General features: G+C 32.1%; 1 long non-coding RNA gene across 1 annotated transcript; it reads left to right on the plus strand.

Annotated features, from left to right (window-relative positions):
- The first annotated feature begins 5,219 nt into the window (after positions 1 to 5,219).
- LOC136032373 (uncharacterized) lies at positions 5,220 to 35,996 on the plus strand. Its single transcript, XR_010618708.1, has 3 exons — positions 5,220 to 5,601; positions 13,783 to 13,889; positions 35,635 to 35,996. It is a non-coding gene; the product is annotated as an uncharacterized LOC136032373 (long non-coding RNA).
- The last annotated feature ends 33,371 nt before the right edge of the window (positions 35,997 to 69,367 follow it).

The raw sequence follows: 69,367 nt of genomic DNA on the forward strand, positions 1-69,367 counted from the left end.
TAATGAGAGAAAGGTTTAGATACATTGGACACGTTTTGTAGATGAAGGATCCACAAATATTCGAACATGGTTTATTTCATGTAATCCTAAGATCTATAGTATTTCATTTTTCCCATTAGTCTAATCTTATATCTAATAAATAATCTAATATCTTCTTTTAAAATTGATTTTTAGGAATACTTCTCAAAAATGAGAATTCATATCTGATAGTTCAGCAGCATCCAGATGATTTTGGCCTCCTACAATCGAAGCGTTGCAGATGCACCAGCGTCTTTCGAGTTTGTGTCGGTAAAAAAAGTAATCACCACAATACAAAATTGTACCAGTGTAAATAAGAGTAGTAATAATCAAGTAAATTTACTTTGACAAAGAAAATTCGTTGAAAGTTTTGCATATAGTATTAAACTCATCCATGATTTGGATACAAATTGAATCCACTTCCATCCTTATAATCTTTTCTGAGATCTTTCCAGATATAAGGACAATTAGTACGCTATCATTTATTCGTAGATTGTGCGATCTATGAATGACTTTCAGTTATTCATAGATTTTTTTTTTCATAATAGATTATTTCTAATAGAGCCTTCCAAAATTTGCATTATGACTGCTGACCCTGCTGTAAAACATGATTGATTTGGACGTAAGCTTTTAAGCATCTTGGTGTATTACTTTTTTTAAAGAGATGACAAAATAACACGTTCAGTTTAATTTGAAACTCGGCCTTTCAAATGGGTAAGTGTGTCAATGGATACTTCGCTTATGCTGAAAAGACACTAAACAGGCAAGTTTGCATAACACGAAATGTTTTTAAGATTGCTTGGCCGTTTTCTATCTCCTCCAATTTCTGACTTATGATGACCATGTAAAGTGTCTTTGTACTTTTGTGCATTTTAGCACATTCCTAACACTTGTTATTATTTTACTTTTTAAATACTTTTGGATTCTTACACTCGTTTTCCTTGTTTCTAATATCATTCAGGTGTAGTCTTTTTGCAAACCACTATCAGATTAGGTTAGTCAATTAGAAAGATATCTGATTTGACTGTATTTTGTAGACGAATATATTCTATGATTGCACCACTGTTGGCTAAAATTTTTTATGTCCAATTCCATGATATATAATCCGGAACTACTTGTAACTCTTGACAAGGCAGCGTAAATCTTTCCTGGTCCAAAACATCTGTTTTCAGCATAAAAAAAGGCACAATCTAGCCTAAGACCTTTTGGATTATGGATCGAATAGCAAAATGCAGCTGCAGGGGAAACTGTGTTCTTTTGTAATAGACTCACTTCAACGTCTCAAGTATCACAGGTTCAAGGGATATTTCAGCCTCTTCTATGTGAAAATCAAATAACGTAATTACGCTAGGAATTTCAGCATTAAAAAAGCTTCTAATTCCTGGGACATATCCCATTAACCGATTAACTAATCCTTTGGCAACATCAATATTTTTTGGAGTTTAAATTTTTACCCCAAGGCCCAGCACTAGATTCTTTGACGACCCACTGGTAAGTTTAATGTCATCTTTGAAACTAAATATTTTCTTTTCTGCTTCTTCTCCAGTTTTCTTATTTCTTAGCAGCCAAGGAGAGTTGGTCAATAGAAAGTAAAGTCACTGAATTTGAGCTGTTTTTGTAGAACTATCTATTCAATACCTTACAATCATCATTTCTCGACATAAAAATAACAGGAGACTTACCTTCGTTTACCAGTCGTAAATATAAATTTGAACGTTCTTCAGAGGTAGCTCTTAACTTTCCAAATTTTCTTGCTTTATAATAGTGCATTTGAGTCTCTTTAGTTTCCAACTTGAATATAAGCTGGAGATTTTCCTTACAACTTGTCTTTTTTCTCTCATGTTGATAGCCAGTTAATCATAATCAGCCTCATCTCTTAGGTCAACTGTAGCCATGAAACCTATAGGATTTCAAATTTCAAGAGGCGTCTGTAAAATCTGGGGGAATTGTTAAAAACGTATGTAGTTTGAGATAATCACGATAGAGAATACGGTGTTTATTCTCAATTAAAAGGTTGTTGGACATAGTTTCTATAGGATGTAAGTGAATAAACATAATCATTAATTTCAAAACCTTACTTATCTCGTCAATGATCAACAGGCCGGTTCGTGACAATGTTTTCTGCAACAGGAGCAACTTTACAGAGGAAAAAGGATTATATTTTGTCTGTTTGTCTTTCCACACGCAAATGTAGACATTTATGTGTTGTTATACCTGTTATACTGCTAGCCACAAGTTTTGTCAGAGCTACAAGACCACAAGGCAGAGTTTTTGCTAATTTGGTCACCAAGGATTCGTGGAGTAACATAAATGCCTCCTGATTTATCGTTCTTCAAAATACTGAAACGAAAATTTTCAGTAGTTTCTGAATGTTTCTGCCATTGATGGTGGCAATGAGTTCGTCAATTCTTATTCTTTGAACAATATTCACTGATTTTGTAGTCTAATCATAACTGACCCATTGTGTAAAACTCTCAAAACATATATACTTTCTGCTGTCATTTGCTCCATTGAAAATTAGCAGTGAAGTAGCTGTATCAACTACTTCTTCTTTTATGGTATTATTGGTAAAAATTCTATCTTTAAAAATTCTTTTATTTTGATGAATTACTTTAGCTCTTTTTCGGACAATTCTCTCCAAATTGCCCGATTTTCCAGTCCTTAGAAATCTTATCAGAACAATATATAAGGCTATGCAAAAATGTAAGATTATTCGAGAAGTAGCCACTTTCAGGACTGTTGAAAACTTTAAGAGGCTTTACTCACTTGTTGAAGAGAAGATTTGTTAAAATCAGGGTAAATGTAGAAATGTTAACCTATAATAAAGCTAATCTTAGAGTATCAACGCAAAAAATTCAGGTTATGAGTACGCTTAGAAACATCTTATCAGAGAAGCCAGGATTGGGAATGAGTATACTTAGTTTCCATGCAAAGGTTGCGAACTGTTGAAAAATACAAAAGATACTAAGTTTATAAGAGAATTTTCAAAAAGAAAAAATTTTATGAAATGGTTACAGCTTTATTAGAGGAAACTATAGGGTATATACCAGTGGAAGACAGGCAATAAATTATATTTTCCAGAGGCGGGGGGAGAATATATTGGATTAGGTTGAATTATTTGAATAATGCGTCTTCAAAATGCACTCAAATAAAGAAAATATTAACAGTATTAAAAACGATCTTCAAGTGAAAGTAGACCCTGGATGTATAGCAACATCTAAAAAGTTTGAAATGGCATTAATTCGGTGTATCAAGCCATGTCTTGGTAATTATAATCAACCTCATCCCTTAGGTCAACTTTAGCCATGGAACCTAAAGGATTTCAAATTTCAAGAGGCGTCAGTAAAATCTGGTGGAATTGTTAAAAAAGTTTGAAGTTTGAGATAATCACCACAGAGACTACGGTGTTTATTCTCAATTGAAATATAATTGGACATAATTTCTGTAGGATGAAAGTGAATATACATAATCATTAATTGCAAAACCATACTTATCTCGTCAATTATCATCAGGCCGGTTCTTGACAATTTTTTTTGCCACAGGAGCAATTTTAAAGTGGAGAGATGATTATATTTTGTCTGTTTGTCCGTCAAAAGCCAAATATGAACATATATGTGTTGTTATACCTGTTAAACTGATAGCAGCAAGTTTTGTTGGAACTACAAGACCACATGGCAGAGTTTTTGCTGATTTGGTTACCAAGGATTTGTCGATTTACATCGATGCCTTCTGATTTATCATTCTTCAAAATACTAAAACAGAAATTTTTAGTAGTTTCTGAGTGTTACCTCCATTGATGTTAGCAATGTGTTTGTCAGTTCTTATTCTTTGATCAATATTCACTGATTTTGTAGTGTAATCATAACTGACCCATTGTGTATGTTTATCAAAACCTATATGCTTTCTGCTGTCATTTGCTCCAGTACAAAAGTAGCTGTTAAGTAACTGCATCGACTATTTCTTCTTGTATTGCATTATTTAAAAATGTATATATTTAAAAATTCTTTTATTTTAATGAATTACTGTAGCTCTCTTTCGGAGAATTCTCTCCAAATTGCTTGATTTTCCCGTCCTTAGATGTCTCATCAGAACAATATATAAGGCTCTGTAAAAATGTAAAATTATTCGAGAAGTAAACACTGTCAGGACTGCAGGAAACTTTAAGAGGCTTCACTCACTTGTTAAAAAGAAGATTTGTTAAAATCAGGTTAAATATAGAAATGTTACCCCACAAAAATCTAATTTTAGTGTGTCAACGCATGAAATTCAGGTAATGAGTAAGCTTAGAAAAATCTTATCAGAGAAGCTAGAATTAGGAATGAATGTACTTAGTTTCCACGCAAAGTTTGCGAACAGTTGAAAAATACAAAAGATATTAAGCTTATAAAAGGATTTTCAAAAAGAAAAAAATTTAATGAAATGGTTACAGCTTTATTAGACGAAACTAGATGATATAAACCAATGGAAGAATGGCAATAAATTAGATTTTCCAGGGGCTTGAGGATAATATATTGGATTAGTTTCAATTATTTGACTAATGAGTCTTCAAAATGCTTTAAAATAAAGACAATATTCACTGTATTGAAAACGATCTTCAAGTGAAAGTGGCTCCTGGATGTATAGCAACATCGAAAAAGTTTGAAATGGCATTAATACGGTGTATCATGCCATACATAAGTATTTAAGACTAGGACAGGTAATCAGATAAAAAAGCAATACAACTGAGTAAACTAATGCTCTTTAACTAAATTAAACTAATTTGCTCTTTTTTTGTTTATTTCTAATAAAATTGCTCTACTACTACTACTACTACTACTAACTTAAAAATTGTTTTTAATGTAAAATAAATTTTACATAGCTTATTCATTTGTAATATTTATGTATTTTTTTGCTTTTTTGTCGTTGTCTTGGGGTCACGCAAAGGAGTGTATTGTTTATGTTTTTTTTGTTTGATTTTTTTGTTTACTTCGGTATATGGTCTCATTCTCCATATTTTCTTATTCTCCATATTGTCTCTTTATTTTCCTTGAATTTAGCACAGCCTCGCAAGCTTCACTTATGTTGTGCTATTGATTATGAAATGTTTATTTCTAATAAAATTGTTCTACTACTACTACTTTTACTACTAACTTAAAAATCGTTTTTTTGCAAGTATATGTCCAAGAAAATTCCTGAAAATTTTGAAAAAGTTACGAAACATAGATAGCTTTGTGTTTATAGTCAAATATCAAGTTACCCACAAACAAATCTTTTTTTTTACCTTGATTTATTTAAGGGAGAGAAACAGCGTCCTTCTTTGGTTGAAAGACAACAACTATTTATATGAAACATGCGTTCAATCATAATAGTGGAATTTGGAGAAAGTATTTACGAACCGTCAATTGGAAGAAAAGATGTTCAAGATAGCCCACATAATTTCCAGATGGTACTATCTGAGAAAAGTTATCTTATGACACGAGAACTAGATTGGTTCAACATTTTTCTAATGTAACCATTAGACGAACAGGTCCAAAAACTTTTCATAGAAGGCTTTCCAAAAAAAATAAAATGGTTTGATTACGATCAAATTCAGATGAAAAATTGGTGAGTATAGGTAAAGATTTGTTTCAAGAAGGAATGGATGTTATGGCATTCCCTAATCTTTTGCGCAATTTCAAAATTATATGATAGACATTACCAGTTGATTTGATTTAAGAAATTCTGATTACATCAAATGTCGTCTTCTAAGTAGACATCCACAGTTCTGTCAAAACATAAAATACTTTTTCCACAACTTTCAAGTTCAAGAAATTTCACATTTCTGTAATAATCTTTAATGCATGCTGTACAGTGTACAACCTAACCAAAACTTTCTTGATCCATGCATAGTCTCAAAAATCGAGATGGAAATATTGATTCTTCAATATTTTCTCTATAATCTAGAGTCAGAAGTTAAAACCTACATTTTTGGGCTCTTACTATTACTGTTAAGGTGATGCTAGAGCAAGAAGGTCCAAAAAAGCAATTCATTATACTTTGTAGAATGGTTTTTCTTCAGACCTTATAAACATTTACGAGAAATAAACAAATATATGCCCAGCTTACATAATATCACCAAAGTATTTTATTTTTGTATCTGCATATTTTCAACAGATATGGAGAGTAGTTTTTTACAAATTAATAAAGTTTTTCATAAACGAAGGGAAATACTATTGTTTAAGAGATAAAGGATTATTTTTGGTGTATCTAGGGAGTGGAGCATGACACATGCACTCTATTTTTTAAATGGAAGATGCGCTTGCTATTGGAACTTCATCAATAAAAAAAGGTCGTCGAATATCTAAAGAGTATAACTAATTTTGAACTTCCAGATAAATTAAAAAGTTCAACACTCAATAAATTGGTTGTGTATTATTATATACATTGATGCAACAACTACTGCCAAAGAAAATTCAAAGGAATCCACGAATGGATCAGATACTTTGGATTTTCATGTCACAAAACAGTTCGTGGTAGCGAACTGTATTAAATACAACCCAGCTAAATAGTAAACGAAATTTTAAAAAACCGAATTTTGTTACTAATGGATACAAAAGAAAATTGGATTTTTATGTTGATCTCGAATATATAAGTTTCATTAAATTTAGTCTTACCCATGAAAAATTACAAGCCTGAGAAAATTTACCCTATTTGGCAAAACACTCCTTAAAAGTCATAGAATCTTAACAAAAATAACGTCATCACATTAAGTATATTAGAAAACCATACTGTGGAGGTTTCAAGTTCCTATCTATAAGAATGCTCTTATCTATAAGTATTTTTGCTAGAAAACCGATTACGGGTGCGTGTTTATTCGTTTTTTTTTTTGTTTTTTTCCCTAGCGTTGATTTTATTGACCCACTGGTCCCAAAATATAACAAGAGGTTTATATAAGTTATAAAACCTTTATAAATTATAAATTATTATAAATTATTAATTATAGCTCTATGAATTATAAGCTCTAGCACCCTTTTTAGTTGACCAGCCATTGGAGGGTACCTAGGCCCAATCCAACACACATTTTGTTCCCAAAAACAACAGATCAAAATTTTTAGAAAGCCATTTTGTTCAGCATAATCAAAAAACGCAATATCCATGTCTTTAGGGATGGCAATCAAACACAAAGTAGAAACAATAGGGAAAATCTTTTCAAGACAATGGAAATCAATTCAGTGGATATTTTGGCCCTAAGCCAAAGGATCGTCTTCAGCACCATAGGAGAAAGAATATATATATATATATATATATATATATATATATATATATATATATATATATATATATATATATATATATATATAATATATATATATATATATATATATATATATATATATATATATATATATATATATATATATATATATATATATATATATATATATATATATATATATATATGTATATATATATATATATATATATATATATATATATATATATATATATATATATATATATATATATATGTATATATATATGTATATATATATATATATATATTTATATATATATATATATATATATATATATATATATATATATAATATATATATATATATATATATATATATATATATATATATATATATATATACATATATATATATATATATAACATATATATATATATATATATATATATATATATATATATATATATAATATATATACATATATATATATATATTTATATATATATATATATATATATATATATATATATATATATATATATATATATATATATATATATATGTATATATAACGAAAAGAGAAATCACCAATGCAACAGCACAAACACATTAAAAAAAAGGAGACAGAAGGAGAAAAGGAAGACTGTTTTCCTAAATTAGTGATTAATATAGACCAGCACTTGAATGAGGTCTTAACCCTACTCATCCATACAATCACATAGGTCAAACAGCATAGCCATACACAATCAACGCTAAAGAATAATCCGCGGACAGGCAGTCAAGTCGTCAATAAGTATAAGTCGTCATTTACCGAACAATAAAAACAATAAAGACAAATAATTCAGAGGCAACAACCCAACACACGGGCTCATCAGGAGAATACACTTGCCTATAGGGTTTCGTCACTTTAAATTTTCTACCCAGTCGAGTGTTGTGCCTAGCACAGAATACCCATGGTATCCCCGTGTCAGGTATCACCCCCAAAATACATTCCTATGAAAAAAACAAAAAGAAAACAAACCAGAAAATATAGAACAACCAAGTAACACCAAAACAAGCTTATTCTGTTAATATATTCCTCTGTTTAGCAGCAATAGTTAAACTAAATGTGATAAATTTCACCAAATCACAAATAATAACTCTTTGTAAAAAAAAACTGAATGAACTAAAATAATTACAGATTTCATCATTACCATGTGGCTATATTGGAAAAATCCGCTCTTTTAGATACACAATTCACAAAATAGATGACGCTGCATCGACTTTTCGTGAACCTACTAAATTTAATCGAAATTTCCCTAAGTATTTCCAGATAATTCTTTTGGTATTTATTTAAAAGTTCCTTATAATGAAAACTAAATTTTTAAATTGCCAAGGTAATTTATTAGCAGAAAAACCTCTTAATATCAATTTTTGGCTCAAGATTTTACATCTATTTCTAAAATCAATATAATTACTACAAATCCTTGCATATCGAAGTAACTGTGAGAAAAACGCCAAATATGTGATATTTGAGTGTATATTATTTTCAGGGAATGAGAAACTAATCACTTCAAAATCGAAATCATCCGTTTTAATATACATTTAAAACTTAAATTATTATTATCAGAAATATTAATATTTAAATCTAAGAAATGATCTTCAAGACCAGTGCAATGACTAGGTTCAAGAGTATGCTCTGATAGATATATATTTTAAGAATATAAGTGGAATCCTTACAATTTAAGACCAAAATATCATCTAAATATCTTTTATTATTTGACAAAACATGTTTTAAATTATTTCGATTATTCTTATCCATCATCTATATTCATATAATTATATATCATATAATTATATTTTAGTTGACTTAAAACAAGTCAGCTATAAATGAACTGGCATTCCTCCCCATGGGAATTCCCACGATTTATTTGTACAAATCACCACCAAATTTTATATAAGTATTATATAAAACAGATTCTAATAAATCAAAAATCATATCCAAACTGTAACATCTTAAGTTAACTTTAGTCTTAAAGCAATTTGTCCATATAGCTTTTTTTATTATAAGTGTCTATTTTTAAGAACCTCTTACTAGATAAGATGAAAGATTTCTTGATAACCGTTTTTTAAATTATCTAACACTACATTAAGTGATAAATTAGTATACATTCTCGCAAAATCGAAAGACTCAATTTTTTTAGCTGAAACCATTGTTAAAGATGTATCACCTGCAATGAATTATTAACACTCCAATATGGATTAAAATTCCAAAATTTTTTAATACCAGAACAAAAGATTTTAAGTTTATTTATAATTTCCTTTAAAATTAAAGAGAGGTCAGTAGCAGCAACGCGGGTTGGACATTTAGCTGCTCCAGCAATAAACCGTGGTTTAGGAGGATTCTTATGAAACTTTGCAGTCCAATATAGGAAAGGGAACTTTTTATCCTTGTCATTTATTTTAATATTAAAATTTTAAAAAGTATTTCTTCAGTCTTTTCAATGAAATTCTCATCCTCTAAATTTACCTTTTCGTACACATTAGTTGTGCATAACTCCCTTTTTAATATATCACAATACAGCTTCTGACAAATTATGGCAAAATTATTATTAGCTTCAGCGGCACATCCACCAGCACAATTACAAATTCATTCTGTAGATTCGCAATTGCTTGTTTTATCTTAGCATTATAAAATAGTTATTTAGTGTTCCTATTTTTTAAGTTAGAATATATTTTATTTCTTATTCTACTAATAGTTAAATTCTTCCAACTTTGAAAACCCTCTTTATTTTTATTCTCTTTCTTACACTACTTATCAATAAATAAATCAAAATCATTTTCCAAGCTATCAAGAACACTCGATGGTTTCAGATGATGAGAAAGACGGAAATTAGCCCCTTTATTCATTATAATTTGATGATCATCTTGCTTTATTACTGAGAAATCCCCTGTTATAACATGTTTGTAAGTGGGATTTACAATGGGCCAAGTTGCTCACAGGTACAAACTGGTTTCCAATTTATATAACTATCTAATCTTTTAAGTAATAAATTATAATTAAAAATCATTTGCCCAATAGTTTTTTTCAAATTTGTAAGTTAAAACTGGACTATCATTATAATTCAAATTACTAGGAAGGGCCTGTTTCACATCCCGCTGATTTAAAATTTCCGGTAAGTTAATATCTTCAATCTGCTAACAAGTTAAATTAATAGGTAAATATAATCTGTTGTCCTTGTTACCAATCTTATCAAACTTTTTCTTTTTTGAAATAAATTTCGTTCTAGTTAGAATGCAAATTGTATTGCATATTACTTTAAAATTATATTCAAGAGCTGTATTATATATATGTATATATATATATATATATATATATATATATATATAATATATATATATATATATATATATATATATATATATATATAATATATATATATATGAATATATATATATATATATATATATATATATATATATATATATATATATATATATATACATATGTATATTTATATATGAGTATATATATATATATATGTGTATATATATGTGTGTATATATGTATATATACATATATGTATATATATGTGTATATATATATGTGTATATATGTGTATATTTGTGTATACATATGTATATGTATGTATATATATATATATATATATATATATATATATATATATATATTATATATATATTATATATATGTATATATATATATATATATATATATATATATATATATATATATATATATATATATATATATATATATATATATATAAATATGTATATATATATATATATATATATATATATATATATATATATATATATATATATATATATTATATATATATATTATTTCTCTTGGAACAAGAGAAAGCAATTATTTAGTGAAACAGATTCATGATACCCAAAGCTGTTTAACGATATTAATAATTTGTAATATTCTAAGCAGCATTATTCGATAAAAATATTTTTATGTATTTTTGATGTTACGATATAAATTTTTAACAGGTTTATTTTAGATTGGACATGATATGATGATAATTCGATTGTCATGGACAATTGAAGTGATGTCTTCGGAAATTTTACTGGTTATTAGCAAATGGTAATGTCAAATGAAAATTTTGGAAGGAGGCCATAGGATAATAGGTTAATAATGGGTAAAATATTGGAAAAAATTAAAGACTTAAAACAAGGATTTGTTAAAAACGCTTATGTTACATGCAGTTAACTACTTTTAAGTTTGGGTCGTTATTTAGGAAAGCGCAACTGCCCATACTATTTAACCCAAAAGAACCCAATTTAAAAATTAAATTCACGGAACCTAACCTCACGCTCTTGTGTACTTTGTGTAATTTTGTGTCTGACTCTCTGTGTTTCTAGGTGTTTTTGCCTTACATTCTCTCTGCGTGTGTGTCTTAGCAGATCTTTGCTTGTCCCTTTGTCTCTCTGTCTGTGTTTCTGAGCGGATGTTTGTTTGTCACTTTGTCTGTCCTTTTGTGTTTGCGTGTCTGTCTCTTTTTCCTTGTATGAGTTTTTCACCCTCTTTTTTACTCTCTCCGTGTCTGGTGTCTGACTCGCTATTTGTTTCTCTCTCTCTCTCTCTCTCTCTCTCTCTTCTATCTCTCTCTCTCTATCTCTCTCTTTCTATCTCTCTCTCTCTGTCTCACTCTCTCTCCCTGCCTGCGTGTCTTAGAAGATGTTTGCTTGTCTCTCTCTGAGCCTGTATGTTTGAGTAGGTTTTTACTCTTTTCTTTGTCTTTCTTTGTGTGTTTGTATGGGTGACTCTGTATTTTTTATATTTTTGTCTTTTTCTCTCTCTGTACCTCTGTGTCAGAGTAGATGTTTGTATGTCTCTCTCTCTCTCTGAACCTGTTTTTTCGGAGTTGGTGTTTGCTTGCCTCATTCCTTCTGTGTTTGTGTATGGACTCTTTGTGATTGCAGGTGTTCTTGGTCTCTCGTCTCTTCTCTCTATGCCTGTGTATCTGACTGACAATTTTCCTTTCTCTGTCAGTGTGCTTTTGTGAATAAGTATTTTTTGCATGTGTTATGCGTTTGTCTTTGTGTGTTTTTTGTTCGACCCTGTGTCTCTGTATGTGTTTTTGTCTCTCTCTCTCTCCCTCTCCTCTCTCTCTCTCTCTCTCTCTCTCTCTCTCTCTCTCTCTCTACCTTTGTGTCCGACTGATAGTTGCATCTCTCAAAGTCTATCTTTGAGTGTTTGTGTGTCCTGACTCTCTGTGATTGTATGAGTTTTTGTCTCTTCCTCTCTCTCTATCTCTCTCACTCTCTCTCTCTCTCTCTCCTTCTCGCTGTGACTGTGTGTTTGAGCGTTCGTTTGCTTGGTCTCTCTCTCTCTCTTCTCTCTCTCTCTCTCACTCTCTCTCTCTCTCTCTCCCTCTCTCTCTCTCTCTCTCTCTCTCCTCTATCTTTCTCTATCTCTCTTTCTCTCTCTATGCCTGTGTGTCTCCGTGGGGGTTTATTGAATCTTTTTCTGTCTCTGTTTGTGTTTGTACTTGACTTGGTGTGTTTGTATGTGTTGTTTCTTTCTCTCTGTACATGTGTCTCTGAGTGGGTGTTTGTTTGCTTCTATGTCTGGTCTGATTTTCTTTGTGCCTGAGTTTGTTTTTTGTATGCGTTTCCTCTGTCTTTATCTTTCTCTTTCTGTGCAAGTGCGTCTGAGTAGATATTTTCTTACCTCTCTCTCTCTCCGTGTCTGTGTGTCTTAGCGGATGTTTTTTGTCTTTTTGTTTGTCTCTGTATGTTTGTAAGTCTGACTCTATGTGTTTGTATATGTTTTTGTATCTTTTTCTCTTTCCTTGCCTATGTTTCTGAATAGTTGTATTCTTGTCTCTCTCACTCTGTGCCTGTGTGTCCAAGATGATGCCTCGTTGTCTCTTTGTCTAGTTTTTGTGTTTGTTTTGTCTGAATCTCAGTGTTTGTATGTGTTATCTCTCTTTCTCTCTCTCTTCTGCCTCCCTCTCTCTGTCTGTCTGTCTGTCTGTCTCTCTCTCTCTCTCTCTCTCTCTCTCTCTCTCTCTCTCTCTCTCTCTCTCTCTCTCTCTCTCTCTCTCTCTCACTCTTTCTCTCTCTCTCTCTCTCTCTCTCTCTCTCTCTCTCTCTCTCTCACTCTCTTTCTCTCTCTCTCTCTGTCTCTGTCTCTCACTCGCTCTCTCTGTGTCTGTGTGTTTGAGACGGTGTTTGCTGGTTTCCATGTCTGTCTTTGTATGTTTTTGTCTCTTATTTTCTTCTGTGTATGTGTTTTTACCTCTCTTTTTCTCTTACTCTGTGCCTGTGTGTCTGAGTGGTTATTTGCTTGTCTCTATCACTCTCGTCTTTCTTCAAACTCACTTTTTAGCATGCAAAAAGGCAGTTTTCACTTTACTATGTTTTTTACGTTCAAAATGGTTGAAGTTTTGAACATGTTTATGGGAATGTTTGTGAACTGGGAAGATTAAGCTTTTAAAAAGACCAATCCTAGAGTTTGTGATAATCAATATCATGAAAGCAAAAGCCTTATTACCATTGCAAATATTAAAAGCAGATCTTTTGATTCTAGAGAGGAAAGGCGTCCCAACGTGCCATACAAGCATATTCTGCTTTCAATCAGTATTTGGACGCTATGAAAATGCTATTCCATTGAGTCAAAGAGATTTAATGAAGTTGGTAAGGCTCTTGAACCCATCTTTGAAAATAGTTATTATAGAAAAACTAAACAGATTGCCCCGGTGAATTTGTAGATCCACATGTAAAGAAGGTTTTGTTGAAATGTAATACCATGCTTTATCATAGGAATTGTCCAGTAAAATCAGCTATGGCAAAACAATTGATAAGAACTGGTCATCTTTTAATTTCAAGATATTATATGATGAAAAATACTCCTGCTTTTATTTACGGTTTGCATAAATTCATCTTTATTTAGAATCAACGTTTTTATCGATCCTTGTCCATTCCTACCCCTCTGGAAAATCATCGAAGGGAGGGCAATAGATTTTACATTTTCTAAGACAACATTACAATGAAAGAAGGGAAGTAAGAAAAGAAACTCAGTGTTGGTGATACGGTTCGAATCGATCAAACTACTATGTCTTTGAAAAGGGGAACTACTTATGATACACTGAACTTTTTAATGTGTCTAGAGTCTTAGTTACTAAACCCATAACATATCGCTTACGTGACATGAAAATAAAGAGCTTTTTAGTGGTTTTTAATTTTATGAACAAAAAACAGAAAAAATTGAATGTTTCAGAATGAAAAAAGAAATTAAATAGTCTTACTCACAGGGGCAAGAAACAGTTGTTTTTTCGTTGCTTGTTGGATAAAATTCCGATTTTGATTATTGGATAACCGCTGAAAACGTACGCAAAGCATAATGATATCTATATAACATTTATGTCTAGGGCCTCTAATCTCATCCATGATGATATTCTTACAGTGATTTTTGACAAAACTCTTCCCTGCCATTAAATTCAATGAAGGAAAGTTTGAAGTTTCTCTGGTCGTTGTTTTCTCAAAAATACATGTGACTACTTGGCTCACACCCCAATGATACATCAATCTCTCTTTAAATGTTAAAGTGGTTATGCCTATTTTTTCTTATATTCTTATATAAGAATATAATATAAGAATATAATATTATATTATATAATATTTTATCTTATATCAGATTATATAAGAATATCTGACATAAAAAATTAGACCAACCAGTGGGTCAACTGGTTAGACCAACTGGTGCATCAAATTACTGAGGAGTGGATAAAATAACTTAATTCTTATCTATACACACAAATCTTACTTAAACCCAAAGAATTTGGTAATATGAGCGATTTGTGTCCTGCAATAGATGATTCTTTGCTCGTAAGAGTGATGCATTCCAGCTTCATTACTCAGTAGGAATTGGCAATATTAACATTATCTCTTCCATTGACCATGAAAAGATTCTTCTCAGCCATATCATGAGACATTTTCTTGGTTTTAAACAGAATTTAAACAATGATAAAAGTAATGAACCCACCAGATGGATGAATTGTATTATTTTTGCAGAGTATCCACCTGGGGTCTCCTCAGACAATTGTATATTTGTGTAAACATCCTTCGTTGAGACATGAAAAGTTGGCAACAGTGATATACCTCTCTTATGTTTTCTTGAACTAAAAATCACCCGCAATCACAATCATCACTCAAATTTAAGGCATCTTTAGCATTTTCCTGTAGAAAATTTGTATTTAGAACTGTGTCAGTTAAAAATAAAAAATGAATTAGATGAATTAGCAATAATAAAAGGTTGACCATGATTACAAGTCATTTTCAGCCAATTCCGCGACAAAAACACGATAGCTAATAGACAAAAAATGGATTTGTTCGACATGATCTTGATTGCTATTTAACTACTCTTAGATCACTTTAATTAAGCTACGGAAAGGATTAATACAAAGGTATTTCACCATCGTCGTCTTATAGTTTTGGCAATTGGTTTGCTAAGATTCTTCACTTGCCCTACTCCTTGTTATAAAAAAAAATATTGTTTTGGTTGCCATGGATTTTGCTTCCTCAGCACTACACGATAAGAGGACTAGTAACGATTTTAAAGAAAGTATTTTATTATATTTCAGGTCCAGTGAAAAGGTCCCTTGGAGAACGATTGAAATTGTGACAAAGTGGAAGAGGTTCAAAAAGTCGATAAATCTCTGTTAGGTAAGAAACTAAAGACATCATCTTTTCAAAGAAGTAAACACAAGGAATCAAAGAAGAAAATTGTTAGATCGAAAAGGATTTCTTTTCCTGGATAGATATGACGTATCTATTACAAAAGGATCTTCTTCCACAGTCACCCGATCTCTACACGTTTTTCAATGCAGAAATTGTGGTTACCAGTGTAAAATATGGCTACTGTAACAATTCTATCCATAACAAAGGTTCTCTGAGGACATATATTATCAAATCTATTGATTTCAACTTTATGTATTTTAAATGTTGTGGCTAGGAAAAAGTCAACAATCAACCTCCCAACGCTACTGGCTACTTATCCTATGAAAATTGAGTACTACATAATTTGTTTAGACAAACAAGTATCTAAATAAACGGAAAATAGATGAGCAAAAGCAAAAATATATCAAGCTATGCAAGCTAAATACAAGTTAGTTTGATTACTCAAATGTTCATAAGAATATTTAGAGGTCAGAATAGATTTGATACAGATATTGATCTTGATTTGGACTACATTTCAAATTGTCCATGACAATATCATTATCATCATATCATGTCCAATTCTAAAATGAATCTGTTAAACATTTATATCGTAACATCAAAATACATAAGAATATTTTTATCGAAATAATGCTACTTAGAATATTACACACTATTAATATCTTTAAACTGCTTTGGACATCTTGAATCCGTTCCATGAAATAATTCATCGTGTTTTCTCTTGATAATGTAGCTATTCTCAGTTCTTAGTTCGCAACCAGTAGAATAACCAATAATCCATTAATGATTCTTGGATAACCGCTGAAAACGTACGCAAAGCATAATGATATTTATATAACATTTATGTCTAGGGCCTCTAATCCCATCTATGATGATATTCTTAAAGTCAATTTTGACAAAACTCTTCCCTGCCATTAAATTCAATGAAGTAAAGTTTGAAGTTTCTCTGGTCGATTGTTTTCTCAAAAATACATGTGACTACTTGGCTCAAACCCCAATGATACATCAATCTCTCTTTAAATGTTAAAGTGGTTATGCCTATTTTTTCTTATATTCTTATATAAGAATATAATATTATATTATATAATATTTTATCTTATATCAGATTATATAAGAATATCTGACATAAAAAGTAGACCAACCAGTGGGTCAACTGGTTAGACCAACTGGTGCATCAAATTACTGAGGAGTGGATAAAATAACTTAATTCTTATCTATACACGCATGTCTTACTTAAACCCAAAGAATTGTTAATATGAATGATTTGTGTCCTGCAGTTGATGATTCTTTGCTCGTAAGAGTGATGCATTCCAGCTTCATTACTCAGTAGGAATTGGCAATATTAACATTATCTCTTCCATTGACCATGAAAAGATTCTTCTCAGCCTCATGAAACATTTTCTTGGTTTTAAACAGAATTTAACCAATGGTAAAAGTAATGGACCCACCAGAGGGATGGATTGTATTTTTTTTGCAGGTATCCACCTGGGCTCTCCTCAGACAATTGTACATTTGTGTATACATCTATTTTATACAAGGGCTTAGGACTTTGCTTAAATTCGTAAAGTGCTTCTTCTTTTTTCAAAATTCATATTCCTAAGTTTCCTTAAACAATTTCTTACCTCATATCAACATTATTATAAAAACTTATTTACCACAAAAATATCACCTTTATTATTTCTTAACTGTTTTTCTACTTTCACAATTTCTTCCTTACAAATTCATCGTCCGTCATATTTGTAGTGTAACAAACTTATTTTTTCTCCTCTATAAATTTCCATCTAACTCATCATGATTTAGCATATTTTCAATATACATACCCAACTCTCTTAAACTTTTTCTTACCGTTAGCAGTTGCCCCTTTCGTCCCCTGAGAGTGGTTTTGTTCATCTGCAACTTTTGTCGGAAGTAGAGTTAGTACTGCCATATTACGTGAAATTTTTCCTCTATCTGATTCCGTCGACAATTTTATTATATCTCAACTGGAAGTGCCTTAATTTTAGATTTCTCGTTTAATGTATCGAACATTTTGCCATTTTGTTAAGAATGGTTTTATCGTATCTCATATCAAAAACATTACATGGGTATTTTTGTCAAAACTGCGTCAATATACACTTTTGAAGAAGAATTTATTTGGTGAAAGTTTCACGATGAAACCCAAACAGACATTATTTACATTTGCACAAGCTGTAGAATATTTGCAGGAATCCAGGTACCTGATAATTGTGGAATTGACTAATTTTTTGTTCCAAGAGAGTAATATATATTATGTCTTATATAATGTACATTATATAAAGTATAGAGTATAATTTGATATTATTAAAATACCTGACTTGTTATGATTTTTAGTGTATATAACTGGTCCGATATATCTCTTCTTTGGTCATATTTTGGTAGTGTTTCCTTGTAATGCAGCAGCCTGTCTGCTAGGTAACAGCCTTGGATTTTGCTTTAGCTTCAGCTGTCAAGCTTGGACATAACCTTAAAGATGTAAGTGTTCTGACCCACACACAATATACAGGAGCGTGACAACCATTTAACTACAGTGATGACCTTTGAGTGCTTCTCCTTTACGGTATGTTTCAATTAAATATTTATGACGACGCCCCCCACCCTAGACGGACTATAAACTCCACTTTTAACATGGTTTTAATGATTTTATAGATAGAATCTGTACACTTGAAAAAGATGCAAAAATGTGTTTAAAAAGTACCGAAAAATTTTCGTAAATTCCCTCCCTTTTTGTTGATGGATTTCTCAACTTTTCTTACAGGTTTACCCAAAGCTTAAGCTATATTTTATTGATGTTTCGCTTTCTAGCAAGAAATATATATTTTCTGATTCAGAAAAAGGCAATAATCCTCTCTATCGACCGGAACTGGATGTAAGCTGCCTTTCAGAACTAAATTTTCAAGACTTTGATCAGGACGTAGCTACGGCTCTTCAGGAAAATGTAGATTATGATCTCGTTACAGAAATTAATGTCAGTGTTGGCACTGGTTCTTGTTCAAGTGTCATAACAGGTCCAGTGGCAGCAAAAAATCAGAAGCATCTCTAGATTCTGAATAATGCTGAGCCTGCAAAAGAAACAACTAGGCCAGATGGTCAAAGCAACACAAGTGGATCATCCTAATTCACATAGAAAGATCAGGAAATGAATTTCAGATAGGAGGAACTGGGTTAAGACAAAGATAAATGCAGCAATAAATTTTGGTACTGTTTATATAAATCCTAATAACCAGAAAACTCATGGGAAAGAGAAGAAAGTTCAGAATGTTGTTTGTAGTAAGGATTTTCATTATAATTGCAGTCAAGCTATTGCCTATGAAGAGAGACAAAAGATTTTTGATGATATCTGGAGACTAAGTAAGGATACGAAGAAAATTTTATTACTTGATAACAACTACAACTGTTCCAGCCAAGACTAAGACCAAGAAGAAATTGGAGACGCACAAGAGTTGCATACTGCAACATTATTTTGTCGTTAACACGAAAATGGTCCGGATTTGCAAGAAATTTTGTTTTGCTAGTCTTGATATTTCAGGGAGAAGAATTTCTCTCCTAGTTATAAAGCATGTTGAATCCTTCCCTGCGTTGAGGTGCATTGTACTCGAGCCAAGTCTACTAGAAAATTCTTGGAGACAATTTTAAACATTGGCAAAATGCATCAACTGTTTCGGGAATACTGCACAGAAGTAGCAAGAAATGATATTAGTGAGTTCAAGTATTGTGAGATCTTCAACATGCAGTTTAATTTATCATTTCATATTGTGAGTATAGAAATGAAACGTATTAGGACTGAAATGAAACTGAAATGGATGTATTTGTGAAGAAAATCGGTTTTACCGTGTAAGATCCAGCAAAGGTGAAATTTTAAAAGTCGTTTTTCTTGGAATTTCAAAAATCTTAGTTACGACAAAACGCAGTTATAAGTGAAGTAGCTGTAAAGATTAGTCATCTTTATAGCTACTTCACAATAACTGTTTTCCTAAAATCACTCACTCCATTTTCTACATTGTCAAATTTCATAATCACCCGTTTAGCATTAAACTGTTCTTGGGAATTTATGCTCAAATATTCATATTACAGACTATCAACGTCACAACTTTTTGAGATGTAGTTACCCCTTCTTAACTTTAGCTTAAAATCGACTTTAAACACTACTAGATTGCGAACCCTGCAAAACTGAAGAATAACGTAAATTTGTTAGCACGATTGTTTTCCACTACTGTTCTTGATACTTTTCTTCATAGTCCTAACCTTTTCTGTGATGGCTGTTGGATTTTCTACATTTGGGATAGGTTAGATGACAGAGCAATCTCCAGCCATGCTATTACGTAGCTAAATGGAAATTGATCACATAATAAAAACAAGAAGGTCTTTGGAGATTTTGAAGTTGATGTCTCTTATTTCTTTTCGCCCTGACAGAATTTGACCAGAAAGAAGTTGCGGTGACAATATACTTTAAATGGGAAAGACACTTGGCAAGAATTTTGCGATAAACAATGTTTCCTCCTGTAAATAATATTTTTCAACCAACATTTTCAACTCACTGATAATATTAAATTAGATCGAAATTAAAAGAGCTAGACTTCTAATTCAATAGAAGAATTCATGTTCATTAGAAATTTATGCCAGAACATAATTTTAAAAATTATTGGGTAGATAATGAAGGAAGTATTTGCCTATTGATTTAATATTGCCCTAAAATTTCCTCTAAAATTCCAAATTGAAGTATTGACTTCTTATTTAAGAAACCTGGGTCTTTATTTCAAAATCTGGATTTTGTGACAGGGAATTGCTTCATTCAAAGAGTCCTCATAAGAGGAGATCAAACATAATAAAATAGGAGAGAATTCTCTGCTTTCCCAGTCTTCAAGACCTCAATTTTTAGGGACACTACAGTCAATTTGAAATAACTATACATATTTTGGAATAGAAAATAGACTAAGTTAAATATTTTCTAGACGTTTTGACCATCGTTAAGTTATCTCTTCCTTAATTATTGGGTTTGTAGACAGTGGTTTCACTTAGAATCTTTGAAGTGATCGTCAGTGGTTTCACGTCTCTAAAACTTTACAAGGAATTGTTTTTTTTAATCTCCAATAGATTGCATTATTCTAAAAACAATAGAACAAGTCTTTTTCCCAATCTAGAGAGTTCAAAATTAAATCCCTAACGGATATTTCTGGTAACAATAGATAAAAAACATTCATGTTTTATTCGAATAATACAAGATTATAATTGCATTGAATTGTTGAATAATAATACATTGAATAATTGCAAAATTTAGGCAATGATAACAGGTATTAATCAATGTGTAAAAAGAGTTGTAAATCCCAGAGATCCCTGTTGTTTACATTAAATTTAATTTCTTGTTTCAAACTCCTCAAAAATTACTACAAAATACAAGGGCAATTAAAATTGAAAAGAAATCTTTTTTTTATAATACCAGAAGAGTTGCTGTGGTTTAGAAGAAGAAGTTGGATAGGTACCTGGTTAAGTTTTGAACATAGAGTTCTGGAGGGTTATGTTTTATTCCTTTTAATTTGGATTATCTTCATATACTTTACCCTAAGAATCTCGGCAAAAGATTTGGTATAATACTGACTTTAATGAGAAAGTAAAACTCCTCTTGACTTGAAATATCAAGAGGCCAGACTCCTAGATAAAAATGATCAAAATAAATTAATTTTAGTGACGGTTACTATTATTGTATTAATAATAAATTTAGCGGAATATCTAAAGATAATCAATAACTTAAATAGCTGCAATTAGGCACTGGCTATATTGAGTTCACTATCAAAGGCTTTCATTGGAGATGTAATAAAATCCTGGTTTGGAGTTGAGATCCTTAGAAAAAGTAGCTTAACTTTGTGTTACTGCTGGTAATTACTTCCATTTGAAAAAACTAGTTATGTTGACATTTTTCACAGTAATAACCGTTTTTTAGACCTCAAAATTAATAATTAACAATGCCTTACACTTTATATGATGTAAAAAACTGACTTCTCTCAAATACCAATGCCTCTTTTCTCATATGGTAAGCTTTTTACAAGCAAAATGCTGCTTAAACCAAGCTAGTTCAGCAGCATAAATAAATTAAGCTTGTTATGCTAGGAGATTAAATGTGTTACTCGATCATATTATTCTCTTATAGGTTGGATTTATTTTGTAGCAACTTCGTCATGAATTGGTTTGATGAATCAATTACAAAAATCAACATCACTCAGAAATAGAGAGAATCTTACAAATTTTGAAGTGAAGACATAAATTTTAGAAATTTCGTCCTGGCTATGAGATCGGTGCGCCGGTTTGAAAATTCTTGTACAAAGAATCATGGTTTCGATTACTGTCGTATCCATTTATTTAATTTGGGACGGGGGTCAGCGGTTTGGCTCTGTAAGCTCAGCCAGAGTCTAACCATGAAACGGAGAGCAGCATTGTAAGTTTGGATTTAAGGGTCTTGCGCCGTCATACTTTCTCACTTACTTACTTACTTTTACTTTTTTTCGGACAAACTATTAAAAACGTTGGACAAACAAAAGCATTATTAAGAATATTAAGAAAAAACTATAAAAATTAAAGTAGCTGGAATACCAATAACATTAATTCTTACGCAATTTTTCAATTCCTGGTGGTCATCCATCTGAAAGGTAAAAAAAACTCCTTATTGATGCAAATCTTATGAACGTAAATAAAATGATAATAAATACAAGAAAAGACAAAAGATAAAAATTAAGAAAGAAAATCAGAGGATAAAAATGATAGTTTAATTATGCTTTCCTTGTAGCTTAATGAATCTGTGAAATAAAATAAATGACAAGGAAATATTAATCAATTTTTTTACACTGACCTTAAAATTTTTCTTAATATCCTATAATAAGAAGACTTGCTGATCTTTCTTAAACATGCTTACTGCAATCATTGGATCACCAAATAACAAGTTTTTTTAGTCTGCTCATAGAAAATACCCTACAAGAATCAAAACTGAAATAATCTATAAGAAATTGATCCTAAGAAATAATGGCATATAGGTACTGCAAGTTTTCAAAAATAGATCTTTTAATCTTAAATATGAAGGGTTTGGAACAGCTTATCATTAGAAAGCTAATATTTTGGTAAGATGAAAATAGTAGTTAGAATTTAAGTTTATTATAATGAATAGCTATACGCAATTTGACTAAGATAAGAAGTTTTCAAAATACTACATTAACCAAAGTATATGGATTTAAATATATAATTTGAAAAATGTTTAAATGTATAAATTGATATAAACAAAGATGGAGCTTTAGCCAACCAAAGAATTGAATGACTGCAAAATGAAAGCTTATGACCAATTTTTACGAAAAAAGAATACTTCTACATAATCAAGCAAACGTTTTCCAATTGTTGGATTAAATAGCCTTGAGAAATTGACCCCCCAAAAAATTAAAAAAATTGGTGACTAAGATAAAACAAAGATGTATGTTTGTTTGCTGTTGTGAAGGCATCGGGTTGTCTTGGGTTTTAATTTTTTTCCATGGTGATTTATGGTAGTTTTTAGGCCTGGAATTCGACTTTTCCCTACTCTTCTTTCATTGAGTGGAGCTTTTTGCATTTTTTTAAGCTGCCAAAGAATTTTTTTGTTAATTTCTGGTTTTTTCTAATTAACAAAACCTTTATGACGAAAAGTAAAATAATATTTTATTTATTTTGGTTTATCAACAATAAGTGCCAGCAAACTGTGTGTAAGTAGTGATACAGCAAAATAGTAACCTAAACTCTGAGTAACACAATAACCAAAAACTCAGGGTCTTAAAAACAATAGGTACACCAAAGGAATTGAATATTGAACTGATTCAAATTGATGAAATTAAAAAAATTTTATATTATCCATCAAAAGTTGGTATGAAAATTAGTTAAAATCAAAGGTTTGATGGGCAATTTTTTTATAGGAAATTTATCCAATTTTTGAAAACAGAAGAAGACACTTTTAATAAATCAAGTGATTTGAAAAAAATACATCATCGTATACAGTATATGGAAAAAAAACTCTGCTTTAGTGTTATAAAGCCAAAAAATCATGATGTAAAAACTTTACTCTCTAATTATTCCAACAATTTAAGCGTAGACATTTTTTAACCATGATTATTCCATGATTTTAACTATTAGAAAATATGGATTATGATCTCGTTACAGAGGTTAATGTCAGTGTTGGCTCTGGTTCTTGCTCAAGTGTCATAACAGGTCCAGTGGCAGCAGAAAATCAGAAGTACCTCTATATTCCGAATAATGCTGAGCCTGCACAAGAAACAACTGAACCAGATAGTCAAAACAATACAGTGGATCATCTTAATTCACATAGAAAGACTAGGAAATGAATATCAGATAGGAAGAACTGGGTTAAGACAAAGATAAAGGCAGCAATAAATTTTGGCACTGTTTATATAAATCATAATAACCAGAAAACCCATGGGAAAGAGAAGAAAGTTAAGAATGTTGTTTGTAGTAAGGATTTTCATTATAATTGCAGTCACGCTATTTCCTGTGAAGAGATACAAAAGATTTTTGATGATATCTGGAGACTAAGTAAGGATATGAAGAAAATGTTTTTACTTGAAAATAACAAAGACTGTTCCAACCAAGACTAAGACCAATAAGAAAGTGGAGACGCACAGGAGTTCCATACTGCGATATTATTTTTTCGTTAACACGAAAACGGTCCATATATGCAAGAAATTTTTTTTGCTACTCTTCATATTTCAGAGAGAAGAATTTACAAAGCACATTCAAATGTTGGTTACTGCAGGAGTGCTAAATCTAAAGGCAGTACAGGTACCTGTGAAACAAAACAAGCATCAAGGACATTGAACTAGTGATAAAGCATTGAATCCTTCCCGTGCGTTGAATTGCATTATACTAGAGCCAAGTCTACCAGAAAATTCTTGGAGACAATTTTAAAAATTGGTAAAATGCGTCAACAGTTTCGGGAAAACTAGACAGAAGTAGCAAGAAATGATGTTAGTGAGTTCAAGTATTGTGAGATCTTCAACATGCAGTTTAATTTATCATTTCATATTCTGAATATAGAATTGAAACGGATTAAGTGTGAAATTAAACTCAAATGGATGTATTTGCGAAGAGAAGTGGTTGTACCGTGTAAGTTCCAGCAAAGGTGAATTTTTCAAAGTCGTTTTTCTTCAAATTTCGAAAACCTCAGTTACGACAAAACGTAGTTATAAGTGAAGTAGCTATAAATATTAGTCATCTTTGTAGCTACTTCACAAAAACTGTTTTCCTAAAATCATTCCTTCCATTTTCTACATTGTCAAATTTCATAATCACCCGTTTAACATTAAACTATTCTTGGAAATTTATGCTCAAATATTCATCCTACAGACTATCCACGTCACAAATTTTTAAAGTGTACGTACCCCTTCTAAACTCTAGCTTAAAATCGAGTTTAAACACTACTAGATTGCGAACCCTAAAATTGAAGAATAACACAAATTGGTTAGCACGATTGGTTTCCACTGCTGTTCTTGATTCTTTTCTTCATAGTCCAAGGCTTTTCTGTGATGGATGTTGGATTTTCTACATTTGGGATAGGTTAGATGACAGAACAATCTCCAGCCATAATATTTCGTAGCTACATGGAAATTGATCACAAAATAAAAACAAGAAGGTCTTTGGAGATTTTGAAGTTGATGTCTCTTATTTCTTTTCGCCCTAGCAGAATTTGACCAGATAGGAGTTGCGGTGAGCATATACTTTAAATGGAAAGGACACTTGGCAAGACTTTCGCAATAAACATTGTTTCCTCCTGTAAATAATATTTTTCAACCAACATTTTAAACTCACTGATAATATTAAATTAGATTTGAAATTAAAAGAGCTAGACTTCTAATTCATTAGAAGATTTCTAGTTCATTAGAAAGTCATGCCAAAACATAATTTTAAAATTTTTTGGGTAGATAATGAAGGAAGTATTTGCCTATTTGCTTAATATTGCCCTTGATACATTTCCTCTAAAATTCCAAATTGAAGTATTGACTTCTTATTGAAAAAACCTGGGACTTTAATTCAAAATCTGGATTTTGTGACAGGGAATCGCTTCATTCAAAGAGCCCTTATAAGAGGAAATCAACTAAAAAAAGTGAGAAACTTCTCTGCTTTCCCAGTCTTCAAGACCTCAATTTTTAGGGACACTATAGTCTATTTGAAATAATTACACATAGTTTGGAATAGAAAATAGACTAACTAGAATATTTTCTTGATGTTTTAATCATCATTAAGTTATCTTTTCCATAATTATTGGGTTTTTTAACATTGGTTTCCCTTAGAATCTTTGAAGTGACAGTCAGTGGTATCAAGTCGCTAAAACTTTACAAGGAATTGTTTCGTTTAATATCCAATAGATTGTATTATTCTAAAAACAATAGAACAAGTCTTTTTTCAGATGAGTTAGAAAATTTGGTAACTATGATAAAACAAAGATGTATGTTTGTCTGCTGTTGTGAAGGCATCGGGTTGTCTTGGGTTTCATTTATTTTTCATTGTGATTTATGGTAGTTTTTATGCCTGGAATTCGACTTTTCGTGGAGCTTTTTGCATTTTTTTCAAGCGGCCAAAGAATTTTTTTGCAGAACCCAACTTAAAAAGTTAAATTGATGGAACCTAACCTGACGCTCATGCGTACTTTGTGTGTTTGTGGGACTGACTCTCTTGAATGGAGCTTTTTGCATTCGTTTCAAGCGGCCAAAGAATTTTTTTGCAAATTTTTTTTTTCTAATTAATAAATCTTTTATGACGAAAAGTAAAATAATATTTTATTTATTTTGGTTTATCAAACAGTAAGTGCCAGCAAACTGTATGTAAGTAGTGATACTACAAAATAGTAACCTAAACTATGAGTGACATAATAACCGAAAACTCAGGGTCTGGAAAACAATAGATACACCAAAGGAATTGAATATTGAACTGATTCAAATTGATTAAATAAAATTTTTTTTATATTTTCCATCAAAGTTGGGTATAAAAATTAGTTACAATCAAAGGTTTGATGGGCGATTATACCAATAGGAAATTTATCCAATTTTTGAAAAAGGAAGAAAACACTTTTAATAAATCAAGTGATTCGTATAAAAATACATCGTCGTATACAGTATATGGAAAAAAGTCTGCTTTAGTGGTATAAAGCCAAAAAGTCATTAGGTACAAACTTTACTCACTAATTATTCCAACAATTTAAGCGTAAACAATTTTTAACCATAATTATTCCAATCTCTTTGAAATAAATCAAAAGTTTGTGCAGTGCTTTTCGATACCATACCAAGGTAAGTATGTTCAACTGTTCAAATTTTACACAGTGAGAGCTGTAATTGGAAATCCTTTAATTTGATAGTCTGAAACTTTTTCAATGCCAAAACTAAAATCCTTTAATTGAACTTCTTATTCTTCTTATAGATCAATTGAACTGAATGGTGAACAAGTCTGATTATAATTATCTAAAATAGTGTAGTTTGTACGCAGCATCAAGTTGGCCAGTTATTTGCTATTGACTCTCGTACTGATGGTTTCAAACTGGCAAATATGAACATGATATCTTGAGTCTTTGCCTTTTTACTATAGTTTAGAAACCTATACTTAGACATAGTGTATTTTCTATACAAGGTTTTAATCAATAGTCTCTAAAAATATTTTCTCAATAATTTAATTTTCTAAAAAAATGTATTAACCTTCAATTTTCTAATCAACTATTTGGGTGCCTTTTTTATTTCGCTAAAATATTGTCGTAAAATGCAACGTGTGAGATTCGGAAAGATCCAAAACTCAAATGAGTCCCTTTGCTCATTCACTACAATTTCGCAAAATAAATACTCGTTTTCTGTAAAAGCAAAAAAAAATCAGTTAGTTTATAATCATAATAGCCATTATCTTCAAAGCGATGATGTAGAAACCATATTCTCCAATTATTCCAATAATTGAAGCATAGACAATTTTTAACCATGACCATTGCAATCTTTTTGAAATTAACTAAAATTTTGTGTAAGGGTTTTTAATACCATGCCAAGGTAAATATGTTTAACTGTTCCAACTAATCACAGTGCCATTTGTAATTAGAAATCCTCTAATTTTATAGTCTAAAACTTTTTTAATGCAAAAATTAAATCCTTTATTTTTACTGCTTATTTTCCTTATATTAAATGGATTGAATGGTCCCTAAGTTTTATTATAATTATCTAAAATATTGCAGTTCTTACGCAGCATCAAGTTGCACACATATTTGTTTACTCTTTGCTCTGGTACTGATGGTCTCATACTAACAAATATCCATAGATATATTCTTTTACTCCAGGTAACCGTTAAGGAAATCGTCTATTGGGTTCTTAAAGAATCAAGGGAGTGATTGGAGTTCTGGGATTTTTCAAACCAAGCTTTTCTGCATTCCTATTGGAATCTGTGAGGGATGTACCATGGCAGCTTAACAATTTAATTATGTCTTTAACTACGTGCTGATAATGACCTCTATTCAACAGAACATTGGCTTGATATTTTGCGACAGGATTTTAAGCAATGTTGAATTCGTTGAAGATCTGTCACTTATAACAAACACACTCGAAGAACTTTGAGCAGCGCTGACAGTTATGAGAGAAGAAGCTTGCAAGGTCTGACTCACTATTAACCTGAGAAAAACAAAAATTAGTCATAAAGGTTTGCAATTATATCGCTCCTGTCAGCTGTCACACGAAGATGGGGATATTTAATGGATCTATCGGCCCAGTTTTACTCTATGGCAGAGAAATTTTGCAATTGATCATCAACACTTTGAGCATGCTGGATTTAATTTAAAGCAAAGGCCTGAAAAAAATCATCAAAACCCAAATCGATAAGAAACTATCTCATACAGGAGGGCTGTTGCCGCTTCCTAAGCATCGCTAAGGTTTTTTATGACTTTCAAAAGAGCTATTTATTCAAATTATCGGACTTTGTGATTCAGGAGTCATTTTTAAAGCATTACAACAAAATTCAAACTTAAGCGTAAAGAGCTAGGCACTGAATACGAGGCAAACCCATTCACATGCGTAGACATTTCTATTCGTTTTAATCATTAATGTCACTCTTTACGTTCAGGTGAAAAAACTTTTTTTTTAAAATTCATATTAAATGTTAACGTGACTGAATTTACTCAATATTGCCTATTTTAAGTTGACAATGATTTATTTCTACTTAATACTTTACAGGAACTATTTCTACTCAATAACACTTTGGTTATTTGGCGAAGCCGAATAAAGGTTGCCGCAACACTTCACGTTGCTCATGCCACGTAGATCTAGATTTCTTTCATTAAGGGAATTTCTTTCATCTTGGGAATTTCTCACTGCGATTATTTCTATTATTTTCTTTCTATCCTCTCTATCTGCCTCCTTCTTTCGTTCTTTGGCTCGTCTTTCCCTCTTTCTTTCTTATCTTCCTCTCTTTATTTCCTATGTTCCTCCTTTTTTTATTCTCTTGCTATTCTTTCAACCCCCATGAAATTTAACATGCGTTGTAACGTATCTAGATGACTAAATTTTCATAACTTCCTGCTGGAACTCGATACTATACTGCTCTTGCTACTCCTGCTACATTGTCTATTTTGGTTAATTTTGTCATTATGTCCTGTTCATTTGTTTTCAGATTCCGTTCGTTCTCTTTTTCCTAATTTCTTATCTGTATTTATTCTAGCAACTCCCCTTCATTTTGCTTAGCATTTAAGAGATGAGTTGGTTTTGTATTTTAATATGATAATTTTCCTTCGTATACTTCAGCCTTTAATTCTATTTAATGTTTTCTGATATTACCAGGTCTGCTCTTTATCGTTGTATTCTTTGTGCTCCCATATCTCTTTTCCATATTTGGGCCTCTCTACTTGGGAATAATTCCTTTGGAATTTTGAAAATGTAGTATGTTTCTTTCTTCCTCTACGGTTCGGACCGAAGATCGTCCTATTCTTGATCATGTTTTGAAGCCCCCCCTCCAACTCTTTGCACGTGTTAGAAATATCTATTTCGCCCATTGAAAGATATTCGTTTCCACCTGATGGTGATTTTCCTAGGATACTTCTAGCTGGAATCGCAAATAAATGTGAATACGAATAAATTTTTCTGGTCCCTTTTCTGACTTTGTGTGAATCTTCTGTCCATCCACCATTAATTCAAAATTCAGTTACAATCACAATGCTTCTTCAGTTTAAATAAAAATCCAATGTCAAATTTCCGGTCTTTCATGAAACTTGTTATTACTCAATTTTTTCGATTCCTTACGAAGGCTCATTAGCTACGTGATATATCGATTCGTGAATTTTTATTATATTCCAACTAGGCAACGCCCATTCGGTTTTTTCCAATATTTTTAATTGACCTTGTCTTTTTGCCACAATTTTTTATATGTACTCAAAAGAAGCTAATTAAATTAAATCGTATTTTCGGAAAACGCGAATTCTTTTAGGTATCTTCAGTTTCAGGGTCACTATGATTCATAGAGCCCTCCCATTGCTATGATCAGAAAGTGAATTAAAATATAGTCGAGTAAAAATAAAGCTTGTGGAGTACTACATAACGTCAATATGAGTGCCTTGTGTAAACGAGCGGTACTGTACGTTGCATTATTACAATAAGAATATTTCATCAAATTAATTTATTAATTTTCCAATATTTTATTTGGCCATCCCCGTGATAATCGATGGCTGGTCATTAGCAGTAGCTGGTGTATTATATGTTTTAGGTTTATATAAATTTTTCACTAGAAGGATAAATGTTTCCATCATATTTAAAAAAAGTGAAGATGAAATATTCCAAGAAAGTTGGCGCAAATGGTAAAGTTATTGTTGTGTTTAATGCTTACAAAAGTAAATATTTAAAGTACAAAATAAGTAGTAGTAGTGACACTATTGAAAACGTAAGCCCTCATTGTCATGGCAATGAGAGAATAAATTTTCTTGGAATATCAAAAATTCAACATTACTTACGATGGATATGCAAGAGTAAAATTTTAAGAGATAATAACTCTCAAAGAAAATACAAGCCAAAAAATCATGGTCGATGGTGAGGGGCAGCTTCTTGCTAGTGCTTGTGGTAACACTTTACACAGTGATAAACCCTGTCACCAGATTTTTCGTATTAGAATTCAACTGAAGGTCAAAACAAGACCGGTGATTTCCTCTACCTATATCATAAGCCATACATTGTTTAAGTGCCAGAACTATCACCTGTGTAAAAATAATGCTGTATAGACAGTTAAATCGAAAGCAAAATAAAAACAGCACTGGCAGATATAATCATCGGGGAATATAAAAACGAATTGATGAAAAACACAGTGCACGTGATTATTAGTAACATTGATTTTATGCCAAAATACACAGTCAATAAACCCAATATTACAAATTCTAAAATGCATATTGGTCCTGTATGTGACAGCACAGTAAAAATTGTGTAAGACTCAAAATGACTTAAAAAAGACTTAAAATACTTTTAAGTTTGGGTCGTTTAAATTAGGTTAGCGTGACTGCCCAAACTCTTCTAACCCAAAAGAGCCCAACTTAAAAAGTTAAATTGATGCAACATAACCTGACGCTCATGCGTACTTTGTGTGTTTGTGGGACTGACTCTCTGTGTTTCTAGGTGTTTTTGCCTTCCACTCTCTCTACCTGTGTGTCTGAGCAGATCTTTGCCTGTGTCTTTGTCTCTCTGCATTTGTGTCTGAGCGGATGTTTGCTTGTCTCTGTGTCTGTCCTTTTGTGTTTGCGTGTCTGACTCTTTTTGTTTGTATGAGGTTTTCACCCTCTCTTTCACTCTCTCCGTGTTTTTGTGTCTGATTCTCTATTTGTTTCTCTCTCTCTCTTTCTCTCTCCCACTCTCTCTCTCTCTCTCTCTCTCTCTCTTTGTACCTATGTGTTTGAAAGGGAGTTCGCTTGTCTTTTTCTTTGTGTGTTTTTGTCTGAATCTATGTGATTGTATGTTTCTTTGTTTCTCACTGAACCTATGTGTCTCAGTGGTCGTTTCCTTGTCTCTGTGTCTGTCTTTACGTGTTTTTGTGTATGACTCTGTGTGTTTCTATGTGTGATTTCTCTCTCTCTCTCTCTCTCTCTCTTTCTCTCTCCCTGCCAGCGTGTCTTAGCATCTGTTTGCTTGTCTCTCTCTCAGCTTGTATGTCTGAGTAGGTGTATACTCGTCTCTTTGTCTGTCTTTGTATGTTTGTATGGGTGACTCTGTATTTTTTGTATTTTTGTCTTTTTCTCTCTCTGTAACTCTGTGTCAGAGTGGATGTTTGTTTGTCTCTCTCTCTCTGAACCTGTGTGTCGTGTTTGCTTGCCTCTGTCCTTCTCTTTTTGTGTATGACTCTTTGTGTTTGCAGGGGTTCTTGTATCTCTCTCTTTCTCTATGCCTATGGTCTGAGTGGCTGTTTGTTTGTCTCTATCACTGTGCTTTTTTGAAAAATTATTTTTGTAAGTCTCATGTGTTTGTGTGTCTGACTCTGTGTGTTTGTATGGGTTTTTGTCTCTCTCTCTCCCTCTCTCTCTTCCTCTCTCTCTCTTTCTTCCCCTTTATCTCTCCCACTCTATGCCTGTTTGTCTCGCGGGGGTTTGCTTGTATCTTTTTCTGTCTATGTTTGTTCTTGTACCTGACTCTGTTTGCTTTTATGTGTTGTTTCTTTCTCTCTGTACCTGTGGTTCTGAGTGGGTGTTTGTTTGCTTCTATATCTGTCTATTTGTATTTTTTTTGGTGTCCTAGTTTGTTTGTTTGTATGTGTTTCCTCTGTCTTTTTCTCTCTCTCTGTCTGTGCAAGTGTGTCTGAGTATATTTTCTTACCTCTCTCTCTCTCTCTCTCTGTGTTTGTGTGTCTTAGCTGATGTTTTTTTGTCTTTGCGTCTGTCTCTGTATGTTTGTAGGTCTGAGTCTATGGGTTTGTATATGTTTTTGTATCTTTTTCTCTTTCTTTGCCTCTGTGTCTGAGTGGTTGTTTTCTTGTCTCTCTCATTCTGTGCCTGTGTGTCCAAGATGAAGTCTCGTTGTCTCTCTGTCTCGTTTTTGTTTTTGTGCGTCTGAATCTCAGTGTTTGTCTGTGTTATCTCTCTCTCTCTCTCTATCTTTCTGTATCCCTCTCTCTGTCTCCCTCTCTCTCTCTCTCTATGTCTCTCCCTCTCCTTCTCTCTCTCTCTCTTTCCCCCTCTCTCTCTCTCTCTCACTCGCTCTCTTTGTGTCTGTGTGTTTGAGTGGGTTTTGCTGGTTTCCATGTCTGCCTTTGTTTGTTCTTGTCTCTGATTTTTTCTGTGTATGTGTTTTTGCCTCTATTTTTCTCTTATTCTGTGCCTGTGTGTCTGATTGGTTATTTGCTTGCCTCTATCACTCTCGTCTCTCTTCACAGTCACCTTTTAGCATGCAAAAATGCAGTTTTCACTTTACTATGTGTTTACATTCAAAATGGTTGAAGTTTTGAACATGTTTATGGGAATACTTGTGAACTGGGAAGTTTAAGCTTTTAAAAAGAACCTAGCAACAGAGTTCTTAGAGAAAAAATCAAGTTACTCTTTACAACGCAATCCTAGAGTTTGTGATAATCAATATCAAGAAAACGAAAGCCTTTTTACCATTGCAAATATTACAAGCAGATATTTTGATTCTAGAAAAGAAAGGCGTCCCAACGGCCCATACAAGCATATTCTGCTTTCAATCAGTGTTTTGGACGCTATGAAAATGTTACTCCATTAAGTCAAAGAGATTTAATGAAGTTGCTAAGGCTCTTGAACAAATCTTTGAACATGGTTATTATAGAAAAATTAAACAGATTGTCCTGGTGAATTTTTAATTCCACATGTAAAGAAGCTTTTGTTGAAATGTGATACCATGCTTTATCATAGGCACTGTCCAGTAAAGGCAGCTATGAAAAAACTATTGATAACAAATGGTCATCTTTTAATTTCAAGATATTATATGATGAAAAATACTCCTTATTTTATTTACGGTTTGCATAAAGTCATCTTTATTTAAAATCAACGTTCTTATCAATTCCTGTCAATTCCTACCCCTCTGCAGGTTCATCGAAGGGAGGACAATAGATTTTACGTTTTTTAGAACAATATTACAATGAAAGAATGGAAGGGAAAGAAAAGAAAATCAATGTTGGTGATACGGTTCGAATCGATTGAACCACTAATGTCTTTGAAAAGGGAAACTACCTATGATACGCTAAACTTTTTAATGTGTCAAGGGTCTTAGTTACTAAACCTGAACCGTATCACTTATGTGACATGAAAATGAAGAGCTTTTTGGTGGTTTTGAATTTTATGAACAAAAAACAGAAAAAAATTGAATGTTTCACAATGAAGAAAGATATTAAATTGTCTTACTCACAGGGGATAAAAACAGTTGTTTTTTCGTTGGCTGTTTGAATAAAACTCCGACTTTGATTCTTGGATAACCGCTGAAACCGTACACAAGGAATAATGATTTCTGTGTGACATTTATGTCTAGGGCGTCTAATCTTATCTATGATGATATTAATACAGTGATATTTGAAAAACTCTTCCCTGCCATTAAATTCAACGAGGGAAAGTTTGAAGTTTCTCTGGTCGATTATTTCCTCAAAAATACATATGACTACTGGACTCAAACCCCAATGATAGATCAATCTCTTTTTAAATGATTAAGTTGTTATGTCTATTTTTTCTTATATTCTTATATAAGAATATAATATAAGAATATTATATTATATTATATAAGATCTGATCTTATATCAGATTATATAAGAATATCTGACATAAAAATTTGACCAACCAGTGGGTCAACCGGTTAAACCAACTGATGTATCAAATTACTGAGGAGTGGATAAAATCACGGAATTCTTATCTATACCCCCACGTCTTACTTAAAGCCAAAGAATTTGGTAATATGAATGTTTTGTCTCCTGCAGTAGATGATTCTTTGCGCGTAGGAGTGATGCACTCCAGGTTCATTATTTAATAAAAATTGGCTATATAAACATTATCTCTCCCATTGACCATGAAAAGATTCTTCTCAACCATAGCATGAGACATTTTCTTGGTCTTAAAAAGAATTTAACCAATGGTAAAAGTATTGGAACCACCAGTGGGATGGATTGTATTATTTTTACAGAGTATAAACCTGGGCTCTCCTCAGACAATTGTATATTTGTGTAAACATCCTTCGTTGAGACATGAGAAGTTGGCAACTGTGATATACCTCTCTTATGTTTTCTTGAACTAAAAATCACCCGCAATCACAATCATCACTCAAATTTAAGGCATCTTTAGCATGTTCCTGTAGAAAATTTGTATTTAGAACTGTGTCAGTTAAAATTAAAAAATGAATTAGATGAATTAGCAATAATAAAAGGTTTGACCAAGATTACAAGTTTATTTCAGCCAATTCCACGACAAAAACACGATAGCTAATAGACAAAAATGGATTTGTTCGACATGATCTTGATTGCTATGTAACTACTCTTAGACCACTTTAATTAAGCTACGGAAAGGATTAATACAAAGGTATTTCACCAACGTCGTCTTATAGTTTTGGCAATGGGTTTGCTAAGATTCTTCACTTTGCCCTACCCCTTGTTATAAAAAAAATATTGGTTTGGTTGCAATGGATTTTGCTTCCTCTGCACTACACGATAAGAGGACTAGTAACGATTTGAAAGAAAGCATTTTATTATATTTCAGGTCCAGTGAAAGGTCCCTTGGAGAGCGATTGAAATTGTGACAAAGTGGAAGAGGTTCAAAAAGGTCGATAAATCTCTGTTAGGTAAGAAACTAAAGACATCATTCTTTTCGAAGAAGTAAACACAAGGAATCAAAGAAGAAAATTGTTAGATCGAAAAGGATTTCTTTTCCTGGACAGATATGACGCATGTATTACATAAGGATCTTCTTCCCAAAGTTACCCTATCTCTACACCTTTTTCAATGCAGAAATTGTGGTTGCCACTGTAAAACATGGCTATTGTAACAATTTTATCTATAACAACAGTTTTCTGAGGACATATATTTTCAAATTTATTGATTTCCACATTTATGCATTTAAATACTGTGGCTAGGAAAAAGTCCAACAATCAAAGTCCCACCGCTACTGGCTGCTTATCCTATGAAAATTGAGTACTACATAATTTGTTTAGACAAACAAGTATCTACATAAATGGAAAATAGATGAGCCAAAGCAAAAATATATCAAACTATGCAAGCTAAATACAAGTTAGTTTGATTACTCAAATGTTCTATAGAATATTGAGCGGTCAGAATAGATTTGATATCATGAAAAGAGAAATCACCAATGCTACAGCACAAACACAAAAAAAAAAAAAAAAAAAAAAAAAAAAAAAAAAAAAAAGAGACAGAAGAAGAAAAGGAAGACTGTTTTCCTAAATTAGTGATTAATATAGACCAGCACTTGAATGAGGCCTTAACCCTACTCATCCATGCAATCACATAGGTCAAACAGCATAGCCACACACAATCAACCATAAAGAATAATCCATGGACAGGCAGTCATGTCGTCAATAAGTATAAGTCGTCATTTACCGAACAATAGAAAAAATAATATAGACAAATAATTCAGAGGCAACACCCAACATAAGGGCTCATCAGGAGAATACAATGGCCTATATAGGGTTTCGCCACTCTAAATTCTCTACCCAGCACAGTGTTGTGGCTACCACAGAATATCAATGGCATCCCCGCTTCAGGTATCACCCCCAAAATACATGCCTATGAAAAAAAAAACAGCAAATGTAAAACAACCAAGTACAACCAAAACAAGCTTATCCGTTAATATATCCCTCCCTTTAGCAACAATAGGTAATATATTGATATCGATTTAGACTTCATTTCAAATTATCCACGACAATATCATTATCATCATATCATGTCCAATTCTAAAATGAACCTGTTAAACATATATATCATAACATCAAAATACATAAGAATATTTTAATCGAAATAATGATACTTAGAATATTACAAATTATTAATATCATTAAACAGCTTTGGACATCTTGAATCTGTTCCATGAAATAATTCATCGTGTTTTCTCTGGATACTGTAGCTATTCTCTTTTCTTAGTTCGCAACCAGTAGAATAACTATTAATCCATTAATGGTTCTTGGATAACCGCTGAAAACGTACGCAAAGCAAAATAATATCTATATAACATTTATGTCTAGGGCCTCTAATCTCATCTATGATGATATTCTTACAGTGATTTTTTTGACAAAACTCTTCCCTGCCATTAAATTCAATGAAGGAAAGTTTGAAGTTTCTCTGGTCGATTGTTTTCTCAAAAATACATGTGACTACTTGGCTCACACCCCAATGATACATCAATCTCTCTTTAAATGTTAAAGTGGCTATGCCTATTTTTTCTTATATTCTTATATAAGAATATAATATAAGAATATAATATTATATTATATAATATTTTATCTTATATCAGATTATATAAGAATATCTGACATAAAAATTATACCAACCAGTGGGTCAACTGGTTAGACCAACTGGTGCATCAAATTACTGAGGAGTGGATAAAATAACTTAATTCTTATCTATACATGCATGTCTTACTTAAATCCAAAGAATTTGGTAATATGAACGATTTGTGTCCAGCAATAGATGATTCTTTGCTCGTAAGAGTGATGCATTCCAGCTTCATTACTCAGTAGGAATTGGCAATATTAACATTATCTCTTCTATTGACCATGAAAAGATTCTTCTCAGCCATATCATGAGACATTTTCTTGGTTTTAAACAGAATTTAACCAATGGTGAAAGTAATGGACCCACCAGAGGGATGGATTGTATTATTTTTGCAGAGTATCCACCTGGGCTCTCCTCAGACAATTGTACATTTGTGTATACATCTATTTTATACAAGGGCTTAGACTTTGCCTAAATTCGTAAAGTGCTTCTTCTTTTTTCAAAATTCATATTCCTAACTTTCCGTAAACAATTTCTTACCTCATATCAACATTATTATAAAATATATGTTTAGACAAACAAGTATCTACATAAATGGAAAATAGATGAGCCAAAGCAAAAATATATCAAACTATGCAAGCTAAATACAAGTTAGTTTGATTACTCAAATGTTCTATAGAATATTGAGAGGTCAGAATAGATTTGATATATATATATATTGATATTGATTTAGACTTCATTTCAAATTGTTCACGACAATATCATTATCATCATATCATGTCCAATTCTAAAATGAACCTGTTAAACATTTATATCATAACATCAAAATACATAAGAATATTTTTATCGAAATAATGCTACTTAGAATATTACACATTATTAATATCATTAAACAGCTTTGGACATCTTGAATCTGTTCCATGAAATAATTCATCGTGTTTTCTCTTGATACTGTAACTATTCTCTTTTCTTAGTTCGCAACCAGTTGAATAACCATTAATCCATTAATGGTTCTTGGATAACCGCTGAAAACGTACGCAAAGCAAAATGATATCTATATAACATTTATGTCTAGGGCCTCTAATCACGTCTATGATGATATTCTTACAGTGATTTTTTGACAAAACTCTTCCCTGCCATTAAATTCAATGAAGGAAAGTTTGAAGTTTCTCTGGTCGATTGTTTTCTCAAAAATACAAGTGACTACTTGGCTCACACCCCAATGATACATCAATCTCTCTTTAAATGTTAAAGTGGCTATGCCTATTTTTTCTTATATTCTTATATAGGAATATAATATAAGAATATAATATTATATTATATAATATTTTATCTTATAGCAGATTATATAAGAATATCTGACATAAAAATTATACCAACCAGTGGGTCAACTGGTTAGACCAACTGGTGCATCAAATTACTGAGGAGTGGATAAAATAACTTAATTCTTATCTATACATGCATGTCTTACTTAAATCCAAAGAATTTGGTAATATGAACGATTTGTGTCCAGCAATAGATGATTCTTTGCTCGTAAGAGTGATGCATTCCAGCTTCATTACTCAGTAGGAATTGACAATATTAACATTATCTCTTCTATTGACCATGAAAAGATTCTTCTCAGCCATATCATGAGACATTTTCTTGGTTTTAAACAGAATTTAACCAATGGTAAAAGTAATGGACCCACCAGAGGGATGGATTGTATTATTTTTGCAGAGTATCCACCTGGGCTCTCCTCAGACAATTGTACATTTGTGTATACATCTATTTTATACAAGGGCTTAGACTTTGCCTAAATTTGTAAAGTGCTTCTTCTTTTTTCAAAATTCATATTCCTAACTTTCCGTAAACAATTTCTTACCTCATATCAACATTATTATAAAAAACTTATTTACCAAAAAAATATCACCTTTATTTTTAACTGTCTTTTTACTTTCACAATTTCTTCCTTACAAAATTCATCGTCCGTCATATTTGTAGTGTAACAAACTTATTTTTTCTCCTCTATAAATTTCCATCTAACTCCATCATGATTTAGCATATTTTCAATATACATACCCAACTCGTTTAAACTTTTTCTTACCATTAGCCAATGCCCCGTTCGTCCCCTGAGAGTGTTTTGTTTCATCTGTGACTTTTTTCGGAGGTAGAGTTAGTACTGGCATCTAACTTGAAATTTTTCCTCTTTCTGATTCCGTCGACAATTTTATTGTATCTCAACTGGAAGTGCCTCAATTTTAGATTTCTCGTTTAATGTATCGAACATTTTGCCATTTTATTAAGAATGGTTTTATATTATCTCATATCAAAAACATTACATGGGTATTTTTGTCAAAACTGCGTTAATGTACACTTTTGAAGAAGAATTGATTTGGTGAAAGTTTCACGATGAAACCCAAACAGACATTATTTACATTTGCACAAGCTGTAGAATATTTGCAGGAATCCAGGAACCTGATAATTGTGGAATTGACTAATTTTTTGTTCCAAGAGAGTAATATATATTATGTCTTATATAATGTACATTATATAAAGTATAGAGTATAATTTGATATTATTAAATACCTGACTTGTTATGATTTTTAGTGTATATAACTGGTCCGATATATCTCTTCTTTGGTCATATTTTGGTAGTGTTTCCTTGTAATGCAGCAGCCTGTCTGCTAAGTAACAGCCTTGGATCTTGCTCTAGCTTCAGCTGTCAAGCTTGGTCATAACCATAAAGATGTAAGTGTTCTGACCCACACAAAACATACAGGAGCGTGACAACCATTTAACTACAGTAATGACCTTTGAGTGCTTCTCCTTTGCGGTATGTTTCAATTAAATATTTATGACGACGCCCCCCACCCTAGACGGACTATAAACTCCACTTTTAACATGGTTTTAATGATTTTATAGATAGAATCTGTACACTTGAAAAGATGCTAAAATGTGTTTAAAAAGTACCGCAAAATTTTCGTAAATTCCCTCCCTTTTTGCTTATAGATTTCTCAACTTTTCTGACAGGTGTATCCAAAGCTTAAGCTATACTTTATTGATGTTTCGCTTTCTAGCAAGAAATTTCTATTTTCTGATCCAGAAAAAGGCAATAATACTCTCTATCGACCGGAACTAGATGTAAGCTGCCTTTCAGAACTAAATTTTCAAGACTTTGATCAGGACGTAGCTACGGCTCTTCAGGAAAATGTAGATTATGATCTCGTTACAGAGGTTAATGTCAGTGTTGGCACTGGTTCTTGTTCAAGTGTCATAACAGGTCCAGTGGCATCAAAAAATCAGAAACACCTCTAGATTCTGAATAATGCTGAGCCTGCACAAGAAACAACTAGGCCAGATAGTCAAAGCAACACAAGTGGATCATCCTAATTCACATAGAAAGATCAGGAAATGAATTTCATATAGGAAGAACTGGGTTAAGACAAAGATAAAGGCAGCAATAAATTTTGGTACTGTTTATATAAATCCTAATAACCAGAAAACTCATGGGAAAGAGAAGAAAGTTCAGAATGTTGTTTGTAGTAAGGATTTTCATTATAATTGCAGTCAAGCTATTGCCTGTGAAGAGAGACAAAAGATTTTTGATGATATCTGGAGACTAAGTAAGGATATGAAGAAAATGTTTTTACTTGAAAATAACTAAGACCGTTCCATCCAAGACTAAGACCAATAAGAAAGTGGAGACGCACAGGAGTTGCATACTGCGATATTATTTTGTCATTAACACGAAAAGGGTCCATATATGCAAGAAATTTTTTTTGCTACTCTTCATATTTCAGAGAGAAGAATTTACAAAGCACATTCAATTGTTGCTACTGCAGGAGTGCCAAATCTAAAGGCAGTACAGTTACCATGAAACATAACAAGCATATAGGACATTGAACTAGTGATAAAGCATGTTGAATCCTTCCCGTGCGTTGAAGTGCATTATATTCGAGCCAAGTCTACCAGAAAATTCTTGGAGGTAAATTTAAACATTGGCAAAATGCATCAACTGTTTCGGGAATACTGCACAGAAGTAGCAAGAAATGATGTTAGTGAGTTCAAGTATTTTGAGATCTTCAACATGCAGTTTATTTTATCATTTCATATTGTGAATATAGAACTGAAACGTATTAGGACTGAAATGAAACTGAAATGGATGTATTTGCGAAGAAAATCGGTTTTACCGTGTAAGATCCAGCAAAGGTGAAATTTTAAAAGTCGTTTTTCTTGGAATTTCAAAAATCTTAGTTACGACAAAGCGCAGTTATAAGTGAAGTAGCTGTAAAGATTAGTCATCTTTATAGCTACTTCACAATAACTGTTTTCCTAAAATCACTCACTCCATTTTGTTCATTGTCAAATTTCGTAATCACCTGTTTAGCATTAAACTGTTCTTGGGAATTTATGCTCAAATATTCATATTACAGACTATCAACGTCACAACTTTTTGAGATGTAGTTACCCCTTCTTAACTTTAGCTTAAAATCGACTTTAAACACTACTAGATTGCGAACCTTGCAAAACTGAAGAATAACGTAAATTTGTTAGAACGATTGTTTTCCACTACTGTTCTTGATACTTTTCTTCATAGTCCTAACCTTTTCTGTGATGGCTGTTGGATTTTCTACATTTGGGATAGGTTAGATGACAGAGCAATCTCCAGCCATGCTATTACGTAGCTAAATGGAAATTGATCACATAATAAAAACAAGAAGGTCTTTGGAGATTTTGAAGTTGATGTCTCTTATTTCTTTTCGCCCTGACAGAATTTGACCAGAAAGAAGTTGCGGTGACAATATACTTTAAATGGGAAAGACACTTGGCAAGAATTTAACGATAAACACTGTTTCCTCCTGTAAATAATATTTTTCAACCAACATTTTCAACTCACTGATAATATTAAATTAGATCTGAAATTAAAAGAGCTAGACTTCTAATTCAATAGAAGAATTCATGTTCATTAGAAATTTATGCCAGAACATAATTTTAAAAATTATTGGGTAGATAATGAAGGAAGTATTTGCCTATTGATTTAATATTGCCCTAAAATTTCCTCTAAAATTCCAAATTGAAGTATTGACTTCTTATTTAAGAAACCTGGGTCTTTATTTCAAAATCTGGATTTTGTGACAGGGAATTGCTTCATTCAAAGAGTCCTCATAAGAGGAGATCAAACATAATAAAATAGGAGAGAATTCTCTGCTTTCCCAGTCTTCAAGACCTCAATTTTTAGGGACACTACAGTCAATTTGAAATAACTATACATATTTTGGAATAGAAAATAGACTAAGTTAAATATTTTCTAGACGTTTTGACCATCGTTAAGTTATCTCTTCCTTAATTATTGGGTTTGTAGACAGTGGTTTCACTTAGAATCTTTGAAGTGATCGTCAGTGGTGTCAAGTCTCTAAAACTTTACAAGGAATTGTTTTTTTTAATCTCCAATAGATTGCATTATTCTAAAAACAATAGAACAAGTCTTTTTCCCAATCTAGAGAGTTCAAAATTAAATCCCTAACGGATATTTCTGGTAACAATAGATAAAAATAATCATGTTTTATTCGAATAATACAAGATTATAATTGCATTGAATTGTTGAATAATAATACATTGAATAATTGCAAAATTTAGGCAATGATAACAGGTATTAATCAATGTGTAAAAAGAGTTGTAAATCCCAGAGATCCCTGTTGTTTACATTAAAATTTAATTTCTTGTTTCAAACTCCTCAAAAATTACTACAAAATACAAGGGCAATTAAAATTGAAAAAGAAATCTTTTTTTTATAATACCAGAAGAGTTGCTGTGGTAGAAGAAGAAGTTGGATAGGTACCTGGTTAAGTTTTGAACATAGAGTTCTGGAGGGTTATGTTTTATTCCTTTTAATTTGGATTATCTTCATATACTTTACCCTAAGAATCTCGGCAAAAGATTTGGTATAATACTGACTTTAATGAGAAAGTAAAACTCCTCTTGACTTGAAATATCAAGAGGCCAGACTCCTAGATAAAAATGATCAAAATAAATTAATTTTAGTGACGGTTACTATTATTGTATTAATAATAAATTTAGCGGAATATCTAAAGATAACCAATAACTTAAATAGCTGCAATTAGGCACTGGCTATATTGAGTTCACTATCAAAGGCTTTCATTGGAGATGTAATAAAATCCTGGTTTGGAGTTGAGATCCTTAGAAAAAGTAGCTTAACTTTGTGTTACTGCTGGTAATTACTTCCATTTGAAAAAACTAGTTATGTTGACATTTTTCACAGTAATAACCGTTTTTTAGACCTCAAAATTAATAATTAACAATGCCTTACACTTTATATGATGTAAAACACTGACTTCTCTCAAATACCAATGCCTCTTTTCTCATATGGTAAGCTTTTTACAAGCAAAATGCTGCTTAAACCAAGCTAGTTCAGCAGCATAAACAAATTAAGCTTGTTATGCTAGGAGACTGAATGTGTTACTCGATCATATTATTCTCTTATAGGTTGGATTTATTTTGTAGCAACTTCGTCATGAATTGGTTTGATGAATCAATTACAAAAATCAACATCACTCAGAAATAGAGAGAATCTTACAAATTTTGAAGTGAAGACATAAATTTTAGAAATTTCGTCCTGGCTATGAGATCGGTGCGCCGGTTTGAAAATTCTTGTACAAAGAATCATGGTTTCGATTACTGTCGTATCCATTTATTTAATTTGGGACGGGGGTCAGCGGTTTGGCTCTGTAAGCTCAGCCAGAGTCTAACCATGAAACGGAGAGCAGCATTGTAAGTTTGGATTTAAGGGTCTTGCGCCGTCATACTTTCTCACTTACTTACTTACTTTTACTTTTTTTCGGACAAACTATTAAAAACGTTGGACAAACAAAAGCATTATTAAGAATATTAAGAAAAAACTATAAAAATTAAAGTAGCTGGAATACCAATAACATTAATTCTTACGCAATTTTTCAATTCCTGATGGTCATCCATCTGAAAGGTAAAAAAAACTCCTTATTGATGCAAATTTTATGAACGTAAATAAAATGATAAGTAAATACAAGAAAAGACAAAAGATAAAAATTAAGAAAGAAAATCAGAGGATAAAAATGATAGTTTAATTATGCTTTCCTTGTAGCTTAATGAATCTGTGAAATAAAATAAATGACAAGGAAATATTAATCAATTTTTTTACACTGACTTTAAAATTTTTCTTAATATCCTATAATAAGAAGACTTGCTGATCTTTCTTAAACATGCTTACTGCAATCATTGGATCACCAAATAACAAGTTTTTTTAGTCTGCTCATAGAAAATACCCTACAAGAATCAAAACTGAAATAATCTATAAGAAATTGATCCTAAGAAATAATGGCATATAGGTACTGCAAGTTTTCAAAAATAGATCTTTTAACTTAAATATGAAGGGTTTGGAACAGCTTATCATTAGAAAGCTAATATTGTGGTAAGATGAAAATAGTAGTTAGAATTTAAGTTTATTATAATGAATAGCTATACGCAATTTGACTAAGATAAGAAGTTTTCAAAATACTACATTAACCAAAGTATATGGATTGAAATATATAAGTTGAAAAATGTTTAAATGTATAAATTGATATAAACAAAGATGGAGCTTTAACCAACCAAAGAATTGAATGACTGCAAAATGAAAGCTTATGACCAATTTTTACGAAAAAAGAATACTTCTACATAATCAAGCAAACGTTTTCCAATTGTTGGATTAAATAGCCTTGAGAAATTGACCCCCAAAAAAATTAAAAAAATTGGTGACTAAGATAAAACAAAGATGTATGTTTGTTTGCTGTTGTGAAGGCATCGGGTTGTCTTGGGTTTTAATTTTTTTCCATGGTGATTTATGGTAGTTTTTAGGCCTGGAATTCGACTTTTCCCTACTCTTCTTTCATTGAGTGGAGCTTTTTGCATTTTTTTAAGCTGCCAAAGAATTTTTTTGTTAATTTCTGGTTTTTTCTAATTAACAAAACCTTTATGACGAAAAGTAAAATAATATTTTATTTATTTTGGTTTATCAACAATAAGTGCCAGCAAACTGTGTGTAAGTAGTGATACAGCAAAATAGTAACCTAAACTCTGAGTAACACAATAACCAAAAACTCAGGGTCTTAAAAACAATAGGTACACCAAAGGAATTGAATATTGAACTGATTCAAATTGATGAAATTAAAAAAATTTTATATTATCCATCAAAAGTTGGTATAAAAATTAGTTAAAATCAAAGGTTTGATGGGCAATTTTTTTATAGGAAATTTATCCAATTTTTGAAAACAGAAGAAGACACTTTTAATAAATCAAGTGATTTGAAAAAAAATACATCATCGTATACAGTATACGGAAAAAAAACTCTGCTTTAGTGTTATAAAGCCAAAAAATCATGATGTAAAAACTTTACTCTCTAATTATTCCAACAATTTAAGCGTAGACATTTTTTAACCATGATTATTCCATGATTTTAACTATTAGAAAATATGGATTATGATCTCGTTACAGAGGTTAATGTCAGTGTTGGCTCTGGTTCTTGCTCAAGTGTCATAACAGGTCCAGTGGCAGCAGAAAATCAGAAGTACCTCTATATTCCGAATAATGCTGAGCCTGCACAAGAAACAACTGAACCAGATAGTCAAACAATACAGTGGATCATCTTAATTCACATAGAAAGACTAGGAAATGAATATCAGATAGGAAGAACTGGGTTAAGACAAAGATAAAGGCAGCAATAAATTTTGGCACTGTTTATATAAATCATAATAACCAGAAAACCCATGGGAAAGAGAAGAAAGTTAAGAATGTTGTTTGTAGTAAGGATTTTCATTATAATTGCAGTCACGCTATTTCCTGTGAAGAGATACAAAAGATTTTTGATGATATCTGGAGACTAAGTAAGGATATGAAGAAAATGTTTTTACTTGAAAATAACAAAGACTGTTCCAACCAAGACTAAGACCAATAAGAAAGTGGAGACGCACAGGAGTTCCATACTGCGATATTATTTTTTCGTTAACACGAAAACGGTCCATATATGCAAGAAATTTTTTTTGCTACTCTTCATATTTCAGAGAGAAGAATTTACAAAGCACATTCAAATGTTGGTTACTGCAGGAGTGCTAAATCTAAAGGCAGTACAGGTACCTGTGAAACAAAACAAGCATCAAGGACATTGAACTAGTGATAAAGCATTGAATCCTTCCCGTGCGTTGAATTGCATTATACTAGAGCCAAGTCTACCAGAAAATTCTTGGAGACAATTTTAAAAATTGGTAAAATGCGTCAACAGTTTCGGGAAAACTAGACAGAAGTAGCAAGAAATGATGTTAGTGAGTTCAAGTATTGTGAGATCTTCAACATGCAGTTTAATTTATCATTTCATATTCTGAATATAGAATTGAAACGGATTAAGTGTGAAATTAAACTCAAATGGATGTATTTGCGAAGAGAAGTGGTTGTACCGTGTAAGTTCCAGCAAAGGTGAATTTTTCAAAGTCGTTTTTCTTCAAATTTCGAAAACCTCAGTTACGACAAAACGTAGTTATAAGTGAAGTAGCTATAAATATTAGTCATCTTTGTAGCTACTTCACAAAAACTGTTTTCCTAAAATCATTCCTTCCATTTTCTACATTGTCAAATTTCATAATCACCCGTTTAACATTAAACTATTCTTGGAAATTTATGCTCAAATATTCATCCTACAGACTATCCACGTCACAAATTTTTAAAGTGTACGTACCCCTTCTAAACTCTAGCTTAAAATCGAGTTTAAACACTACTAGATTGCGAACCCTAAAATTGAAGAATAACACAAATTGGTTAGCACGATTGGTTTCCACTGCTGTTCTTGATTCTTTTCTTCATAGTCCAAGGCTTTTCTGTGATGGATGTTGGATTTTCTACATTTGGGATAGGTTAGATGACAGAACAATCTCCAGCCATAATATTTCGTAGCTACATGGAAATTGATCACAAAATAAAAACAAGAAGGTCTTTGGAGATTTTGAAGTTGATGTCTCTTATTTCTTTTCGCCCTAGCAGAATTTGACCAGATAGGAGTTGCGGTGAGCATATACTTTAAATGGAAAGGACACTTGGCAAGACTTTCGCAATAAACATTGTTTCCTCCTGTAAATAATATTTTTCAACCAACATTTTAAACTCACTGATAATATTAAATTAGATTTGAAATTAAAAGAGCTAGACTTCTAATTCATTAGAAGATTTCTAGTTCATTAGAAAGTCATGCCAAAACATAATTTTAAAATTTTTTGGGTAGATAATGAAGGAAGTATTTGCCTATTTGCTTAATATTGCCCTTGATACATTTCCTCTAAAATTCCAAATTGAAGTATTGACTTCTTATTGAAAAAACCTGGGACTTTAATTCAAAATCTGGATTTTGTGACAGGGAATCGCTTCATTCAAAGAGCCCTTATAAGAGGAAATCAACTAAAAAAAGTGAGAAACTTCTCTGCTTTCCCAGTCTTCAAGACCTCAATTTTTAGGGACACTATAGTCTATTTGAAATAATTACACATAGTTTGGAATAGAAAATAGACTAACTAGAATATTTTCTTGATGTTTTAATCATCATTAAGTTATCTTTTCCATAATTATTGGGTTTTTTAACATTGGTTTCCCTTAGAATCTTTGAAGTGACAGTCAGTGGTATCAAGTCGCTAAAACTTTACAAGGAATTGTTTCGTTTAATATCCAATAGATTGTATTATTCTAAAAACAATAGAACAAGTCTTTTTTCAGATGAGTTAGAAAATTTGGTAACTATGATAAAACAAAGATGTATGTTTGTCTGCTGTTGTGAAGGCATCGGGTTGTCTTGGGTTTCATTTATTTTTCATTGTGATTTATGGTAGTTTTTATGCCTGGAATTCGACTTTTCGTGGAGCTTTTTGCATTTTTTTCAAGCGGCCAAAGAATTTTTTTGCAGAACCCAACTTAAAAAGTTAAATTGATGGAACCTAACCTGACGCTCATGCGTACTTTGTGTGTTTGTGGGACTGACTCTCTTGAATGGAGCTTTTTGCATTCGTTTCAAGCGGCCAAAGAATTTTTTTGCAAATTTTTTTTTTCTAATTAATAAATCTTTTATGACGAAAAGTAAAATAATATTTTATTTATTTTGGTTTATCAAACAGTAAGTGCCAGCAAACTGTATGTAAGTAGTGATACTACAAAATAGTAACCTAAACTATGAGTGACATAATAACCGAAAACTCAGGGTCTGGAAAACAATAGATACACCAAAGGAATTGAATATTGAACTGATTCAAATTGATTAAATAAAATTTTTTTTATATTTTCCATCAAAGTTGGGTATAAAAATTAGTTACAATCAAAGGTTTGATGGGCGATTATACCAATAGGAAATTTATCCAATTTTTGAAAAAGGAAGAAAACACTTTTAATAAATCAAGTGATTCGTATAAAAATACATCGTCGTATACAGTATATGGAAAAAAGTCTGCTTTAGTGGTATAAAGCCAAAAAGTCATTAGGTACAAACTTTACTCACTAATTATTCCAACAATTTAAGCGTAAACAATTTTTAACCATAATTATTCCAATCTCTTTGAAATAAATCAAAAGTTTGTGCAGTGCTTTTCGATACCATACCAAGGTAAGTATGTTCAACTGTTCAAATTTTACACAGTGAGAGCTGTAATTGGAAATCCTTTAATTTGATAGTCTGAAACTTTTTCAATGCCAAAACTAAAATCCTTTAATTGAACTTCTTATTCTTCTTATAGATCAATTGAACTGAATGGTGAACAAGTCTGATTATAATTATCTAAAATAGTGTAGTTTGTACGCAGCATCAAGTTGGCCAGTTATTTGCTATTGACTCTCGTACTGATGGTTTCAAACTGGCAAATATGAACATGATATCTTGAGTCTTTGCCTTTTTACTATAGTTTAGAAACCTATACTTAGACATAGTGTATTTTCTATACAAGGTTTTAATCAATAGTCTCTAAAAATATTTTCTCAATAATTTAATTTTCTAAAAAAATGTATTAACCTTCAATTTTCTAATCAACTATTTGGGTGCCTTTTTTATTTCGCTAAAATATTGTCGTAAAATGCAACGTGTGAGATTCGGAAAGATCCAAAACTCAAATGAGTCCCTTTGCTCATTCACTACAATTTCGCAAAATAAATACTCGTTTTCTGTAAAAGCAAAAAAAAATCAGTTAGTTTATAATCATAATAGCCATTATCTTCAAAGCGATGATGTAGAAACCATATTCTCCAATTATTCCAATAATTGAAGCATAGACAATTTTTAACCATGACCATTGCAATCTTTTTGAAATTAACTAAAATTTTGTGTAAGGGTTTTTAATACCATGCCAAGGTAAATATGTTTAACTGTTCCAACTAATCACAGTGCCATTTGTAATTAGAAATCCTCTAATTTTATAGTCTAAAACTTTTTTAATGCAAAAATTAAATCCTTTATTTTTACTGCTTATTTTCCTTATATTAAATGGATTGAATGGTCCCTAAGTTTTATTATAATTATCTAAAATATTGCAGTTCTTACGCAGCATCAAGTTGCACACATATTTGTTTACTCTTTGCTCTGGTACTGATGGTCTCATACTAACAAATATCCATAGATATATTCTTTTACTCCAGGTAACCGTTAAGGAAATCGTCTATTGGGTTCTTAAAGAATCAAGGGAGTGATTGGAGTTCTGGGATTTTTCAAACCAAGCTTTTCTGCATTCCTATTGGAATCTGTGAGGGATGTACCATGGCAGCTTAACAATTTAATTATGTCTTTAACTACGTGCTGATAATGACCTCTATTCAACAGAACATTGGCTTGATATTTTGCGACAGGATTTTAAGCAATGTTGAATTCGTTGAAGATCTGTCACTTATAACAAACACACTCGAAGAACTTTGAGCAGCGCTGACAGTTATGAGAGAAGAAGCTTGCAAGGTCTGACTCACTATTAACCTGAGAAAAACAAAAATTAGTCATAAAGGTTTGCAATTATATCGCTCCTGTCAGCTGTCACACGAAGATGGGGATATTTAATGGATCTATCGGCCCAGTTTTACTCTATGGCAGAGAAATTTTGCAATTGATCATCAACACTTTGAGCATGCTGGATTTAATTTAAAGCAAAGGCCTGAAAAAAATCATCAAAACCCAAATCGATAAGAAACTATCTCATACAGGAGGGCTGTTGCCGCTTCCTAAGCATCGCTAAGGTTTTTTATGACTTTCAAAAGAGCTATTTATTCAAATTATCGGACTTTGTGATTCAGGAGTCATTTTTAAAGCATTACAACAAAATTCAAACTTAAGCGTAAAGAGCTAGGCACTGAATACGAGGCAAACCCATTCACATGCGTAGACATTTCTATTCGTTTTAATCATTAATGTCACTCTTTACGTTCAGGTGAAAAAACTTTTTTTTTAAAATTCATATTAAATGTTAACGTGACTGAATTTACTCAATATTGCCTATTTTAAGTTGACAATGATTTATTTCTACTTAATACTTTACAGGAACTATTTCTACTCAATAACACTTTGGTTATTTGGCGAAGCCGAATAAAGGTTGCCGCAACACTTCACGTTGCTCATGCCACGTAGATCTAGATTTCTTTCATTAAGGGAATTTCTTTCATCTTGGGAATTTCTCACTGCGATTATTTCTATTATTTTCTTTCTATCCTCTCTATCTGCCTCCTTCTTTCGTTCTTTGGCTCGTCTTTCCCTCTTTCTTTCTTATCTTCCTCTCTTTATTTCCTATGTTCCTCCTTTTTTTATTCTCTTGCTATTCTTTCAACCCCCATGAAATTTAACATGCGTTGTAACGTATCTAGATGACTAAATTTTCATAACTTCCTGCTGGAACTCGATACTATACTGCTCTTGCTACTCCTGCTACATTGTCTATTTTGGTTAATTTTGTCATTATGTCCTGTTCATTTGTTTTCAGATTCCGTTCGTTCTCTTTTTCCTAATTTCTTATCTGTATTTATTCTAGCAACTCCCCTTCATTTTGCTTAGCATTTAAGAGATGAGTTGGTTTTGTATTTTAATATGATAATTTTCCTTCGTATACTTCAGCCTTTAATTCTATTTAATGTTTTCTGATATTACCAGGTCTGCTCTTTATCGTTGTATTCTTTGTGCTCCCATATCTCTTTTCCATATTTGGGCCTCTCTACTTGGGAATAATTCCTTTGGAATTTTGAAAATGTAGTATGTTTCTTTCTTCCTCTACGGTTCGGACCGAAGATCGTCCTATTCTTGATCATGTTTTGAAGCCCCCCCTCCAACTCTTTGCACGTGTTAGAAATATCTATTTCGCCCATTGAAAGATATTCGTTTCCACCTGATGGTGATTTTCCTAGGATACTTCTAGCTGGAATCGCAAATAAATGTGAATACGAATAAATTTTTCTGGTCCCTTTTCTGACTTTGTGTGAATCTTCTGTCCATCCACCATTAATTCAAAATTCAGTTACAATCACAATGCTTCTTCAGTTTAAATAAAAATCCAATGTCAAATTTCCGGTCTTTCATGAAACTTGTTATTACTCAATTTTTTCGATTCCTTACGAAGGCTCATTAGCTACGTGATATATCGATTCGTGAATTTTTATTATATTCCAACTAGGCAACGCCCATTCGGTTTTTTCCAATATTTTTAATTGACCTTGTCTTTTTGCCACAATTTTTTATATGTACTCAAAAGAAGCTAATTAAATTAAATCGTATTTTCGGAAAACGCGAATTCTTTTAGGTATCTTCAGTTTCAGGGTCACTATGATTCATAGAGCCCTCCCATTGCTATGATCAGAAAGTGAATTAAAATATAGTCGAGTAAAAATAAAGCTTGTGGAGTACTACATAACGTCAATATGAGTGCCTTGTGTAAACGAGCGGTACTGTACGTTGCATTATTACAATAAGAATATTTCATCAAATTAATTTATTAATTTTCCAATATTTTATTTGGCCATCCCCGTGATAATCGATGGCTGGTCATTAGCAGTAGCTGGTGTATTATATGTTTTAGGTTTATATAAATTTTTCACTAGAAGGATAAATGTTTCCATCATATTTAAAAAAAGTGAAGATGAAATATTCCAAGAAAGTTGGCGCAAATGGTAAAGTTATTGTTGTGTTTAATGCTTACAAAAGTAAATATTTAAAGTACAAAATAAGTAGTAGTAGTGACACTATTGAAAACGTAAGCCCTCATTGTCATGGCAATGAGAGAATAAATTTTCTTGGAATATCAAAAATTCAACATTACTTACGATGGATATGCAAGAGTAAAATTTTAAGAGATAATAACTCTCAAAGAAAATACAAGCCAAAAAATCATGGTCGATGGTGAGGGGCAGCTTCTTGCTAGTGCTTGTGGTAACACTTTACACAGTGATAAACCCTGTCACCAGATTTTTCGTATTAGAATTCAACTGAAGGTCAAAACAAGACCGGTGATTTCCTCTACCTATATCATAAGCCATACATTGTTTAAGTGCCAGAACTATCACCTGTGTAAAAATAATGCTGTATAGACAGTTAAATCGAAAGCAAAATAAAAACAGCACTGGCAGATATAATCATCGGGGAATATAAAAACGAATTGATGAAAAACACAGTGCACGTGATTATTAGTAACATTGATTTTATGCCAAAATACACAGTCAATAAACCCAATATTACAAATTCTAAAATGCATATTGGTCCTGTATGTGACAGCACAGTAAAAATTGTGTAAGACTCAAAATGACTTAAAAAAGACTTAAAATACTTTTAAGTTTGGGTCGTTTAAATTAGGTTAGCGTGACTGCCCAAACTCTTCTAACCCAAAAGAGCCCAACTTAAAAAGTTAAATTGATGCAACATAACCTGACGCTCATGCGTACTTTGTGTGTTTGTGGGACTGACTCTCTGTGTTTCTAGGTGTTTTTGCCTTCCACTCTCTCTACCTGTGTGTCTGAGCAGATCTTTGCCTGTGTCTTTGTCTCTCTGCATTTGTGTCTGAGCGGATGTTTGCTTGTCTCTGTGTCTGTCCTTTTGTGTTTGCGTGTCTGACTCTTTTTGTTTGTATGAGGTTTTCACCCTCTCTTTCACTCTCTCCGTGTTTTTGTGTCTGATTCTCTATTTGTTTCTCTCTCTCTCTTTCTCTCTCCCACTCTCTCTCTCTCTCTCTCTCTCTCTCTTTGTACCTATGTGTTTGAAAGGGAGTTCGCTTGTCTTTTTCTTTGTGTGTTTTTGTCTGAATCTATGTGATTGTATGTTTCTTTGTTTCTCACTGAACCTATGTGTCTCAGTGGTCGTTTCCTTGTCTCTGTGTCTGTCTTTACGTGTTTTTGTGTATGACTCTGTGTGTTTCTATGTGTGATTTCTCTCTCTCTCTCTCTCTCTCTCTTTCTCTCTCCCTGCCAGCGTGTCTTAGCATCTGTTTGCTTGTCTCTCTCTCAGCTTGTATGTCTGAGTAGGTGTATACTCGTCTCTTTGTCTGTCTTTGTATGTTTGTATGGGTGACTCTGTATTTTTTGTATTTTTGTCTTTTTCTCTCTCTGTAACTCTGTGTCAGAGTGGATGTTTGTTTGTCTCTCTCTCTCTGAACCTGTGTGTCGTGTTTGCTTGCCTCTGTCCTTCTCTTTTTGTGTATGACTCTTTGTGTTTGCAGGGGTTCTTGTATCTCTCTCTTTCTCTATGCCTATGGTCTGAGTGGCTGTTTGTTTGTCTCTATCACTGTGCTTTTTTGAAAAATTATTTTTGTAAGTCTCATGTGTTTGTGTGTCTGTCTCTGTGTGTTTGTATGGGTTTTTGTCTCTCTCTCTCCCTCTCTCTCTTCCTCTCTCTCTCTTTCTTCCCCTTTATCTCTCCCACTCTATGCCTGTTTGTCTCGCGGGGGTTTGCTTGTATCTTTTTCTGTCTATGTTTGTTCTTGTACCTGACTCTGTTTGCTTTTATGTGTTGTTTCTTTCTCTCTGTACCTGTGGTTCTGAGTGGGTGTTTGTTTGCTTCTATATCTGTCTATTTGTATTTTTTTTGGTGTCCTAGTTTGTTTGTTTGTATGTGTTTCCTCTGTCTTTTTCTCTCTCTCTGTCTGTGCAAGTGTGTCTGAGTATATTTTCTTACCTCTCTCTCTCTCTCTCTCTGTGTTTGTGTGTCTTAGCTGATGTTTTTTTGTCTTTGCGTCTGTCTCTGTATGTTTGTAGGTCTGAGTCTATGGGTTTGTATATGTTTTTGTATCTTTTTCTCTTTCTTTGCCTCTGTGTCTGAGTGGTTGTTTTCTTGTCTCTCTTTCTGTGCCTGTGTGTCCAAGATGAAGTCTCGTTGTCTCTCTGTCTCGTTTTTGTTTTTGTGCGTCTGAATCTCAGTGTTTGTCTGTGTTATCTCTCTCTCTCTCTCTATCTTTCTGTATCCCTCTCTCTGTCTCCCTCTCTCTCTCTCTCTATGTCTCTCCCTCTCCTTCTCTCTCTCTCTCTTTCCCCCTCTCTCTCTCTCTCTCACTCGCTCTCTTTGTGTCTGTGTGTTTGAGTGGGTTTTGCTGGTTTCCATGTCTGCCTTTGTTTGTTCTTGTCTCTGATTTTTTCTGTGTATGTGTTTTTGCCTCTATTTTTCTCTTATTCTGTGCCTGTGTGTCTGATTGGTTATTTGCTTGCCTCTATCACTCTCGTCTCTCTTCACAGTCACCTTTTAGCATGCAAAAATGCAGTTTTCACTTTACTATGTGTTTACATTCAAAATGGTTGAAGTTTTGAACATGTTTATGGGAATACTTGTGAACTGGGAAGTTTAAGCTTTTAAAAAGAACCTAGCAACAGAGTTCTTAGAGAAAAAATCAAGTTACTCTTTACAACGCAATCCTAGAGTTTGTGATAATCAATATCAAGAAAACGAAAGCCTTTTTACCATTGCAAATATTACAAGCAGATATTTTGATTCTAGAAAAGAAAGGCGTCCCAACGGCCCATACAAGCATATTCTGCTTTCAATCAGTGTTTTGGACGCTATGAAAATGTTACTCCATTAAGTCAAAGAGATTTAATGAAGTTGCTAAGGCTCTTGAACAAATCTTTGAACATGGTTATTATAGAAAAATTAAACAGATTGTCCTGGTGAATTTTTAATTCCACATGTAAAGAAGCTTTTGTTGAAATGTGATACCATGCTTTATCATAGGCACTGTCCAGTAAAGGCAGCTATGAAAAAACTATTGATAACAAATGGTCATCTTTTAATTTCAAGATATTATATGATGAAAAATACTCCTTATTTTATTTACGGTTTGCATAAAGTCATCTTTATTTAAAATCAACGTTCTTATCAATTCCTGTCAATTCCTACCCCTCTGCAGGTTCATCGAAGGGAGGACAATAGATTTTACGTTTTTTAGAACAATATTACAATGAAAGAATGGAAGGGAAAGAAAAGAAAATCAATGTTGGTGATACGGTTCGAATCGATTGAACCACTAATGTCTTTGAAAAGGGAAACTACCTATGATACGCTAAACTTTTTAATGTGTCAAGGGTCTTAGTTACTAAACCTGAACCGTATCACTTATGTGACATGAAAATGAAGAGCTTTTTGGTGGTTTTGAATTTTATGAACAAAAAACAGAAAAAAATTGAATGTTTCACAATGAAGAAAGATATTAAATTGTCTTACTCACAGGGGATAAAAACAGTTGTTTTTTCGTTGGCTGTTTGAATAAAACTCCGACTTTGATTCTTGGATAACCGCTGAAACCGTACACAAGGAATAATGATTTCTGTGTGACATTTATGTCTAGGGCGTCTAATCTTATCTATGATGATATTAATACAGTGATATTTGAAAAACTCTTCCCTGCCATTAAATTCAACGAGGGAAAGTTTGAAGTTTCTCTGGTCGATTATTTCCTCAAAAATACATATGACTACTGGACTCAAACCCCAATGATAGATCAATCTCTTTTTAAATGATTAAGTTGTTATGTCTATTTTTTCTTATATTCTTATATAAGAATATAATATAAGAATATTATATTATATTATATAAGATCTGATCTTATATCAGATTATATAAGAATATCTGACATAAAAATTTGACCAACCAGTGGGTCAACCGGTTAAACCAACTGATGTATCAAATTACTGAGGAGTGGATAAAATCACGGAATTCTTATCTATACCCCCACGTCTTACTTAAAGCCAAAGAATTTGGTAATATGAATGTTTTGTCTCCTGCAGTAGATGATTCTTTGCGCGTAGGAGTGATGCACTCCAGGTTCATTATTTAATAAAAATTGGCTATATAAACATTATCTCTCCCATTGACCATGAAAAGATTCTTCTCAACCATAGCATGAGACATTTTCTTGGTCTTAAAAAGAATTTAACCAATGGTAAAAGTATTGGAACCACCAGTGGGATGGATTGTATTATTTTTACAGAGTATAAACCTGGGCTCTCCTCAGACAATTGTATATTTGTGTAAACATCCTTCGTTGAGACATGAGAAGTTGGCAACTGTGATATACCTCTCTTATGTTTTCTTGAACTAAAAATCACCCGCAATCACAATCATCACTCAAATTTAAGGCATCTTTAGCATGTTCCTGTAGAAAATTTGTATTTAGAACTGTGTCAGTTAAAATTAAAAAATGAATTAGATGAATTAGCAATAATAAAAGGTTTGACCAAGATTACAAGTTTATTTCAGCCAATTCCACGACAAAAACACGATAGCTAATAGACAAAAATGGATTTGTTCGACATGATCTTGATTGCTATGTAACTACTCTTAGACCACTTTAATTAAGCTACGGAAAGGATTAATACAAAGGTATTTCACCAACGTCGTCTTATAGTTTTGGCAATGGGTTTGCTAAGATTCTTCACTTTGCCCTACCCCTTGTTATAAAAAAAATATTGGTTTGGTTGCAATGGATTTTGCTTCCTCTGCACTACACGATAAGAGGACTAGTAACGATTTGAAAGAAAGCATTTTATTATATTTCAGGTCCAGTGAAAGGTCCCTTGGAGAGCGATTGAAATTGTGACAAAGTGGAAGAGGTTCAAAAAGGTCGATAAATCTCTGTTAGGTAAGAAACTAAAGACATCATTCTTTTCGAAGAAGTAAACACAAGGAATCAAAGAAGAAAATTGTTAGATCGAAAAGGATTTCTTTTCCTGGACAGATATGACGCATGTATTACATAAGGATCTTCTTCCCAAAGTTACCCTATCTCTACACCTTTTTCAATGCAGAAATTGTGGTTGCCACTGTAAAACATGGCTATTGTAACAATTTTATCTATAACAACAGTTTTCTGAGGACATATATTTTCAAATTTATTGATTTCCACATTTATGCATTTAAATACTGTGGCTAGGAAAAAGTCCAACAATCAAAGTCCCACCGCTACTGGCTGCTTATCCTATGAAAATTGAGTACTACATAATTTGTTTAGACAAACAAGTATCTACATAAATGGAAAATAGATGAGCCAAAGCAAAAATATATCAAACTATGCAAGCTAAATACAAGTTAGTTTGATTACTCAAATGTTCTATAGAATATTGAGCGGTCAGAATAGATTTGATATCATGAAAAGAGAAATCACCAATGCTACAGCACAAACACAAAAAAAAAAAAAAAAAAAAAAAAAAAAAAAAAAAAAAAGAGACAGAAGAAGAAAAGGAAGACTGTTTTCCTAAATTAGTGATTAATATAGACCAGCACTTGAATGAGGCCTTAACCCTACTCATCCATGCAATCACATAGGTCAAACAGCATAGCCACACACAATCAACCATAAAGAATAATCCATGGACAGGCAGTCATGTCGTCAATAAGTATAAGTCGTCATTTACCGAACAATAGAAAAAATAATATAGACAAATAATTCAGAGGCAACACCCAACATAAGGGCTCATCAGGAGAATACAATGGCCTATATAGGGTTTCGCCACTCTAAATTCTCTACCCAGCACAGTGTTGTGGCTACCACAGAATATCAATGGCATCCCCGCTTCAGGTATCACCCCCAAAATACATGCCTATGAAAAAAAAAACAGCAAATGTAAAACAACCAAGTACAACCAAAACAAGCTTATCCCGTTAATATATCCCTCCCTTTAGCAACAATAGGTAATATATTGATATCGATTTAGACTTCATTTCAAATTATCCACGACAATATCATTATCATCATATCATGTCCAATTCTAAAATGAACCTGTTAAACATATATATCATAACATCAAAATACATAAGAATATTTTAATCGAAATAATGATACTTAGAATATTACAAATTATTAATATCATTAAACAGCTTTGGACATCTTGAATCTGTTCCATGAAATAATTCATCGTGTTTTCTCTGGATACTGTAGCTATTCTCTTTTCTTAGTTCGCAACCAGTAGAATAACTATTAATCCATTAATGGTTCTTGGATAACCGCTGAAAACGTACGCAAAGCAAAATAATATCTATATAACATTTATGTCTAGGGCCTCTAATCTCATCTATGATGATATTCTTACAGTGATTTTTTTGACAAAACTCTTCCCTGCCATTAAATTCAATGAAGGAAAGTTTGAAGTTTCTCTGGTCGATTGTTTTCTCAAAAATACATGTGACTACTTGGCTCACACCCCAATGATACATCAATCTCTCTTTAAATGTTAAAGTGGCTATGCCTATTTTTTCTTATATTCTTATATAAGAATATAATATAAGAATATAATATTATATTATATAATATTTTATCTTATATCAGATTATATAAGAATATCTGACATAAAAATTATACCAACCAGTGGGTCAACTGGTTAGACCAACTGGTGCATCAAATTACTGAGGAGTGGATAAAATAACTTAATTCTTATCTATACATGCATGTCTTACTTAAATCCAAAGAATTTGGTAATATGAACGATTTGTGTCCAGCAATAGATGATTCTTTGCTCGTAAGAGTGATGCATTCCAGCTTCATTACTCAGTAGGAATTGGCAATATTAACATTATCTCTTCTATTGACCATGAAAAGATTCTTCTCAGCCATATCATGAGACATTTTCTTGGTTTTAAACAGAATTTAACCAATGGTGAAAGTAATGGACCCACCAGAGGGATGGATTGTATTATTTTTGCAGAGTATCCACCTGGGCTCTCCTCAGACAATTGTACATTTGTGTATACATCTATTTTATACAAGGGCTTAGACTTTGCCTAAATTCGTAAAGTGCTTCTTCTTTTTTCAAAATTCATATTCCTAACTTTCCGTAAACAATTTCTTACCTCATATCAACATTATTATAAAATATATGTTTAGACAAACAAGTATCTACATAAATGGAAAATAGATGAGCCAAAGCAAAAATATATCAAACTATGCAAGCTAAATACAAGTTAGTTTGATTACTCAAATGTTCTATAGAATATTGAGAGGTCAGAATAGATTTGATATATATATATATTGATATTGATTTAGACTTCATTTCAAATTGTTCACGACAATATCATTATCATCATATCATGTCCAATTCTAAAATGAACCTGTTAAACATTTATATCATAACATCAAAATACATAAGAATATTTTTATCGAAATAATGCTACTTAGAATATTACACATTATTAATATCATTAAACAGCTTTGGACATCTTGAATCTGTTCCATGAAATAATTCATCGTGTTTTCTCTTGATACTGTAACTATTCTCTTTTCTTAGTTCGCAACCAGTTGAATAACCATTAATCCATTAATGGTTCTTGGATAACCGCTGAAAACGTACGCAAAGCAAAATGATATCTATATAACATTTATGTCTAGGGCCTCTAATCACGTCTATGATGATATTCTTACAGTGATTTTTTGACAAAACTCTTCCCTGCCATTAAATTCAATGAAGGAAAGTTTGAAGTTTCTCTGGTCGATTGTTTTCTCAAAAATACAAGTGACTACTTGGCTCACACCCCAATGATACATCAATCTCTCTTTAAATGTTAAAGTGGCTATGCCTATTTTTTCTTATATTCTTATATAGGAATATAATATAAGAATATAATATTATATTATATAATATTTTATCTTATAGCAGATTATATAAGAATATCTGACATAAAAATTATACCAACCAGTGGGTCAACTGGTTAGACCAACTGGTGCATCAAATTACTGAGGAGTGGATAAAATAACTTAATTCTTATCTATACATGCATGTCTTACTTAAATCCAAAGAATTTGGTAATATGAACGATTTGTGTCCAGCAATAGATGATTCTTTGCTCGTAAGAGTGATGCATTCCAGCTTCATTACTCAGTAGGAATTGACAATATTAACATTATCTCTTCTATTGACCATGAAAAGATTCTTCTCAGCCATATCATGAGACATTTTCTTGGTTTTAAACAGAATTTAACCAATGGTAAAAGTAATGGACCCACCAGAGGGATGGATTGTATTATTTTTGCAGAGTATCCACCTGGGCTCTCCTCAGACAATTGTACATTTGTGTATACATCTATTTTATACAAGGGCTTAGACTTTGCCTAAATTTGTAAAGTGCTTCTTCTTTTTTCAAAATTCATATTCCTAACTTTCCGTAAACAATTTCTTACCTCATATCAACATTATTATAAAAAACTTATTTACCAAAAAAATATCACCTTTATTTTTAACTGTCTTTTTACTTTCACAATTTCTTCCTTACAAAATTCATCGTCCGTCATATTTGTAGTGTAACAAACTTATTTTTTCTCCTCTATAAATTTCCATCTAACTCCATCATGATTTAGCATATTTTCAATATACATACCCAACTCGTTTAAACTTTTTCTTACCATTAGCCAATGCCCCGTTCGTCCCCTGAGAGTGTTTTGTTTCATCTGTGACTTTTTTCGGAGGTAGAGTTAGTACTGGCATCTAACTTGAAATTTTTCCTCTTTCTGATTCCGTCGACAATTTTATTGTATCTCAACTGGAAGTGCCTCAATTTTAGATTTCTCGTTTAATGTATCGAACATTTTGCCATTTTATTAAGAATGGTTTTATATTATCTCATATCAAAAACATTACATGGGTATTTTTGTCAAAACTGCGTTAATGTACACTTTTGAAGAAGAATTGATTTGGTGAAAGTTTCACGATGAAACCCAAACAGACATTATTTACATTTGCACAAGCTGTAGAATATTTGCAGGAATCCAGGAACCTGATAATTGTGGAATTGACTAATTTTTTGTTCCAAGAGAGTAATATATATTATGTCTTATATAATGTACATTATATAAAGTATAGAGTATAATTTGATATTATTAAATACCTGACTTGTTATGATTTTTAGTGTATATAACTGGTCCGATATATCTCTTCTTTGGTCATATTTTGGTAGTGTTTCCTTGTAATGCAGCAGCCTGTCTGCTAAGTAACAGCCTTGGATCTTGCTCTAGCTTCAGCTGTCAAGCTTGGTCATAACCATAAAGATGTAAGTGTTCTGACCCACACAAAACATACAGGAGCGTGACAACCATTTAACTACTGTAATGACCTTTGAGTGCTTCTCCTTTGCGGTATGTTTCAATTAAATATTTATGACGACGCCCCCCACCCTAGACGGACTATAAACTCCACTTTTAACATGGTTTTAATGATTTTATAGATAGAATCTGTACACTTGAAAAAGATGCTAAAATGTGTTTAAAAAGTACCGCAAAATTTTCGTAAATTCCCTCCCTTTTTGCTTATAGATTTCTCAACTATTCTGACAGGTGTATCCAAAGCTTAAGCTATACTTTATTGATGTTTCGCTTTCTAGCAAGAAATTTCTATTTTCTGATCCAGAAAAAGACAATAATACTCTCTATCGACCGGAACTAGATGTAAGCTGCCTTTCAGAACTAAATTTTCAAGACTTTGATCAGGACGTAGCTACGACTCTTCAGGAAAATGTAGATTATGATCTCGTTACAGAGGTTAATGTCAGTGTTGGCACTGGTTCTTGTTCAAGTGTCATAACAGGTCCAGTGGCATCAAAAAATCAGAAACACCTCTAGATTCTGAATAATGCTGAGCCTGCACAAGAAACAACTAGGCCAGATAGTCAAAGCAACACAAGTGGATCATCCTAATTCACATAGAAAGATCAGGAAATGAATTTCATATAGGAAGAACTGGGTTAAGACAAAGATAAAGGCAGCAATAAATTTTGGTACTGTTTATATAAATCCTAATAACCAGAAAACTCATGGGAAAGAGAAGAAAGTTCAGAATGTTGTTTGTAGTAAGGATTTTCATTATAATTGCAGTCAAGCTATTGCCTGTGAAGAGAGACAAAAGATTTTTGATGATATCTGGAGACTAAGTAAGGATATGAAGAAAATGTTTTTACTTGAAAATAACTAAGACCGTTCCATCCAAGACTAAGACCAATAAGAAAGTGGAGACGCACAGGAGTTGCATACTGCGATATTATTTTGTCATTAACACGAAAAGGGTCCATATATGCAAGAAATTTTTTTTGCTACTCTTCATATTTCAGAGAGAAGAATTTACAAAGCACATTCAATTGTTGCTACTGCAGGAGTGCCAAATCTAAAGGCAGTACAGTTACCATGAAACATAACAAGCATATAGGACATTGAACTAGTGATAAAGCATGTTGAATCCTTCCCGTGCGTTGAAGTGCATTATATTCGAGCCAAGTCTACCAGAAAATTCTTGGAGGTAAATTTAAACATTGGCAAAATGCATCAACTGTTTCGGGAATACTGCACAGAAGTAGCAAGAAATGATGTTAGTGAGTTCAAGTATTTTGAGATCTTCAACATGCAGTTTATTTTATCATTTCATATTGTGAATATAGAACTGAAACGTATTAGGACTGAAATGAAACTGAAATGGATGTATTTGCGAAGAAAATCGGTTTTACCGTGTAAGATCCAGCAAAGGTGAAATTTTAAAAGTCGTTTTTCTTGGAATTTCAAAAATCTTAGTTACGACAAAGCGCAGTTATAAGTGAAGTAGCTGTAAAGATTAGTCATCTTTATAGCTACTTCACAATAACTGTTTTCCTAAAATCACTCACTCCATTTTGTTCATTGTCAAATTTCGTAATCACCTGTTTAGCATTAAACTGTTCTTGGGAATTTATGCTCAAATATTCATATTACAGACTATCAACGTCACAACTTTTTGAGATGTAGTTACCCCTTCTTAACTTTAGCTTAAAATCGACTTTAAACACTACTAGATTGCGAACCTTGCAAAACTGAAGAATAACGTAAATTTGTTAGAACGATTGTTTTCCACTACTGTTCTTGATACTTTTCTTCATAGTCCTAACCTTTTCTGTGATGGCTGTTGGATTTTCTACATTTGGGATAGGTTAGATGACAGAGCAATCTCCAGCCATGCTATTACGTAGCTAAATGGAAATTGATCACATAATAAAAACAAGAAGGTCTTTGGAGATTTTGAAGTTGATGTCTCTTATTTCTTTTCGCCCTGACAGAATTTGACCAGAAAGAAGTTGCGGTGACAATATACTTTAAATGGGAAAGACACTTGGCAAGAATTTAACGATAAACACTGTTTCCTCCTGTAAATAATATTTTTCAACCAACATTTTCAACTCACTGATAATATTAAATTAGATCTGAAATTAAAAGAGCTAGACTTCTAATTCAATAGAAGAATTCATGTTCATTAGAAATTTATGCCAGAACATAATTTTAAAAATTATTGGGTAGATAATGAAGGAAGTATTTGCCTATTGATTTAATATTGCCCTAAAATTTCCTCTAAAATTCCAAATTGAAGTATTGACTTCTTATTTAAGAAACCTGGGTCTTTATTTCAAAATCTGGATTTTGTGACAGGGAATTGCTTCATTCAAAGAGTCCTCATAAGAGGAGATCAAACATAATAAAATAGGAGAGAATTCTCTGCTTTCCCAGTCTTCAAGACCTCAATTTTTAGGGACACTACAGTCAATTTGAAATAACTATACATATTTTGGAATAGAAAATAGACTAAGTTAAATATTTTCTAGACGTTTTGACCATCGTTAAGTTATCTCTTCCTTAATTATTGGGTTTGTAGACAGTGGTTTCACTTAGAATCTTTGAAGTGATCGTCAGTGGTGTCAAGTCTCTAAAACTTTACAAGGAATTGTTTTTTTTAATCTCCAATAGATTGCATTATTCTAAAAACAATAGAACAAGTCTTTTTCCCAATCTAGAGAGTTCAAAATTAAATCCCTAACGGATATTTCTGGTAACAATCAATAAAAAATAATCATGTTTTATTCGAATAATACAAGATTATAATTGCATTGAATTGTTGAATAATAATACATTGAATAATTGCAAAATTTAGGCAATGATAACAGGTATTAATCAATGTGTAAAAAGAGTTGTAAATCCCAGAGATCCCTGTTGTTTACATTAAAATTTAATTTCTTGTTTCAAACTCCTCAAAAATTACTACAAAATACAAGGGCAATTAAAATTGAAAAAAAATCTTTTTTTTATAATACCAGAAGAGTTGCTGTGGTAAGAAGAAGAAGTTGGATAGGTACCTGGTTAAGTTTTGAACATAGAGTTCTGGAGGGTTATGTTTTATTCCTTTTAATTTGGATTATCTTCATATACTTTACCCTAAGAATCTCGGCAAAAGATTTGGTATAATACTGACTTTAATGAGAAAGTAAAACTCCTCTTGACTTGAAATATCAAGAGGCCAGACTCCTAGATAAAAATGATCAAAATAAATTAATTTTAGTGACGGTTACTATTATTGTACTAATAATAAATTTAGCGGAATATCTAAAGATAACCAATAACTTAAATAGCTGCAATTAGGCACTGGCTATATTGAGTTCACTATCAAAGGCTTTCATTGGAGATGTAATAAAATCCTGGTTTGGAGTTGAGATCCTTAGAAAAAGTAGCTTAACTTTGTGTTACTGCTGGTAATTACTTCCATTTGAAAAAACTAGTTATGTTGACATTTTTCACAGTAATAACCGTTTTTTAGACCTCAAAATTAATAATTAACAATGCCTTACACTTTATATGATGTAAAACACTGACTTCTCTCAAATACCAATGCCTCTTTTCTCATATGGTAAGCTTTTTACAAGCAAAATGCTGCTTAAACCAAGCTAGTTCAGCAGCATAAACAAATTAAGTTTTTTATGCTAGGAGACTGAATGTGTTACTCGACCATATTATTCTCTTATAGGTTGGATTTATTTTGTAGCAACTTCGTCATGAATTGGTTTGATGAATCAATTTCAAAAATCAACATCACTCAGAAATAGAGATAATCTTACAAATTTTGAAGTGAAGACATAAATTTTAGAAATTTTGTCCTGGCTATGAGATCGGTGCGCCGGTTTGAAAATTCTTGTACAAAGAATCATGGTTTCGATTACTGTCGTATCCATTTATTTAATTTGGGACGGGGGTCAGCGGTTTGGCTCTGTAAGCTCAGCCAGAGTCTAACCATGAAACGGAGAGCAGCATTGTAAGTTTGGATTTAAGGGTCTTGCGCCGTCATACTTTCTCACTTACTTACTTACTTTTACTTTTTTTCGGACAAACTATTAAAAACGTTGGACAGACAAAAGCATTATTAAGAATATTAAGAAAAAACTATAAAAATTAAAGTAGCTGGAATACCAATAACATTAATTCTTACGCAATTTTTCAATTCCTGATGGTCATCCATCTGAAAGGTAAAAAAAACTCCTTATTGATGCAAATTTTATGAACGTAAATAAAATGATAGTAAATACAAGAAAAGACAAAAGATGAAAATTAAGAAAGAAAATCAGAGGATAAAAATGATAGTTTAATTATGCTTTCCTTGTAGCTTAATGAATCTGTGAAATAAAATAAATGACAAGGAAATATTAAACAATTTTTTTACACTGACTTTAAAATTTTTCTTAATATCCTATAATAATAAGACTTGCTCATCTTTCTTAAACATGCTTACTGCAATCATTGGATCACCAAATAACAAGTTTTTTTAGTCTGCTCATAGAAAATACCCTACAAGAATCAAAACTGAAATAATCTATATGAAATTGATCCTAAGAAATAATGGCATATAGGTACTGCAAGTTTTCAAAAATAGATCTTTTAAACTTAAATATGAAGGGTTTGGAACAGTTTATCATTAGAAAGCTAATATTGTGGTAAGATGAAAATAGTAGTTAGAATTTAAGTTTATTATAATGAATAGCTATACGCAATTTGACTAAGATAAGAAGTTTTCAAAATACTACATTAACCAAAGTATATGGATTGAAATATATAAGTTGAAAAATGTTTAAATGTATAAATTGATATAAACAAAGATGGAGCTTTAACCAACCAAAGAATTGAATGACTGCAAAATGAAAGCTTATGACCAATTTTTACGAAAAAAGAATACTTCTACATAATCAAGCAAACGTTTTCCAATTGTTGGATTAAATAGCCTTGAGAAATTGACCCCCAAAAAAATTAAAAAAATTGGTGACTAAGATAAAACAAAGATGTATGTTTGTTTGCTGTTGTGAAGGCATCGGGTTGTCTTGGGTTTTAATTTTTTTCCATGGTGATTTATGGTAGTTTTTAGGCCTGGAATTCGACTTTTCCTACTCTTCTTTCATTGAGTGGAGCTTTTTGCATTTTTTTAAGCTGCAAAAGAATTTTTTTGTTAATTTCTGGTTTTTTCTGATTAACAAAACCTTTATGACGAAAAGTAAAATAATATTTTATTTATTTTGGTTTATCAACAATAAGTGCCAGCAAACTGTGTGTAAGTAGTGATACAGCAAAATAGTAACCTAAACTCTGAGTAACACAATAACCAAAAACTCAGAGTCTTAAAAACAATAGGTACACCAAAGGAATTGAATATTGAACTGATTCAAATTGATGAAATTAAAAAAATTTTATATTATCCATCAAAAGTTGGTATAAAAATTAGTTAAAATCAAAGGTTTGATGGGCAATTTTTTTATAGGAAATTTATCCAATTTTTGAAAACAGAAGAAGACACTTTTAATAAATCAAGTGATTTGAAAAAAAATACATCATCGTATACAGTATACGGAAAAAAAACTCTGCTTTAGTGTTATAAAGCCAAAAAATCATGATGTAAAAACTTTACTCTCTAATTATTCCAACAATTTAAGCGTAGACATTTTTTAACCATGATTATTCCATGATTTTAACTATTAGAAAATATGGATTATGATCTTGTTACAAAGGTTAATGTCAGTGTTGGCTCTGGTTCTTGCTCAAGTGTCATAACAGGTCCAGTGGCAGCAGAAAATCAGAAGTACCTCTATATTCCGAATAATGCTGAGCCTGCACAAGAAACAACTGAACCAGATAGTCAAAGCAATACAGTGGATCATCTTAATTCACATAGAAAGACTAGGAAATGAATTTCAGATAGGAAGAACTGGGTTAAGACAAAGATAAAGGCAGCAATAAATTATGGCACTGTTTATATAAATCATAATAACCAGAAAACTCATGGGAAAGAGAAGAAAGTTAAGAATGTTGTTTGTAGTAAGGATTTTCATTATAATTGCAGTCACGCTATTTCCTGTGAAGAGAGACAAAAGATTTTTGATGATATCTGGAGACTAAGTAAGGATATGAAGAAAATGTTTTTACTTGAAAATAACTAAGACTGTTCCAACCAAGACTAAGACAAATAAGAAAGTGGAGACGCACAGGAGTTCCATACTGCGATATTATTTTTTCGTTAACACGAAAACGGTCCATATATGCAAGAAATTTTTTTTTGCTACTCTTCATATTTCAGAGAGAAGAATTTACAAAGCACATTCAAATGTTGCTACTGCAGGAGTGCTAAATCTAAAGGCAGTACAGGTACCTGTGAAACAAAACAAGCATCAAGGACATTGAACTAGTGATAAAGCATGTTGAATCCTTCCCGTGCGTTGAATTGCATTATACTAGAGCCAAGTCTACCAGAGAATTCTTGGAGACAATTTTAAAAATTGGCAAAATGCATCAACAGTTTCGGGAAAACTACACAGAAGTAGCAAGAAATGATGTTAGTGAGTTCAAGTATTGTGAGATCTTCAACATACAGTTTAATTTATCATTTCATATTCTGAATATAGAATTGAAACGGATTAAGTGTGAAATTAAACTCAAATGGATGTATTTGCGAAGAGAAGTGGTTGTACCGTGTAAGTTCCAGCAAAGGTGAATTCTTCAAAGTCGTTTTTCTTCAAATTTCGAAAACCTCAGTTACGACAAAACGTAGTTATAAGTGAAGTAGCTATAAATATTAGTCATCTTTGTAGCTACTTCACAAAAACTGTTTTCCTAAAATCATTCCTTCCATTTTCTGCATTGTCAAATTTCATAATCACCCGTTTAACATTAAACTATTCTTGGAAATTTATGCTCAAATATTCATATTACAGACTATCCACGTCACAAATTTTTAAAGTGTACGTACCCCTTCTAAACTCTAGCTTAAAATCAAGTTTAAACACTACTAGATTGCGAACCCTAAAATTGAAGAATAACACAAATTGGTTAGCACGATTGGTTTCCACTGCTGTTCTTGATTCTTTTCTTCATAGTCCAAGGCTTTTCTGTGATGGATGTTGGATTTTCTACATTTGGGATAGGTTAGATGACAGAACAATCTCCAGCCATAATATTTCGTAGCTACATGGAAATTGTTCACATAATAAAAACAAGAAGGTCTTTGGAGATTTTGAAGTTGATGTCTCTTATTTCTTTTCGCCCTAGCAGAATTTGACCAGATAGGAGTTGCGGTGAGCATATACTTTAAATGGAAAGGACACTTGGCAAGACTTTCGCAATAAACATTGTTTCCTCCTGTAAATAATATTTTTCAACCAACATTTTAAACTCACTGATAATATTAAATTAGATTTGAAATTAAGAGCTAGACTT

Source organism: Artemia franciscana, chromosome 10, assembly GCF_032884065.1.
Source record: "Artemia franciscana chromosome 10, ASM3288406v1, whole genome shotgun sequence".
NCBI classification, from domain to species: domain Eukaryota; kingdom Metazoa; phylum Arthropoda; class Branchiopoda; order Anostraca; family Artemiidae; genus Artemia; species Artemia franciscana.